The sequence below is a fragment of the Diceros bicornis genome, chromosome 34 (genome assembly GCF_020826845.1).
Source record: "Diceros bicornis minor isolate mBicDic1 chromosome 34, mDicBic1.mat.cur, whole genome shotgun sequence".
Taxonomy (NCBI): domain Eukaryota; kingdom Metazoa; phylum Chordata; class Mammalia; order Perissodactyla; family Rhinocerotidae; genus Diceros; species Diceros bicornis.
In genome coordinates, this window is record NC_080773.1 from 7,870,880 (window position 1) to 7,942,968 (window position 72,089).

The 72,089-nt window shown below is 37.5% G+C and overlaps 1 protein-coding gene across 3 annotated transcripts; it reads right to left on the bottom strand.

The window, feature by feature from the left end:
• Positions 1-14,934: 14,934 nt before the first annotated feature.
• Positions 14,935-43,990, bottom strand: LOC131397768 (zinc finger protein 566). Of its 3 annotated transcripts, none has more exons than XM_058530819.1 (4): positions 33,904-33,972; positions 30,961-31,087; positions 30,565-30,660; positions 14,935-17,016 (listed from the first exon to the last, which is right to left on the bottom strand). In XM_058530819.1, the coding sequence occupies exons 1-4, from the start codon at positions 33,910-33,912 to the stop codon at positions 15,992-15,994; spliced, it is 1,257 nt and encodes a 418-aa protein (XP_058386802.1). In that variant the 5' UTR covers positions 33,913-33,972; the 3' UTR covers positions 14,935-15,991. The 3 variants fall into 3 exon arrangements, with proteins under 3 accessions (XP_058386802.1, XP_058386801.1, XP_058386803.1); XM_058530818.1 differs by having other exon boundaries at positions 30,565-30,663; XM_058530820.1 differs by lacking the exons at positions 30,565-30,660; positions 30,961-31,087 and adding an exon at positions 43,527-43,990 and having other exon boundaries at positions 33,904-33,976.
• Positions 43,991-72,089: the final 28,099 nt, after the last annotated feature.

The window sequence follows — 72,089 nt, forward strand, 5'->3', positions numbered from 1 at the left end:
TAGCAGCATTATTAATCATAGCCAAAAAGTGGAAACCACCTAGATGTCCAGAAACTAATGAATGGATAAATTAAATGTGTACCCATACAACAGGATACTATTCAGCCATAAAAAGAATGAAGTACTGGTAGTACATTCATTCATAGTAGTGGTTAAGTTCAGGTGCTCTGCTTTGGCGGCCTGGGGTTCGCAGGTTCAGATCCCAGGCATGGACCTATGCACTGTTTATCAAGCCATGATATGGCAGGTGTCCCACATATAAAGTAGAGGAAGGGGCCAGCCCCGTGGCTTAGTGGTTAAGTGCACACACTCTGCTACTGGCGCCCTGGGTTCAGATCCCGGGTGCACACCGGGGCGCGCACCCAGCACCACTTGTCGGGCCATGCTGGGGCAGCGTCCCACACACAGCAACTAGAAGGATGTGCAACTATAACACACAACTATCTACTGGGGCTTTGGGGGAAGAAAGGAGGAGGATTGGCAATAGATGTTAGCTCAGGGCCGGTCTTCCTCAGCAAAAAGAGGAGGATTGGCATGGATGTTAGCTCAGGGCTGATCTTCCTCACAAAAAAGTCTTAAAGTAGAGGAAGATGGGCAGGCACGGATATTAGCCCGGGACCAATCTTCCTCGGCAAAAAGAGGAGGACTAGCAACAGATGTTAGTTCAGGGCTAATCTTCCTCACCAAAAAAAAAAGAAGAAGAATGAAGTACTAATACATACTATAACATGGATGAACCTTGAAAACATACTATGTAAAAGAAGCCACACACAAAAGACAACATATTATACGATTACGTTTATATTAAACGTATAGAACAGGCAAATCTATAAAGACAGAAAGTAGATTAGTGGTTGCCTAGTGTTGGAAGGTATGGGGGAAACAATCCCAAGTAATTAAAGGATTGCACTGGACCTTTCAAAAAATGAGTTCCTTAAGATTTTATGTAGCATGAAACTCACTTCATAAAGTTAAATTTAACCAAGATAATAAAAATAGATTAAAGTAATCTTATCCAAGAATTTTTGAGTTCCCAAGTCATAAATTCTTTTAAAATAAGGAATTTTAACTTTTTGGATTATAAGGGAATATAAATTATCACTGTAGATTCCATATACAACTGATAATACTATAATAAACTGAACTACACGGACATCTTTTTCCAAAGAAAATTTTAATTGCATGACAATGTAAAACAATAAAATTAAGTTCCTTGTATTTCTTATTATGGATTCTTTAGAATTCTCACTTATCTGAGCACAATGTAAAAGTTAGAAAGTTTGTGAAAATAGTAAGCAACTTGACTTTTAGTGTTAGTTTCTCTCCCTTAATGAGATTATAAATTTTGACAACAACTATAAGGAATTTTCATTAAAACATTAGTATATTAATTCCAAATATTAACAATCCATGGGGGAAGCAAATAAAATTTTATTCAGTCTTACCTTTGAATTGGTTATATCTTTAAGAACAAATTGGTCAATTTCCATCTTATAAATTATCATTTTTTCTCAATTTCTACCTTAAATTTTTTGTGTGTGTGAGGAAGATTAGCCCTGAGCTAACATCCGATGCCAATCCTCCTCTTTTTTCTGAGGAAGACTGGCCCTGGGGCTAACATCCATGCCCATCTTCCTCTACTTTATATGGGACGCTGCCACAGCATGGCTCAACAAGCCATGCCTTGGTGTGCCCGGGACCTGAACCCGCAAACTCTGGGCTGCCGAAGTGGAGCACGAGCACTTAACCGCTATGCCACTGGGCCGCCCCTACTATTTTTTAAATTATATAAATTCAAATGAAATGTAAGTCAGTGATTACTGAGAAAACTTCTCTCCCGACTCCCATATTTCTGTTATAATTGATATATTATTTAAACTTATGACTTGAGCTTTGTTTTTATTCACTGCCCAACCCTGGATCCTTCAATCCATTGAAAAATGAAAGAGAGGGGCCAGCCCTGTCGCTTAGCGGTTAAGTGGGCGCACTCCGCTACTGGCGGCCCGGGTTCGGATCCTGGGCGCGCACTGATGCACCGTTTCTCTGGTCATGCTGAGGCCACATCCCACATACAGCAACTAGAGGGATGTGCAACTATGACATACAACTATCTACTGAGACTTTGGGGAAAAAAAAAAAGGAGGAGGATTGGCAATAGATGTTAGCTCAGAGCCGGTCTTCCTCAGCAAAAAAGAGGAGGATTAGCACGGATGTTAGCTCAGGGCTGATCTTTCTCCCAAAAAAACAAAAGATAAATTGGATTTCATCAAAACTAAAAACTTCTGCTCTTCAAAAATCACTGTTAAGAAAAGGAAAAGGCAAGGCACAGATTGGCAGAAAATATTTGCAAAATGTATACCTAATAAGGGTCTTGTATCTTAAATATACAAGTAATTCTTATGACACAATAAAAAGACAAACATCCCAATAAAGACCAGCAAAAGATCTAACAAATACTACACCAAAAAAGGTATATGAATGGCATAACAAAACAAAACAAAACAAAAACCAACATGAAAAGATATTCAACATTATTAGTATACTAAAACAATGAGATGTAAATTAAAATGTAAACAAAATGTAAATTAAAACAATGAGATGACACTACACAACCATTAAAATGGTTAAAAAAATTTTTTTAACCTGAAAATATTAAGTGTTGGCAAGGAAATAGAACAATTGGAAGTCTGAAACATTGGTGGCACATATGCAAAATAGTATACTATTTTTAAAAACAGTCTGGCAGTTTTTTATAAAGTTAAAAATATACTCAGCATATGACCCAGATATGACTCTCCTAGCTATTTACCAAAGAGAAATAAATACCTGCTTATACAAAGGTTTGTACTTGAATGTTTGTAGTAGCCTTATTCACACTGCCCTAAACTAGAAACCACCCAATGTCTATTAACCGGTGAATAGATATTAGAGTATATCCATACAATGCATTATTACTCAGAAAAAAAGAATAATCTACTGATACACAGAACAACATGAATCAATCTCAAAAGAATTATGTTAAGTACAAGAAGGCTTACATAAAAGATTATATACTGTATGATTCCATTTATGTGAAATTCTAGAAAAAGTGAAATTATTGTGGACAGAAAGCAGATCAATAGCTATCAGGCACCACGGGCAGGGGTTGGGGAGGGGATTGACTATAAACAGGCATGAAGGAACTTTTTTTTTTTTTTTGTGAGTTAGCCCTGAGCTAACATCCATGCCAATCCTCCTATTTTTGCTGAGGAAGACCAGCCCTGAGCTAACATCTACTGCCAATCCTCCTCCTTTTTTTTTCACCAAAGCCCCAGTAGATAGTCGTATGTCATAGTTGCACATCCTTCTAGTTGCTGTATGTGGGACGTGGCCTCAGCATGGCTGGAGAAATGGTGCGTCGGTGCGTGCCCGGATCCGAACCCTGGTCGCCAGTAGCAGAGTGTGCACCCAACCGCTAAGCCATGGGGCCGACCCAGAAGAAACTTTTTGAAGTAATAGAAATGTTCTCATGATTCTGGTAACAATTACATGGTTGTATACATCTGTCAAAATTCATCAAATTGTACACTTAAAATTGGTGAATTTTATTGGATGTAAATTTTACCTCAGTAAAGCTGATTAAGCAAAACCAAAAAAGAGTAACAAAGATTCTAGAAAAGATAGTGGCTGCAGCAGCACAGTTTTTGAATCTTCCCAAATCTCCACTTAAAAATAGAGCAATAAGACAGCAAAAGCAAAAACCTATTGACAACATTTAAGCAAAACTAGATGAGACAATTTTATAGGCTGAAAATTCATATGTTGGAACCCTAATCTCCAGTATCTCAGGATGTGACTGTATTTGGAGACAGGGCCTTTAACGAGGTGATTAAATTAGAATGCGGCTGTTAGGGTGGGCCCTAATCCAATCTAACTGGTATCCTTATAAGAGGAAATTTGGATACACTGAGACACACTAGGAATGTGCTGGCACAGTGGAAAGGCCATGGGAGGACACGTTGAGGAGGGGGCCATCTGCAAGCCAAGGAGAGAGGCCTCAGGAAAAGACATGCCTGCCGACATCTTGATCTTGGACTAATAGCCTCCAGAATTATGAGAAAATAAATTTCTGTTGCTTAAGCCACCCAATCTGTGGTAATTTATGACAGCCCCAGCAAACTAATACAGAAGATATCCCCATGAACTTCAAATATAAGAAAGTGGGGAAAAATCACAAATAACACAACACCTGTATGGTGAATCTGTGCATCTGTGAAGAAGGAAGCCAAGGGAGGTAATGGGGCGTCTGAAGTAATTTAAAAACAAGAGAACAGCAAAATAGATATTCACTGGAAAGCACAGTGGGCCCAGTTGAGAACAACAGCTGAAACGGGTGTGGCTTTGCCCACACCAGTGGGAGAGGAGTGCAAGTGGCCCATGAAGAAAGATGGGAGAAGGGGCTGGTGAAGTCTTGTCTGTGAGAAGCCTCAAAGCAGACAGCCAAAGCTTCTTTCCAGGAGAAAGTCCCACCCTGAGGAGAAAATGCAAAGAATGGTATCATAATTGAGCTGGACAGGGAAAATAGAGTTGAAGTCAAGGTCCAAATAAAAGTGGGAGGGAGAGAGAGAGCAAGGGAGTTTCAGAAAGCCAGCCACTACGTGTATCTTTTTAACACTATGCAAAACCTACAGAAGGGGGAGCTCTGTTGGGTTAGAAAAACTACCCTGGATCAAGCCTCCTTCTAAAACAGTCCAGGGAAACTACTGTATAAAAATAAGCAACAGAAAAGTATCAAAGACAAATTCTATAAAAGTTACTGTTTAATAAAAGAGAGAGAATAAGGAACACAATAACATCCTTATAGGCAATGAAAGCATATCAGAAAGCAACGCCCACAAGAGATCAAAACTGGAACCTACTGTTTCAAAATGAGTTAAAATTTCCTTGAGAAAATGAGACAAGATATGAAAGAATAACATAAATTAGAATCAGAAAAATCCAGAAATGAAATTATAACTCAGAAAAGAATTAGAAATGAGTCATTTCAGAAATAAAGACTCAACTAGAAGGAACACAACAATGAATAAACACAACAAATGCCTAAGAGAAATAGAAGGTAAAAATGAGGAAAACTTCTACAGAAATTTTGGAAAGAAATGAAGAAAGTAATAAAAAACAAAAGACTTGAGAGACAGAGACAAATACTGAAGATAGGCAAAGAAGATCAAACATACTAATGTAAGTTCCTGAAGAAGAAAACCAAAGCAAAGGAACAGAACAAATAGTAAAAACTTTAATAGTAATAATAATAATAAAAACTTCTGAAATAAAAAAAGATTTATACTTACATATTGAAAGAGTAGATAGTGTGCCTGAGAATATCAATCCAGAACAACAAACTCCAAGTCATATTAGCAAAATTACTTTAAAGAAAAGAAAAAGTTATTTGGGTGCCTAGGGAGAAATATAAGTGAGTTTTAAAAGTCAAAACAAAATCAGGTTCTCATCAGTATTTGATAGTAAATACTTTAGCAAGTATAAAGTAACATATTTGAGATACTCAATGAAAGAAAATATGAGCCAAATATTTTATATCCAGCAAAACTGAAAAACTTTTATTAACATATAAGTATCAGGAAATACTGTAGGTTAAAAGAGACTTAGACACGTCAAATAATAAAAAAGGGTAGGGCAAACATCGTGTTTAGAGATGCACAAATGGATAACATTATAAAGAAACACAAGAAAGTGATTACTATAAAAGTTAGGAGAATGGTAGTGGTTACTTTTGGGGACAGGGCAAGGTAATGATTGGGACAGAGCACACGGAGGAATTTCTGAGTTATCTGATAAATTTCTATTTCTTGACCTGAGTGATGGTTACAAGGGTATTTGTCTTCTAAAATTCATTTAGCTATATTTTTTTGTGGTTTTTCTATATCTGTGTTTTACTTTTACAACAAAAAAGGTTAAAAAAACAACAACAACAGAGTCTCAGGAATTATGATCTCTCCCCTCCTTCAAAGTATGTAAACGTGGAGGGAAAGAGGCATAAAAGTCAGTTCTGTTGACTCTAAAGTCAGTGCAGTTGATAGCTACTCAAGCCTACAAACATTTGTGTTTGCTGGAAAACTGTTCTAGCTTCTCAGAGAATGAACAAATGGATAAGATTTCATGCCTACTAGCCTTCAGGCAGATTTAGAGCCTGAATAGACATAACTCGGGTGAGACAGGAATTTAAGCCCTGAAAATGGCTTAAGGTAGTTTCCAACAGTGCCCCCATTATCCTGGCAGAAGTAATATCAATTGTTTCTTGATCTCAGGGAATCTTCACAATAATTGTTTTCAAGTGCAATGAGAAGCCCGTGGTAAAAGAAACTAAGCCGATAGTGAGACAAGTTACTATGGGAGAGAATCAGCAAAAACACAAGACAGCAACAATAGGCCTTCATTTGAATCATAGACACAAGTTACCAGAGAGTTTATGTTTAAAGCTTGATTTTATTTCCTTAAAATATGTGTAGAGAACTATAAAAATTACAGATTTGGAAAAGAACCAACTAAAACTTTTATATGTGAAAAGTACAATAACCAAAATTAGATACTTTAGTGCACATATAGGTCACAAAATTGGACCAGGCAGGAAAGAGAATTACTTACTTGCAAGACAGATAAAAAAAATTACCCAGAATCTATCACAGAGACACAAGATGAGGAAATATATAAAAGAGAGCTGGAAAGATATGAGTAAGATAAGTAAGATAGAGAGAGAATGTGAGGAGGTCTAACATACCTTGAGTTGGAGTTGCAATTAAACTTCAATACTAGAAAACACAATTAATAATTTCCAAAGATGATGAAAATCCCTAAATTGTTGGGGAAGAGGGAGAATCCCCCTCTGCCCTTTCTCTTAAGGTTCTTCTGGCTGGCCAAATAATTAAAAGAGAGGTTAGCAGGAGAAAATAATACCAAGTTTAATAACATGTATACATGGGAGAAACCAGGGAAACTGAGCTTCTCAACGCAATAGCAGAGATTCTCATCTTAAATACTATCTTCAGCTAAAGACAAAGGAGGATGTTGGGGGTGGGTGGTGTTTTGGGATTTCAGAGGGGAAGAAGACAATTTACATGAAGAGGGAAATGTAAATGTTTGTCAGACAATGCTTTGCAGGGCCACCTACAGAGAACGTGGCTGGAGAGACAGGAATTATAGTAATCAAGAGTATGTACATTTAAGTCTTCTTCTTCTGTCCTGATAAGAGTTTTCACAGATAAAGTCATTCCCCCATCTTTCCACTACACAGAGGGAGATACCTTTACAAATGTAAATATTTGGTAAACAGAACTTTGTTAAGAATGGGCTTAGCGAGGACTCTGCCAGTCTGTCTACACCCAGAGTTAAATTCCTTTAGGCAGTTTGGGGGAGGTCAAATGTCCATCAGAGAAAATAATCAAGGTAAAGAGACATATTTCAGGGTGGCCAAATCTTGATCTCCCACAAAATCATTGACTGAAGTCCCCCAACCGAGACCCATCATGGAGAAACTGCATAAAATCAAAGACAATGAGAAAATCTTAAAGCAGCAAAAGAAAAAAGGACAAATTACCTTCACAGTAGCCATTAGACTGACAGCTGACTTATCACAGCAGCAATGAAAGTCAAGAGAGTGAACTGATAGCCAAAATAAAATAACGTCCTCTGTAGGAGTCTACAACCAGACATAGGGAAAATGATCCCAGATGGAAGTGTTCAGATACAAGAAGGAATGAAAAGCAATATAGGAATTATGGGAGCAAATGTAAATGAACATTAACTATAAAAAATAGTAATGTCTATGGGGTTAAACAAAGATAATAAACATACAAGAGAATAATAATCTACATTGGGAGGTGGGTAGATAAATATAGCTAAAGTACTCTAAGTACTTTCTACTGTCATGGGAGTGAGTAAAGGTGTGAACTGCTTTGGATCTTAATAGGTTTTATTATGCATGATATTTTCTAAGGTAACCCTAGAAAAGCATAGAAATACTATACAGAATTTCCAAACTAGTAGAGTTAAAAAATAAAATGATAATTTTTTAAAATCCAGAAGAAAACAAGAAGAAAAAAAGAATATTAGAACTGGCACGATAAATAGAAAAGCACAAAGTAAGATGGTAAAGTTAAATATATTAGTAATTACAATGAATAAAAATGGATCTAATACTCTACTTAAAAGACAAAGAATGTCAGATTGAATTAAAAAATTCAACTATATTGTGTTTATAAAACACATCTACAATGACACAAAAAGACTGAAATTAAAGATGGAAAAAATTATATCATGTAAGCAATAAACAAGCAAGTTCACGTAACTATACTACTAGCAGAAAACATAAACTTTAAGACAAGATGCGTTATGAGAGATGCCTTGCTTGAAGACTCTATAACGACCTTGTCTGAGGTAGTTATTTTGCAAGAGTTCTACTTTTTCTCACGCTCCTCTTTCCTTATACCCAGACCATAAACTATAATCAAACTTCAGCATACTCTGAAAGACTAATTATAAAGTCAAACCTAAATATCAAAAACATTGCCAAACTTTGACCCTTTGTCTAAGGATAACGTAGAGAATACACGAAGGAATGCCTTCGCCAGTGGACACCGTGATGGCAGTGAAGTGTGAAGTGGGATGATAACTTTGCTACTTGGTGCTCCTTGTCACCATGGGCAACAGACCAAAGGCTGGGGTGAGAAGAAGGGAGCAGTCGGTTGGTGGACTGATTGATCCTGGTTCTCAAGGGATTTGAATTTCCAAATATAACATGGATGGAACCCAAAGATTCCCCTGGGTCAACTCCTACCCCTAGCATTTCCAATAGTAAAAGTTAATAGAAAACTACAGCAACCAACAAGGGTTCAGATCCTTTATGAAAGAAGGCTTGGGTCACTTGATCTATAAAAACTCCCCAATCTGCTAACCTTATAAAAGAGAATGTGTCACAACTATCATTTACAAAAAGGAAAGCTGGTACATCTAGTTAATTTATATATAGTTATATGGTGTTATTAATTTCTTCTATTTTACTCTCCCGTTTAAGTAGGTTGTTACAACTTAGATAAAGTGTTACAGAATGTCTACACAGGATCGGGACAGATAGAGAGGCAGTATAGACATTACCCAGCACATTTTTGGTTGAATGAGGAATGGCTATGTTATTTTAGGTGAGGTTTTCATTTTCAGTTACAGGAAGAATTATATATATTGATGGAATGCCATCTTGTGAACACTGGTCATTTGTTTAGCTGCCCGGTATTTGTGTACCCTTCCTATGACGGGAAACATCCATCTCTAAGAAGCAAAGGCTGAATCTCACTAAACTGAAAATGCATCCCAGCCTCCCCAGGAACTAATGCACAGGATGGCACCGAGGCTTCAGCACTTAAACACACCCATCTCAGAACAGCAAGGTGATGACACAAAGTAACAAAGACTGTGGAGATTCCACCCGGGTGATGGGTAACCCCGGTGCACAGATGGCAGCAGCAGGCACATCCAGCCCAGCACCCACGTCAGTAGTGTAGGCTGGGGATTCGTGTGTCCAGCAGCAGCAGCAGCAGTGATCTCACCACACAAGTACCGGGTCATCACTTGGAGCATTGTTCCTGGCTCTTTGTCGTTGTTCCTCAGCACTCCAAGATTCTTTATGAGTAACTCAATATTCTTTGAATGAATTCCTTATCTACTCAAATTAACAAAAGGTAGAACACACCGACTGTAGTCAACATGTGTTTCCATTAAAATTAGAAATAAAACAAAGATGGCTATAGTAGAAATTTCTGTGGGTGATAATTAATCATAACTCTCTCCTCCTGATTTCTGGACTAGTTGAGAATAGAGCATTTTTGTTGAAAGAGACAGCTAGAATCTGGAGTTAAAATGCACGTCCTACGACTACATTCAAACTTTAGATATTGGGACACATACAAGCAGAGGACTTGGCCTGGGAAGTAGGCATAGGGAATCATAGCCTGCCGCAGAGAACATTAAGAAACTCAGGGTCAAATAAAGGGAGGTACTTTACGTGTTTTCACACATTTCACCAAGGCAATACATCATTTCTTTCAGGACACACAAACAGGAGTAGAGATGAAACTAGGAAGCAGAAATTATCCTCAAAAACTGACCCTTCAGTTTTTAAAAATGGGGAAAATATGGTAAAAAGAAAAAGTCCTGCCCAACACCCACCGTCATCAGGTCTACAACAGGAAATAAGACAAGAAAGTAAAATAGGTATAAATACTGTGAGATGGGTATATCACTTTATCTGCAGATTATAAAAGATCAAAAGAATCTATCATTTTATAATCAATACTCTAATAAAAGATATTAAACTTTCAGATATTACTAGCATATTTTAAGCATGGTGAAGCATTGTATGATAAAGATATTAGAGAGTAAGGAGGATGAAGAGTTGTCAAAGAAATTTCAAGACATACATGTATTAATGAATATCCACTCAATGTCAATTGTGAATTCATTTTGGGATACTCTGTATTTAAAGTGAATGAAATTCAAAATATAATCTCAATGAGTTTTTTATTAGAACTGGATAAAATAATAATTCTCATGAACAGTTGTCTTTATCTCCAAATAAAAACTATATATTAATAATATACATCTTTATTTTCAAGTAATAATAAGTTATAAGTATAAATAATAATAAGTTACTGAAAAGTATGTCAAAGGTTGCTGGAAAATAGAGCACAGAAATAGATCTGAGGATATGAGCATGTAATATATGATAAGTAGTATTTTAATTCAGTAGGAGAAAGGTTAATAGTTTAATAATTGGTTGTGGCATAGTTGGCTTTATTTTCTGGAGGGAAACAAAGCTGACATCCTGTATCACACCATACACAATAATGAATTCCAGATGGATTAAAACGTTAAATCTCTGTGTGTGAATGCACACCCACATAAACACACATAGGAAAAACTGCACACTCTGTTCCTTTATCCTCTTGCCCTCTAAAATTTTCTATAAGCAATATCTTCCTAAGAAACATATAAAACACTGGAAATGGTTTGCAAAACCTATTTAATAAAAAATAAATAGACAAGAATATAAGAATGTTTATTGCAGCACTCCTATTAAATGGCAAAGAGGAAACAATCTGAAGTATCACAATTGGTAAATAGTTGAATAGGTATTGGTACAAGTGTATTGCGGAATATACAGTAACCATTAAAAAAACTAAGTTAAATCATCATTTACTGACTTGAAGGGAAATCCAAAACGTACAGTTGAATATAAAAAAGCAAATTACAGAGAAATGTATAAAGTATCATCCATTTTTTATAAAAATATACTAAAATAAATAATTTGTGTTAACGTTTAAGCACAAGAAATATATGGGGAATATACCCAAGGTATAAACATTACTCAGAAGGAAACAGACAGAGGGGAAGGGAGTGAGGAATGGAGAAAGGCAGAGATATTTTTTTCTTTTTATTGTTATTGTTTCATTGGTTTGGGTGCAAATTCATTACTTCTGTAATTTTAGATAAAGAACTTAAAAAATGATTTAAAATATGCTCACAAAAGAATATAAAATACGAGGGCTGGCCCTGTGGTGTAGTGGTTATGTTCACACACTCCGCTTCGGTGGCCTGGGGTTCACGGGTTCAGATCCCAGGTGTGGACCTACACACCACTCATCAAACCATGCTCTGGCAGTGTCCCACATACAGAATAGAGGAAGACTGGCATGGATGTCAGCTCAGGGACAATCTTCCTCACACAAAAAAAGAACATAAAATATCATTTAGCAGTTCTCATTTTGATAGCAAGGCAAAAACATTAGAACAAAATAGCCTGTCTTTACTAATTCTCCCATTTGCAGATACTTTGCTCATTCTATTTCTCTCAAATTTATTATGAAATATTTTACAAGCATGAGCCTGTAAAAAATAAAGTAACTCAGTGTTGGGAAAAAAAAACCTCTATCATGGGATCCAAAAAGGGAGTAGGGCATGTGTCTTGACATGAGTACAGCCATGTTCGGCCGCTCCATTGACCTATAGCCACCAGCACACAAAGAAATACAAAGCTGCTTTCTGTGTGGTGGGAACTGGTCTTTTTCTCCCACGGAGAGAGTTGCAAGTTGTAACATTTCAAGGCTCTTGGAGTGTCCTAGCACGGGATGGACTGGCCATCTGTGCCAGGCTAGGACGATAACCAAAGAGAACAATGCACGTACACAATTACTGGGCTGGGACGTTAGCCAAGGGGCTCAGTGCACGTACGCCACTGATAACCATTTGTGCATGGGAACACTAGATGCTTGCTCTGTAAACTCTGTAACTGCTTATATAAACTGCTGGAAACTGAGACGCGGTGCAAGTTCCACCTGTGGAAGGGACGTCTTGCCCAGGACGTGTGATCCTTGCCCAGCCGTGTCGATTGACAGGGCTCTCCCGGCAGTGGGGCGTGGATGTTGTGAGTAATTGATTTGATGTGAAGTAATTGATTTGATATGAAGTAATTGATTTGATGTGTTCTCTTTTCGGTCAACCTGGTGTTTTTCTGGTTGATTTGTGTCATTTCTCTTCAGCCGATGTGGATGTTTTCCCTTTCCAGTAGAGCTGATGTTTTTTCCCTCTTAATATTTGACCTCTTCAGATGTGTCTGCAGACTATCGCCTTTACTATCCTCTATATAATAAAATATACCTTCAGTCCATTTGTTTGGAGTGGAAAGTGTCTTTTACGTCTCCAATCGAATCCCCAAACCTCTCATAACAGCATGGAAACAGAGACCTCTAGTAACTTTGGATATACGGATTTTCCTGCCACAAAATGGAATCCATCCAATGTAGGAAGTTGCTTGCTGAGCATGAAAATTGAGGCACAACAAAGTCCATCTGACAACACTAACCTAAACCTAAACAAAGATAAGCTGTGGGGTACTGTTTTTTTTTTTTTACTTCAGGATTTCTTAATCCAGGACTTTTTAGCAGGCTTCCCCAGTGCAATGGCAGAGTTGAGCAGTTGCAACAGAAATAGAATGGCCCACAAAGGCTAAAATATTTACTATTTGGCCCTTTATGGAAAATTTGCTGACCCTCCGTCTAGAACACAATACGTAATTCCAGGGACATATTAGCTGCTAGTGCAAAATTGTGATGGTCTGGCTGTTTTACCTCTTGAGAGGTTAACTCTTTATGTTTTAATTTTCAGTTGAGTGTATATATACATTCATATAGCTTATGAATGAGATATGAAAATATAAATATATCCTATTTTTTAACTGACATGATGCTTAGAATAAATAAAAAGCTGCATGTAGAAAATGTTGGGGGCCAGCCCCGTGGCTTAGTGGTTAAGTGCGCGCGCTCCGCTGCTGGCAGCCGGGGTTCGGATCCCGGGCGCGCACCGACGCACTGCTTCTCCGGCCATGCTGAGGCCGCGTCCCACATACAGCAACTGGAAGGATGTGCAACTGTGACATACAACTATCTACTGGGGCTCTGGGGGAAAAAAAAGGAGGAGGATTGGCAATAGATGTTAGCTCAGAGCCGGTCTTCCTCAGCAAAAAGAGGAGGATTAGCATGGATGTTAGCTCAGGGCTGATCTTCCTCACAAAAAAAAAATTAAAAAAAAGAAAACGTTGGGGCTGGATCAAGTCCAAATCTTTATACTTGGAGTTTAGCTACTTTATTTCTGGAAATACTTTTAATCTAAAACTGTTCACATCTAGGATATTCTGGATAAATTATCTTGCGTTGTACCATTCCTTCCCCCCCTTAAATTTCTTTGTGGCCAAGGGATTTGCACAATTAAAAACTCCTTCTGCAAGCCTTTTACACTCACTGCTCTAGTGTCCAGAACAAAAGTAACCCATGAGCCACTTGCCACTTGCAGAGTTGATATATCTTCTTTGGTCCTCATGGTGATTTCTTAAAAAAAATCTAGCTGCCATTTAAAAGTCAAGAGCTATCACACACTAAAAAAAAAAAAAAAAAAAAAAGATTTCTGGATTTTCTCAAAAGGTCAGAAGAGCTGGTAAAATGGGGGATCCATTGCCTCAGAGCATCAGTTAGCTGGAACTGGGCATCGTCTTTAGCTACTGTCCCAACCAGGGTCAGTTCTAGGACTCTTCTAATAGAAAATTAGTTTGCTAATTTGTGTGCTTGCATATACCTGCATGGATGATACTGAAAAATAGCTTCCTTTTTTGTGCCCTCCTAATCCATTTCTAACATCAAAATTATGTTAGAGCATGTTATGAGAGTCTGCTTCTATATAATAAACAGTTCCTTTAACATGATAACGTTTTGCCTGAAAAGAAATTGGGTTTGGTGCTTCGTTAGTAATGGCTACCATATCCCACACTAAATTTCTCCTTTTCTTTTGTTTATAAGAGAGTCTTCCAAGAGTTCTAAATCTCTTTGAGTCAATATTGGTAATTTTTATTTTCCTAAAAAATAATTTTGTTGAGGTTTTCAAATGTACTGGAAAGAAGTGTTGTATTCAATGTAACATTTTAAATTGGTTAACCAAAAGGTTTCTATGTGTGTGTATATATATATATATATATATATATGCATGTCTATTTATCCATTTTTCAGACACAATGTCTTTTCACACTTTTTCTTCACCAGTGTCACCAGTGTTTTGCCTATATTCTTGTTTGTTTTTATATTAAGTATTATATGATGTAGTAAAAGGGACACCAGTCTGAATAAAGTCCTTACCACACATTACATACATTACTTTCCCCACCAATGCCCAGGATTATCTCATGTTCCATTGGAAATAAATAATGATGGAAAATTTCCTTAATTCATTACTCTCAATGGGTCTTTCTTCAACTATATATCCTGTCTAATGTTGAGTCAAGTCTGCCGAAACAGCTGTCTTTCAACAAATAATACTAATGACAATGATGAATAACAACGACCAACATTCAGGGAGTATCTATTTATTATGAGAGGCACAATTCTAAGCACTTTATGTGTCTTAATTTATTTGATCCTCACACAAAATTATGAGGTAGATATTATAATTATCCCCATTTTATAATTTCTACCAAGACATATATGTATAAAAACATAGAAAAATGTTCAGGAAAGATAAATACTAAACAAATAATCACTCCTTTGGGAAGGGAGATGGGTACAAGAATGGTGATCAAAGGGTATGTCTGCCTTATTTGCAATGTTTAAATCTTTTATAAGGAAAATATATTCATGCATTATTTCTGTAACTAAAATAGAAGACATGATACAATGATAAAGCCCAGGGAGACTGTCCATCAGGACACTGTGTATAATGGCAAAAATTCTGGAGAAAACTACAATGTCTACCAATAGAGATTCAATAAAATAATATTACAGCAACATAAGGAAATGCCATAAAACTATTAAAGGATCTCTATTTACTGAATGGACAGTTATTCATGAATGTTTTTACAATAAGAAAGCCTAAATTTTGTAGAGTCAAAAGAACAAGCCATCTTCAAAAATAAAGACATCATTTGTCTCAAGTATTAAAGGTATTTTAAAAATAAAAGTATTTTACAAACCATGATGTAAACAGAGGGACTTTACAGTCATATAAAATTTAAGATGGATTAAAAGATTAAGAATATAACAACTACACACAAATTAGGATAAAAAAGAAAACGAAAATCACAGGATTATATTTCAGCATGAATTCTCTATGCTAAGATAACATTAGAAAGATGTCAAAAGTGCTGTCATTTTCAGTATTTGCTAGATTTGAATTATCTCATGTCAAGAGAAATATGAGCTTTTATTAAAGGGCTTCCAAGATGTATTTTACTCACAGACTGCTTCTTCTACATGATTTTTCTTGGGCTGAATAAGCTACAGTCAACAAATAAGATGTTTCTACATTATTCTATTTAAAGAGATTATTATCAAGATAAATTCTTCGACGCTGAATAGTTTTGAGCTATAATTTAAAGCCTTCCCACACATTTCATAAATTTTATGGTTTATCACCAGTACAAATTTTGATGTTGAATAAGTTGTGAGCCATAATCAAAGGTCTTCCCACATTCCCTGTATTCATAGGGTTTCTCACCAGTATGAATTCTATGATGACTAATGAGTTGAGAACTCTGAGAATAAGCTTTCCCACATATCTTACATTCATAGGGCTTCTCACCAGTATGAATTCTCTGATGTCGGGTAAGGTCCGAACCGGAACGAAAAGCCTTTTCACATTCCTTACATTCATAGGGTTTCTCCCCTGTATGGATTCTCTGATGTTTAATAAGTTGTGAGCTCTGACTAAAAGCATTGCCACATTCCTTACATTCATAGGGTTTCTCCCCCGTGTGAATTCTCTGATGTTGAGTAAAGTTTGAGCCACTACTAAAGGCCTTCCCACATTCTTTACATTCATACGGCTTCTCACCAGTGTGAATTCTCTGATGTCGAGTGAAGTTTGAGCCACTACTAAAGGCCTTCCCACATTCCTTACATTCATAGGGTTTCTCACCAGTGTGAATTCTGTGATGTCGAGTAAGGTCTGAGCCACAAATAAAGGTTTTTCCACATTCTTTACATTCAAAGGGTTTCTTGCCAGTATGAATTTTTTGATGATGACTGAGTCTTGAGGGATGTCTAAAGGCCTTCCCACACTCCTTACATTCATAGGGTTTCTCAATGGTATGAATTATCTGATGTGTAGTAAGCTGTGAGTCATGTCTAAAGGTTTTCCCAAATTCCTTAGTTGCACAGTATTTCTCTTTATTATTAATGATTTGCTGTAAGGTAAAGGATGGATGCTGACTGAAAGTGGGCATGCCTTCATGGGTGAATATCAGTTGACTGAACTGTCCCTTCTGAGAGCCATGTTGTTTCTCAAACTGGCCATTACATTCCCAATCATCTCTGAAACTAGAGCACTGAAGGTCATGTGTTGTAAGTCTTTCCATTATCTCCCACTGGGCTGACTCTATTTCATTAATTTCCTTCTTCAGAAATAATTTCTTGGTCTCACATCTTGATTCCAGGGCTGAAAGAAAATATGAAAGCAACCATTCACATTTTTCTTGTTTGGGAAAAGTAAAACTTCAATTAAAATGGGAGAATTAAACTAATTTTAAAAAAATGGGTGAGAAAAGAAGAGTGAGGAGAGATCGCATAGTAAGATGAGGGCAGTAAGTAAGTTGTCGCTTTCCAAACATTGCTATAGATCAGAATTACTTAGGGGAGCTTGCTAAATATACAGATTACCTTAGTCTTATCTCCCTTGTTACAGGATGACTCTAAGCGTACAAACTGATGGTGCTCAGGGCAAGCTGCCCCAGGAAGCACCACTCTGGTATGCGGATTATTTCAAGCTGAAGACAATAAGGATATTTGACCTCCCCCACTAACTGCCTAAAGAATCTGACATGGTGGCTCATTCCTGGAACAGATCTTCCGTCATGATGGCTATACAAATAACGTAAAATAGATGTTACAATGGGAGGGGCACCAAGCCCCTTTTATCAAAAAACTCTCTCTCTCCCTGACCAAATTATCAATAGATGACCCTGAAAAGAATTGTCCTTCTGCCTTCTGAAGTCCCAGGCCACTACCCACCCCCAACACGTTCCTTCGCCTTTAGCTGCAATACTTACGCAAGCAGCTTAGACAGAGGGACGAGTTGCTCATTTCTGAGTTTCTCCCATGTATACATGTTATTAAACTTGGTATTATTTTCTCCTGCTAACCTGTCTTGTTGATTATTTGGCCAGCCAGAAGAACCTTAAGGGAAAGGGCAGAGGGAGATTCTCCCTCTTTCCCCCCGACAATACAAACACACACAAAATCTCACACCATATGCACACACACATATAAGAGTACCCCACAGCATGAACTATAAAATAAGCGAAATGAGCATACCTATTTAATAGAGTTGTTGTCAGGATTAAATGAATATGTCTAAGCAAAAATTCCCAGCGGCTGGCAATATAACCTGCAGCCCTGAAACACTTTTTGTAAGTAAAGTTTTATTGGAACACAGCCACTCTTATTCATTTATGTATTTTCTATAGCTGCTTTTGAGCTACAATGGCAGAAGTGAGTAGTTGCAAAAGAGACCACATTGACTGCAAACCTAATATATTTACTATCTGGCCCTTTAAGAAAAAGTTTGCCAGCCCCTGGTTAGATCTGTGTTGTCCATTACAGTAGCCACTAGCATATGTGTCTATTTAAATTTAACATAATTAAAATTAAATAAAAATTCAAATTCAGTTCCTCAATAGCACTATCCGCATTTCCAGTGTTCAACAGTCATATGTGGCTAGTGGCTACCATACTGGAAATCACAAACATAGGATATTACCATCATCGCTGAGAGTTCTATGGGACAGCACTGGTCTAGATTCAGTAGACAGGAGGCCCAGAGTCTCTTTAACATATGATAAGGAAAGAAAGTGTGGCAATCCAGATGGGAGAAAAGCTTAAGAAGTCAAATGTTCAATGACTCTAGCATGAGTGGTAGATAGGGAGGATTCTTCTGTGGCTAGACGTGGTATATGTTTGGGGCTTGATGAAAACACTATTTGCCTTGGAATTCTGTGATGGTGACCTTAGAATAAAAGAGAGGACTTAGTAAGTGCATAAGCATTATATTAGTGATGACCAACTGACAGGAAGGGCATTTGTGGTTCAAAGAGAAGGGGAGAATATAATGGGAGGCAGTGTATCGCTACTCAAAGATCAGAGGTGCAAGATTCAGTTATATGTGTTTTGAACTCAAACTCAGTTAATTACAAGCTTTATTTTCTTGGGAAAATTAGTTCATCTTTCTGAGCCCCCAATTCTCAGTCTATAAAATAGGAATGGTAACTAACTCCTATGATCATTGTGAGGATTGGGAATAATATATGAAAAGTATTTGGTATAAGTATTTAGTATTTGGGAGATAATATTACTGAAGAATTTCTATTAAAAAATGGGGACATTAGGCAAGTGAAGTGTTTTGAAGACCACACTATGGACACAGGGAAAACTGCAAGCCCAAAAAGTGAAAATCACTTAGTATCATCTTCTTCAAATACTGCCTAATCTTGCTACTAAATATATTTTGAAACTCTTCCCTCAATCTTCAATACAATACCTAATATAAAACATCTCTCCCTTGAACTACTGAAATAGCCTCCTACCTAGTTTCTCCACTTGAGGTTTGCAATCTTGAATCCACATCACTGCAATCCTATTAGCTTGCCACTGCTCTGCTTAAAATCCTTCAGTGGTTTCCCATATGACACTGCTCTTATAATAAAAGCCAAACTCCTGAACATGGTCTACAAAGCTCTGAACGATCTGGTTCCTGCCGGCCTCCTCAACCAAATTTCACACTATGCTCCCTTTTGGTTTCCAAGCTCCAACCACACTGGCCTATTTTGTAGTTGTTCAAATGCTCCCAGCTCTTGGTCCCTTCTAAGGCCTTTCCAGGTCCTTTCCCTATGTCTAGAAGGTGTTTTCTTTCATTCTTGGCCTTGATAACTATTGCTGATCTTCCAAATCTCTACTTAGAGATCATACTTCTTTAGGCCTTCCCTGATCCCATGACCAAATTATACTCTGCTTATAACCACCCTTTTAGTACTCCGTTCTATTCCTTAGCAAGATTTTCACAATTTCTAACTACATATTTATTTAGGTTCATTTAATATCTTTTCCCCTCAATAGGTCTTAAGTTCTAGGAAGACAAGGAAAATGTCCATTGCCATCATCAATGTGTACCCAACTCTGAGCACAGTATCTGGTACATATTGGAAGATCAACTAATATTTATTGACTGACTCAATTAGCAAGTGTTTAAATGTATACTCCTTAATAAAAAATGTCTCAAAAATTCCTTTAGAAAAAAAGGACATACTCTTTCCAAACATGGCACATTAAATATATGCATTTATTATTGCTCCTTCATGAAGTCCCGCTAAAGTGATAGTAATGAGATTAAATGAAAGAAGAAACTCCATGAGGACAAAGAGAATGGAAGAAAGGATAGACCATGAAAAAAACTGAAACCTAAGTCTCAGACTGGTCCTATTGTGGAATCCCAGATATTTTCAAGAACTGCAATCATCAGGTACCTTTGAAAGTAGGGTGCATTAGGGGCTGCAAAAAGGAAGATAAATTGAAAATCTATAAGAAACAGACAGACTTCAGATTCTCAAACCTACCCCATACAGCAGGCTGATTCCTCAGCCCACTGTACCCAGTAAAATTGCAGAATCTGGTAGCCAAGCTTATTTTATTAATTACTAGAAAGAAAGTAGAGGATTCCATTCTGGAGAAAACCAGCCCAAGAGAAGAGACCTGATAGGTAGTATCAGCCAATGAACTGTTCTAGACAGATCATTACAGTGACTACGACTAATAAACCTACACATCCTCAGACACAAACCAGCTCAAATCAGCTTTTTAATGCCGCAGTTTTAGGCGAGCAGAGCCTTGAGTCAGTAGCTGTTTCAGGAAAATCTTAAACATGACAGATTAAAATAAAGAGGAGAAAGGAACTCAGGAAAGAGAGACAATAGAGAAAAGTTAAAAAAAATCAAAAGAAGAATGCTTCTAAAAACAATATATAACAACCCCACAAGAGAATGATGTCAGAAAAAGAAATACTCAAAGAGAAAATGTTCTTTATAAAAATTAACACAAGGATTAGAACCTAAAATCTCACAGAAAGTACAACATAAAAAGAGAGATGGAAAATAGAAGGAAAAAAAAGAAATTCTAGGACTAGGACAAGAAATGTTAAGATCTGAATTACGAGTGTTCAATAATTCAAAAAATTTAGTGAGCCTTACTATGTGTCAGACATGGTGCCAGGCACTGGATATAAAAAGTGAACAATCAAAGTCGGAAACATAGAGAACAGAGAAAACGATGGGGAACAAATGACCAAGAAAATAACACAAGACAATTTCAGAGACTTAAAGTTTCCAGAATGAAATGTCTCAGCACATGCCCAGCCAAATGAAAGAATAAAATCAACATCATGAGACCTCAACATGAAATTTTAAAACATCATAAGTAAAGAATAAACTTTAAAAGCTTCCAAAGAGATTAAACAGGTCACATAAAAGAATTAAGAACTTGAATGGGTCTTGGACTTCTCAACAACACTAGATGCTAGATTTTAGAAATCCATGGAGCAATGCCTTCAAAATTTGAAGGTAAGTTTTTCAACCTAAAATTACATCTCCTGTAAAATTATCAATCAAATAAGAGGGTGAAATGAAAACATTTTCGGACACGCAAAGATTCACAAAATATACTTTCCATTTACGTCTCTTGCATACTTTTCTTGGTTGCTTTTGGAAGATGTGCTTCAAAATAATGAGGGAATAAACAAAGAAAGAGGAAGGCAAGAGATCCAGCAGTCAGAGTATACAAGGGTATCCAAGACATCCAAATATACAAGAGCATCAAAAGGAATTCAAAGGCGAGAGGTAAAAGGCATCCATGGGATGGTCCTAAGAGAATCCACGGGAATATAACGAAGGGAAATTCTAAAATGACAGCTATGTAACAGTCTCAATTGGGGTAGAAAAACAAAGGATGAGAGGCATGTCTCAGTTAAAAAACAAACAAACCACAGTTATCTGATGTGTCTGAAAAAGAGTTAGATCAGTGACAGATACACAGACAACTAAGCATCTCTTAATTGAGACAAGGACTAATCACATGGAAAAGAAAAAGTGGTGCAAGAAGTGACATGTGACTACAGAGCTCAGCGCTGAAAACTATTTATATAGTGATTAGGTGAACCGAATGATGATTTAATTTAAAAATTATGATATAATTATATTTGTATGATGAGGAAAGAGGGTGTAAAGTAAGTTAAACCTTCAAATTCTACAGTGAAAAGTCAATCATCACTAAAACTAGAATTGTGTGTGTGTGTGTGTGTGTGTGTGTGTGTGTGTGTGTGAGAGAGAGAGAGAGAGAGAGAGAGAGAGAGAGAGAAAGATCAGCCCTGAGCTAACATCCATGCTAATCCTCCTCTTTCTGCTGAGGATGACCGGCTCTGAGCTAACATTCATTGCCAATCCTCCTCCTTTTCTTTTTTTCCCCAAAGCCCCCGTAGATAGTTGAATGTCATAGTTGCACATCCTTCTAGTTGCTGTATGTGGGACTCGGCCTCAGCACGGCCAGAGAAGCGGTGTGTCGGTGCGTGCCCGGGTCCAAACCCAGGCCGCCAGTAGTGGAACGCACACACTTAACCGCTAAGCCACGGGGCCGGCCCTAGAATTAATTCTCAAAAAAAAATTCTCTAAGGAGAAAGGATAGAAATGGTGACCAAAAAAAGATGGTGACAGTCATGGGGAAGGAGAATTATATAGGAAATAGAGATCAGAAGATTTAATACTTTTGTTTAATCTGGATTTCTGGCTTTCCTTGAAAGACTAGATTATCTGGCAGCACTGGGCCTGCATTCGCATATGACAGCTGTCTCTTGGGCTTAACAAGTGCTCACGCCTTTGAGGCCGGTACAGACTCTCTCATTAGCCACTGTTCCCACTATTGCCTAGTGTCACAAGGACCCCCAGGCCAGAATCTCAGTTGCCATGTACATTTGCAATATTGCTTTTCTTAATTTCACTTTTATTCCTGAAGGGTTTTTGCTGGATATAGAATTCTGGGTTGACAGTTCTCTAGCACAATAAAATGTTGTTCGACTTTTTTCTAGCCTCCATGGTTTATGAAGAGAAATCCAGTCATTCAAAGTAATGCATTATTTTTCTATGGTTCTGTCATTCCTTTTTTTGGCATCTGTTTTCAGCAATTTGATTATGATGTGTTTGGGTACAGACTTCTTTGGGTTTATCCTGTTTGAGGCAGCTGAATTTCTTGAATTGGTATGTTTGTTATAGCTTTCACCAAATTACGTAAGCCATTATTTCTTCAAATATTTTTTTCAGTCCTGAACTTTCTCCTCTCCTTCTGGGACTTCAATGACACAAATGTTAAACCTTTGCTGTTGTCCCACATGTCCCTGAATCTGTATTCTTTTTAAGTTTTCAATCGTTTTTCTCTGTTATTCATATTGGCTAATTTCTTTTCATTTACCTTCAAGTTCACTAATTTTCCTCTGTTACCTCCATTTTTCTATTGAGCCTATCCAGTGAATTTTTAAAATTTTGGCTGTTGTATTTTTCAGTTCTAAAATCTGTTTCTTTTTATATCTTCTATTTTTTGATTGGATTGTTTGGGGGTTTTTTTGCTATTGAGTTATATGGGTTCTGTATATATATTTTGGATATCAACCCCTTGATATATATCTGATACATAATATGATTTGCAAATATTTTCTCCATTCCAAAGGTTGCCTTTTTATTTTGTTGATGGTTTCCTTTGCTGTGCAGAAGCTTTTTATTTTGATGTAGTCCTGATTGTTTATTTTTGCTTTTGTTGCCATTGCTTTTGGTGTCAAATCCAAAAAATCATTGCCAAGACCCATGTCAAGGAGCTTATCGCCTACATATTCTTCTAGGAGTTTTATGGTTTCAGGTCTTACATTCAAGTCTTTAATCCATTTTGAGTTGATTTTTGTGTATGGTGTAATACAGCGGTTCAGTTTCTTTTTTTTTTTATTTATTTATTTTTGCCCCCAAAGCCCCAGTAGATAGTTGTATGTCATAGCTGCACATCCTTCTAGTTGCTGTATGTGGGACACGGCCTCAGCATGGCCGGAGAAGCGGTGCACTGGTGTGCGCCTGGGATCGAACCCGGGCCGCCAGCAGCGGAGCGCGCGCACTTAACCACTAAGCCATGGGGCCGGCCCCAGTGGTTCAGTTTCATTCTTTGGCGTGAGATGTCGTTTTTCCAATACCATTTACTGAAAAGACTGTCCTTTCCCCATTGTATATTCTTGGCTCTTTTGTTGTAAATTAATTGACCATATATGCATAGGTTTACTTCTGGACTCCCTATTCTGTTCTGTTGATCCATGTGTCTGTTTTTATGCCAACACCACACTGTTTTGGTTACTATAGCTTTGTTATATAGTTTGAAATCAGAAAGGGTGATGCCTCCAGCTTTGTCCTTCTTTCTCAAGATTGTTTGGCTATTCGGAGTCTTTTGTAGTTCCATACAAATTTTAGGATTGTTTATTCTATTTCTCTGAAAGATGCCATTGGAATTTTGATAGGGATTGCACTGAATCTGTAGCTTGCTTTGGGTAGTATGGATATTTTAACAATATTAATTCTTCCAATCCATGACCATGGAATATCCTTCCAGTTATTTGCATCTTCAATTTCTTTCATCAATGTCTCACAGTTTTCAGTGTACAGGTCTTTCATCTCCTTGGTTAAATTCCTAAGTATTTTATTTTGATGCAATTGTAAATGGCATTGTTTTCTTAATTTCTCTAAGTGTTCGTCATTCGTGTATGCAACTGATTTTTGTATACTGATGTTGTATCCTGTAACTTTACTGAATTCATTTATTAATTCTAACAGTTTTTTTGGTGGAGTCTTTAGGGTTTTCTACATATAATTATCATATCATCTGCAAATAGAGACAGTTTTACTTCTTCCTTTCCAATTTGGATGCCTTTTCTTTCTTTTTCTTGCCTAATTGTTCAGGCTAAGACATCTAGTACTATGTTGAATAAAAGTGGCAAGAGTGGGCATCCTTGTCTTGTTCCTGATCTGAAAGCTTTTCCTCACTGAATATGATGTTGGCTGCGGGCTTGTCATATATGGCCTTTATCATGTTGAGGTACATTCCCTCTATGTCCACTTGTTGAGAGTTTTTATCATGAATGGATGTTGAAAAAAATTCAAAATTTTTAAAGAAACTTTACTTAATGTAATTTTTAAACTTATGTGGAAGACCAAAAAGACAAGTATAACCAAACACTTGTGAATAAAAAGGTGGAGGGATCTGTCCCACCAGAGATCAGGACTTATTATAAAAGCAAGAGTAATTAGACAGGGATAGACAAAAAGGCCAGTGGAACAAGAGAGACTTATGTATACAAGGAATTTTAATATATGACAGAAGGAACACTGTGGATCAGTGGAAGACAGATGGGCTTTTCATTCAGTGGGGCTAAGATAATTAGTTTTCTATATGGGAAAAAATTACAACTGATCTCTATCTCATATCATTTATAAAAATCAACTCCAGTTACAATAATAGGGCTTTAATAAGAAAATCAAAACATAAAAATGCTTAGAAGAGGGCCGGCCCAGAGGCTTAGCGGTTAAGTGCGTGGGCTCCGCTACTGGTGGCCCAGGTTCGGATCCCGGGCGCGCACCGACGCACCGCTTCTCCAGCCATGCTGAGGCCGCATCCCACACACAGCAACTAGAAGGATGTGCAGCTATGACATACAACTGTCTACTGGGGCTTTGGGGAAGGAAAAAAAAGGAGGAGGACTGGCAATAGATGTTAGCTCAGAGCCAGTCTTCCTCAGCAAAAAGAGGAGGATTAGCACGGATGTTAGCTCAGGGCTGATCTCCCTCACAAAAAAAAAAAAAAAAAAATGCTTAGAAGGAAAAAAGAGGGCAAAATTGGGCTAGGAGAGGTTTTTTAAGCCTCCAAAGGTGTGAAGCACACAGGAAAAAGTAGAATTTTTTACAAACTATATATAATTTTTTTTTTGGTGAGGAAGATTGTCCCTGAGCTAACATCTGTTGACAATCTTCCTCTTTTTGCTTGAGGAAGATTGTCCCTGACTAATATCTATGCCAGTCTTCCTCTATTTTTGTATATGGGATGCCACCACAGCATGGCTTGATGAGCAGTGTGTAGGTCCACACCGGGATCCGAACCTGCGAACTCTGGGCCGCCGAAGCAGAGCACGCGAACTTAACCACTACACACCAGGCTGGCCCCTAAACTATATATAATTTAACCATTAAATATATAATTAAACCACAGTGACATGAAGAATTACTGTAAAAGACATTATAAAGAAAGTGAATAAAGAAGCTACAACTGGAAAAGACATCTATAAAACAATTCTGACCAAAAATTAGTATCTAGAAAATATATAAGGAATTCCTACAAATCTAAGGAAAAAGACAGTGTAATACAATAATGATCAAAATGGCATTACACAGAAGAGACAATCTAATGGCCAAATAACATATGGAAAGGCAATCATCTTCAACAGTAACCAGAAAAATTTAATTTAAAACAATGAAATAAGATTTTATACTCATCAATCTGATTGTTAAAAAATGGAAAAAATCTTACAGTATCAATTATAGGGAAAATGGTGATGCAAACATTTGGAAAACAGTTTGGCATTACATAGTAAAGCTGAAATAAGTATGTATGCCAAGACCCAGCAATTATATTCCTTGGTGTATTTCCTAGCAGATCTCTTGCATATGCAAATCTAGAGATTTATATGTTATTATCTTATAATTTTATGTTAATTATATGTTATATATATCCTATTGGGTATATACCATATTTTATAAATAACTATACTATTTTTTTTAAATAAAAAACTTAATGGATAGGTTGAAGAGCCAAAAGGTCAGAGTTGAAGAATATATTAGTGAATCAATACAAATCAAGACAAGGAGGGCCGGCCCCGTGGCTTAGCAGTTAAGTGAGCGCACTCCGCTGCTGGCAGCCCGGGTTCAGATCCTGGGCGTGCACCAACGCACCGTTTCTCCGGCCATGCTGGGGCCACATCCCACATGCAGCAACTAGAAGGATGTGCAACTATGACATACAACTATCTAATGGGGCTTTGGGGGAAAAATAAATAAATAAAATTAAAAAAAAAAAAAGACAAGGAATTCTATTATAAAGTCAGGATAAATGGAAAAACCGATGAAGAGTAAGAGATATTGGAGATGATCCAGATGTTCTAATCTCTGTTTAATAGGAGCTTAAGAGAGAAAAGAGGAAATGGTAGCAAGGTAATATTTGAAGAGATGACCGCCAGTGATTTCCTACCACCAAAAAAAGATACGAGTCCTGAGATTGAAAAATACTACCAGAAGCAAAATATGAGGGGAATTAAAGTAACCACACCTGAGTACAGCACAGAAAAAATTTAGCCCATTAGAGGAAAAGATTACAAAGGAATAAAATAATACATCAAGAAGAAAACAGGAGACTATCTTCATGGTGTTATATGGTAAGCACAGATTTCTGAAACAGGACAAAAATGTACAGATAGTGTGCTTCTGTTTATATAAGATTCAAAAACAAGTTAAGGAAGAATTTCTTACATAAGACCCAACAATTGTGAAGCACAAAAGAAAAGACCGATACATTTAACTAATATTAAGAACTTCTGTTCACAAAAAGAAACCATAAAGAGAGCTAAAAGACAACTGAGAGTGGGAGAAGATATTTACAGTTTTTAGAACACGGCATGTACTCATAAGCAAAATATATAAAGAACCCTTACACATCATTAAGAAAATTACAGACAATTCAATAGAAAAACGGGAAAAAAAGCCTTAAACAGGCAGTTCACGAAAGAAGAATTTCAAAAGACCAATGATATGAAAATGTGTTCAAACTCATCAGTAAGAAGGGAAACACAAATTAAAACCACACTGAAGTATCATTATACATTCACCAACTGAAATTACCAAAATTGAAGTTTGACAATACCATACGTTAGGAAGCATGTGCAAGAATGGGAGCACTCATATACCGCTGGTGGGACTGTAAACTAGTATAGGCATTAAAGAAAAGCTGAAAATCAGGCAGATGAAGATATGATGTCTTATGATGCATTCATTTCTCTCTAGTCCTAAACAGAGAAAATGTTCATAGTAGCTGTTTCTAACTGTCAAATGCTGGAAACGACACAACTGTCTATGAGCAGTACAAGTGATAAACTGTGATACACTCACACCATGGAATGAATCAACTCTGACTACAAGCAACAGTAGGTATGAATCTTAAAAGCAAAATGTTCAACAAAAAAGCAAGACACAAGGGGCCGGCCCGGTGGCACAAGCGGTTAAGTGCAAGCACTCCGCTGTGGCGGCCCGGGGTTTGCCGGTTCGGATCCCGGGTGCACACCAATGCACTGCTTGGCAAGCCATGCTGTGGCGGCGTCCCATATAAAGTGGAGGAAGATGGGAACGCATGTTAGCTCAGGGCCAGTCTTCCTCAGCAAAAAGAGGAGGGTTGGTATTGGATGTTAGCTCAGGGCCAGTCTTCCTCAGCAAAAAAAAGAGGAGGATTGGCAGATGTTAGCACAGTGCTGATCTCCTCAGGAAAAAAAAAAAAAAAAAGCAAGTCATAAAAGAATATATATAGTATGATTCAATGTATATAAAATTCAAACTCAAGTAAAACTAAACTATATTGCTGTGGGTGGCACTCTTAGGTGGTAAAACTATGAAGGGACACACAGACATTGTGGACACAAAGAGATCTGTGCTGGTAGTGTTGTAGTTCTTGACCTAGGCGATGGTTCCATGAGAGTTCATTCCATATTGTTTGAATGTCCACCTATAGCTTGTTACTTTTCTGTATATGTGATAATTTCCAACAGAAAGAATTAAAACATATGAATTCCCTGCTAGGCATATCTATCTCTGCAGGCACAGGTGGATAGATGGATCAAAGTATAGAAAAAGAGGCCCTGAAATAAAAACTAACATAAATCAGAACTTATTACTGAATAGGCAGATAAAACAATGATGAAATAACCAGCTGGTAAGTAAATGGTGCTAAAATAAGATGTGTGTGTGTGTGGGTGTGGGTGTTTGTGTATGGGGGCATGGTTGATTTGGACTCTCAATGTATACCTTATTGCAAAAGAAATTTAAAATGGATTTAAATGCTATAAAACAAATTGCAGAAAATTAAAAAAGAAAAACACAATAAAATATCTGTAAAATTTGTAGAGGCCAGTTAATTTTCTAAACTCACAAATCATAATAACCACAAAGGAGCTGACTACCAACACATTAAAACATACGTATTAAAGATGCTAATCCAAATTAAAACTACAAAGTAAAAGCACCCTCTGGAAATGGGTAAATAAATGTTTTTATTTCACAAAGTCCATAAAAATTGACTGAAAAAATAAGGATAGTAATAGATAAAAAAGTGTAAAATATAGTAGTGAACAAGTTAAAGACAATAGAACTATTAAGATGAAAATGTCTGTTCTCACTAGTACTCCATATAGTGACACTAAAACAATCCAGTGTACTAAGAAATCACTGTAAAATTTATTAGGGACAATAATGGCATTAAAGTTATGTAAGGGAGAAAATGTCCATATTTTTTAGAATTACATATTGAGGTTGTGCAAAGGTGAAATGACGTGAGGTCTTGGATTTATTTGAAAATATTTCAACAATAACAGGTATAGATGAAGCACTGGCCTCCCTGGCTGCTCCTCAAACACAGCCAACACACACCGGCCCCAGGGCCCTCGAACGTTTGGCTTTCTTTCTCGTGAATGTTCTTCTTCCCAGTAACCACATATAATGATTTACTACAGTATTTCTTCAGGTCTCTGCCCAAATGTCACCTTATTGGAAAAAGTGTCTCTTACCATGTCACATAAAACAGCACCCACTATCCCCTTTCTCCACTTTGTTTTTCTTTTTAGCACTCACTATTACCCAATATATTATATATTCACTTATTTGTGTATATACAATAAATAAATACACCCTGGAGGGTAAGCTGTGGGAATAGAGATCTGCATGTTCTGTTCACTGCTGTAACCTCAGGGTTGAGAATAGTGCTGGCTACTACGGAGTACCCAGTACACAATAGGTACTCAATAAACATACACCGATGGAATGAATGTGCTGTCCTGTTTTTCCTCCTTCATATCAAATCTCTTTATCTTTGCCAGCTCTCAGTTCTCAAGGAAGGCACAGACTCTTTATTTCCAACATTCTACCTGAGGTCAATGGCATGCAGGCTCCAATTTCCCGCCATGACTTCTACACGGATCAACCCCTTTTCCACACCTTTGGCCCTCACCTTCTGCTGCACTCTCTATTTTAACCTCTCTTATAGTGGTTCTACTTTATAGAAGTTATAGACAGACATGTTCTAGTACTCCTATAAAGCTATAAATTCTGAAACTGCTTATTCCTTTTTTAATCTCTGCACCACCTTGCAGAATACCTCACACACATTAGAAAATCAGTAAATGTTCATTATAAGTATGAATGAATCAATGAGTGTATGAACTACTGTATCTAAAAAACTCTAAAGAAAATAAGTCTTTGGCAATGTAGAAAAGAATATGTTTCAGGAGACAGCAATGCTTTTTTAAGACTAAATACAAAAAAGGATGAGAAGTTAATAAGGAACTAGACCCAAAATATGGATAGAAAGGAATATCATTAGAAAGGGTGAAGGAGGGGACCAGCTGGTTAGAATTGGGAACCAAGTATAAGAGGAGAAGAGCAGGCAGAGCATATTGAGTAAGGGGAAAAGGTAAGGTTATTTGAAAGCTCATGCTGAAAAGGCTAACTTTTGCACAACAGGCCTACGGTTTTTAAGGGGAGCTTCGCAGATAGCATCTCAAAGGAGCAGACTCTCCACGGATGAACTGGGTTGTTACCTGCCGGGCCTCACTTACCTGGCCACTGGCCTCTTGTTAGTTCTCTGTCAACCAACCAAGGCTCCTTCCCCTGCTCCAAGAAGGAGATCACATCTGGTTTAGAAATAGAGTGTCCTGCTTACAAAAGAAGTAACAAGACAAGTTTACGATGAGAATGTCCCAGAATTCAAATCCAGTCCCTTCATTAAGAAAGAGTCAAAGAAAGGAATAACAGATTTATGAAACAATAGAGGATTTGAAACTTTCCCCATAACTCAATGAAGCTTCCTCTAACTCAACAATATTAAAAACATTCCTCTGGGAACAGGATGTAGAAATCCAACTAGTTACTTGAAAGGTAGGTAAGCGTTTCACAATGAAGGACGGAGACCTTCTAAGGGCAGAATCTGAATTATTATGGACAGATGTCCTTACCCATTGAAACCAGGTTGCTGTAATTCTCCAACATCACATCTCTGTATAAATCTCTCTGATCATCATTCAGGCATTCCCACTCCTCCTGAGAGAAGTCTATGGACACATCACTGAACATCACTGACTCCTGGAACAACAACCATGTATATGACTTGATTAATTTAAAAAAGTGCTTTTGTGAAGGAAAGAGAGAAGACAAAAACAAAGACAGAGGAAGTGAAAAACAGCAAGCATACAGAGTGGTGCTGAAGGTCTGGAATGCAAGTGGAGGACCGTAAACAAATACTAAGCCTGACTGAATCTCTGTGCCCCCATGCCATTCTGTTTCCTCCAGATAAAACTGCCTGTGTATAGTGGGACATCTCCATTATCCAAATAAGTCTGGGAAGGTACAAACTTGAGCTAATATGAGTTTCCCAATTAAATGAAACAGTATATACAAACGCCTGGCACAATACTTGTCAAACTATACGTCATCACCACATGCGAGCTTCTTTCTCGCTCCTCTTTCCCAAATAGCTAAAAGTAAAATTTCAGAATAAGGGATAAAGAGAAGACATTAAAAGCATCCGGAGGAGAGTAGATCATATAAAAGACATCAAGAATCAGAGAGGCAATGAGGTTCTGAACACTACCACTAAAAACAAGAAATAACAACAATTCTTCAATATTCTGATGGAAAAAAGAAATCCTGACCTAGACTTCTATAACCAAACTATCATTCTGTTGTGAGGGTTGAAAAAAGACATTCCTAGACATAAAAGGACACAAACACAATTTCTTAGGAAACTACCAGAGGATGTGCTCCATCAAAATGGAGGAGTAAACCACATAAGAGAAAGATAAAATTCACGAAATAGGTGAATTAACACAGAACAGTGAAGGAAAATCCCAGGAAAACAAAAAAACGAAAGTCTTGGGAAAACTGAAGCAGGCCTAGAGAGTAACCAGACCAGATGGGAGCAGAAGGGACGGAAGTCTCTACATTCAAAAGGAATTGATGTGTTTGACCAGAAAACATCTTGACTGGCATGTGGCAGACATTCTGGAGATTCTGGATATAAATACATGGCCAACTAAGCAAATGGGGTGGTGGGGGGGAGCAATTAGCCCCAGAAAAAATGAAAGGCTGTAATACAATAAAGCCATGAACTGGCTAAACAGTGAGTGATATTTGTAGTCATAATATTATGTACACTATTGATTTAACCAAAAATTGTGATATAAGTAATAAGAGAACCAGGGGAAATGAAGGGTGCAATACAGGAGTACAATGTCCCTTCCACTCTGCAGTAAGTCAAGGGACAATGAGTAAAACTGATTCATCAAAAGATAGCAATTAAACCATTTTCAAGTGTTGAGGGCAGCCACCTTTTGAGAGCAGGGCTGGTGATGGGGCAAGATTGGAATTGTACTACTTCCCTTGTAAATACGTATAAAATGACTTTAAAACATATTTTATCTTAGAAAATTAAATTTGCATATAATTCAAGACTTGATCCATTCTCATGTCACACTATCATATAATAAGAGTTATTCTTTGTTACAAAAAACTCTTTTCATACGCATATTTTTTCTTACTGAATAATATTCTATTATATGGATATAAATTATAACTTTTCTTTTGCTTACAGACATTGAGGCTGTAGGTAATCTTTAAAGACCTCCCCCAACATTGGCCCAATCTTCCTTATAACCACCTTTTGCTTAACTGTAAATTCCCTTTATTCCTGAGTTACAGGAAATTGATGGAGGATGATCCAGATTCACACAACGGCGTTACTGAAGTCTGTTTATCATGGATGATCTGGTGGGGTGTCAGAGTTTTGCACTGATCACTAGTCATACCCCCAAACCTGACAGGCTCATACACCAGGAGATCCTTCCATGTATTAAGACTAAAATCAAACAGATTCATTCCACATATTCTCATACTGGAAAATCTAGGTCAACCATGTAAGAGGTGTCCCTAATTATTCATTTCCATCCTATCAAATCACTGTCCAAGCAAATTAGATTCATAACAAATGGGAAACACACTTCTGTTCTATCAAGATTTCTGGCAGAAGTCTGAGATAGAAGATGCTGAAGGACTTACTAAATGAGTTTGTAAACATCGTTTAAAAGAAGAAGGGGGAACTACGGAGGGCACTGGGTTGTTTAGGAGGAAATGGGGCTCAGGTTCCTGAAAGGGGACTGTGTTAACCAGCAAAAAAAAATTTTTCCAAACCTGGTCTTAATCAGGCCGTTTTTTTACATTATGTAATTCACAACCTCTTTGTGGGAACAAGTAAGGATTCTTGATGAAATCTATAAGCAATTTTCTGACGGATTTTAAGACATCTTCAGAGAAACTTGTTATCCAACCAGTTGGCTCTCTAACAGTTATCTGTAAGTTAAAAATGTAAAGTTTTTTTTTTTTTTTGTGAGGAAGATCAGCCTTGAGCTAACATCCATGCCAATCCTCCTCTTTTTGCTGAGGAAGACTGGCCCTGAGCTAACATCCATACCCATCTTCCTCTACTTTATAGGGGACGCTGCCACAGCATGGCCTGACAAGTGGTGTTGGTGCGCGCCCGGGATCTGAACCTGGGCCGCCAGCAGCGGAGCGCGCACACTTAACTGCTACGCCACGAGGCCAGCCCCAAAAGTGTCAAGATTTTTAACCAGACATTCTTTACTTTTTTCCAACAATGATTATCTAAGCACTTCTTTTTGCTACAAATATCTCCAGTGAGACAGAAATTTTGAATTGGCTTATTAGAAACCTTTTTCTTTAGAGCAAGGGTAAGACAACTTTGGCATTGCTTATAACTAAGCTATCTGAAAGTTTTTGTTTTGCTTTTTTTAAACAACAAAAAGCATCATGATGAGGAAAGCAAACGTTTACATGTACCAGGGGTAAAAATGACTCTATTTGAGCAAAAGGAAACAGCATCTCACCTGAGCCATGGCTTTGATATTTGCAGAAAAGTACCAGTCCTCCTCTGGGCTCCTCTTTTGGAAAACAGCAGAGCTGGAGGAAGCAAAAGAAGCTACGTTAAGATCCCACTTGCCCCATAACTCCCAGAATGATCATTTCCCCTCTGTTCACTCCACACAAACACTTGAGGGGTATTAGTGAGAAGAATGGGCAAATCTCTCATTATTCTCAACTCCAGAAACCTTAGGCTTTGACTGGAGCAGGATAGATTTGCACAACCCAATACAGCTTGGAACACATAATTCGTATATATACGTACATACACACAAAGATAAAAATTTTTTAATACAAATCTTAGTATATTATACACACTGTTATACGTATTGCTGTTTTTTACTTAGTATATCTTAGACCGGATCCCAACTAGTACATACAGAGCTACATAATTCTCTTAGATACATTGTATTCCATTAAATGGATATACTTTATTTAACCAATCTGCTGCCTATGATCATTTGGGTTGTTTCCAGTCTCTCACTACAACAAACAATGCTGTAATAAATATTTTTGTACATATTTCACTTTACCCATATATGAATTCTGAATGATTAATCTCTAAAAGTCGATCATATGCATTTTAGTTTGGATATACATTGGTCAAACCAGTTTTCAATGATCTTGGATTGTACAATCAGGTCCTAAGTCCTGACCAAGAAACAACTGATTGATAAACCAGGTCCTCTAATCTCACCTTGTTGAGAAGACTTTTGGGGTTAAAGAGTCTTGCCTTAAGATAATTGAAATCCAGAAAAGCAAAGAAAGTAATATTACTGAAACTTTAGGAAGATGTTAAAATTAGTGTAACAATAGGAAGGAAATAAAAAGTACAAAAAAAGTACAAATGGACTAAACCCACATCATTGATGCTTTAGAATAGCTTTTGACTGTAAGTGTAGTAATAAAAATCGTAATAATTGTGTATATTCTGTGTGCTTAAGATGGAGTAACTGAATTTGTGATCAATGTTTAAATGTTTAAGAATTTTTTTTCTTTATTAGATACAGGAATATAATAAACTGAGCATTATAAAAGTATAAAGGGCAGTGAGCATTCCTCTCTATGCACAAAGCTTCTTCTTTTTTTTTTTTTTAAAGATTTTATTTATTTATTTTTTCCCCCCAAAGCCCCAGTAGATAGTTGTATGTCATAGCTGCACATCCTTCTAGTTGCTGTATGTGGGACGCGGCCTCAGCATGGCCGGAGAAGCGGTGTGCGCCCGGGATCCGAACCTGGGCCACCAGCAGCGGAGCGCGTGCACTTAACCGCTAAGCCACAGGGCCGGCCAACACAAAGCTTCTTGATCATTAAACAATTTATCAATAATTTCAGGCAAAACTGACAACCCAGGAAGTAGCACCAAGTTATCAATTATTTAATGGCTTCTTCTACCTCTACACACTCGCTGCATTCTCCCAGGGGTATACACATTCCAGGAAATGAAAACCAAAGTAATCCACAAATGTCTCTTCCTTAAAACTTGAAAGTACTCCTTTAATATTATTATTAGTAGTAGTATTTATTAAGCTCTTAGTATTCTTTCATCAATCACATAGCCAATTATGTGCCAGGCATTGTGCTAGATACTAAAGAATCAACAGTAATCCAGAAAGACTTGGAAACAGAGTTCCTTCTCTCATATTCCTCACTTTAAGTCCCCCTTTCCGGTCTCTCTTTCCAGCCTTTTCCTGGCTAAAGGGATGTCCTCATGTGCTGCACTTTCCAAGCAGAACGGGCAGGAAACATTCTCAGTTCAATAGCTCAACAGCTTTCCCAACCCTCTTCACCTTTGCCCCTAGGGAGTATCCTCTCAGGCTGAATTCTTGCATCTGGGGGATCTGCTCCTCCCTTTTAAAGCCCCCAATCTCTGTGGCCAAGACTGTAGTATGCTTGCAAAATGACTACACCTGCAGTGTGGAGCACTGCCAAAAGACACCACTAAAGAGAAGAGAGTCCTTTGATATCTACTAAATAACTTAAATTTTTTGAGCATTTTGCACTCTTATCTAAATAATAAATTTTAATAAATTTTAATTTTTTTTTGGTAAGCAAGATTGACCCTGAGCTAACACCTGTTGCCAATCTTCCTCTTTTTGCTGAGGAAGATTGGCCCTGGGCTAACATCCATGCCCATCTTCCTCTATTTTGTATGTCTGATGTTGCCACAGTGTGGCCTGATGAGTGAAGTGTCGGTGTGCACCCAGGATTCGAACCTGCGAACCCCTGGGCTGCCAAAGCGGAGCGTGAACTTAACCACTACGCCACTGGGCTGGCCCCCTTGATAAATTTTAATTTTAATAAAATAAATAAATAATAATTTTAATAAAAAATGTTTTAAATTATTTCCAGCATTATCCTGATAATTTCCTGTATGCTAGTAATTGTATTTGTTAGTAACAGAGACCTGAAAAGCAGTTTACTTTTTCATATATAATGAGAAGCCAGAAGTAGGTAGAGACTGGCCTTAGCCCCATCAGTTGTTTTAGACACCATATCTATCATACAACTGAAAATTACTAGACATGCAAGGAGATAAGAAACAGAAAATAGGAGCAGAACCACAGATAATTCAGATATTGGAATTGGCAAACAAGTAATTTAAAATATTTATAATTAAAATGTTAAAGACAACCAAGGAAAAGATAGGCAAATGGGTAAGTTAAGAAATTAAACAAAATTGAAATCTATACAAAAGAATCAAAAAGACAATCTAGATCAGCAAATTAAGAAATTAAGAAGTCACTACAGGGGCCCGCCTGGTGGTGCAAGCAGTTAAGTGTTCGCACTCTGCTTTGGTGGCCTGGGGTTCGCAGGTTCGGATCCCGGGTGCACACTGATGCACCGCTTGTCACGCCATGCTGTGGTGGCGTCCCATATAAAGTAGAGGAAGATGGGCACGGATGTTAGCTCGGGGCCAATCTTCCTCGGCAAAAAAAAAAAGAGGAAGATCGGCATCGATGTTAGCTCATGGCTGATCTTCCTCACAAAAAAAAAAAAAGAAGTCACTGCATGGTTTTAACTTGAGACCAGACAAGCAGAAGACAGAATTACTAAACTCCAAGACAAATAAAAAATATATATATCCACATGAAGTACAGAGGAAAAAAGAACAGAAAGAACAGAAGTGAGTATGAAAGACACATGGGACACAGTTAAAAGATCTACCCTACATGTAAGTGGAGTCTCAGAGGAGAAAAGAGATTGGAGAGGAATTAATATTCGATAGACTAACTGATCAAAAGCTTCAACAAGAGTTTCAAGAAACTCAGCAAACCTGAAGAATAATAAATAAAAAGGAAAACAAAACAAACATACAAAACAAAAAGCAAAACTACAACTAAGCACATCATAGTCCAACTGTTGAAAACCAAAGAGAAAGGAAAAAATCTTGAAAGCATGAGAGGAGGAGAAGATGCATGACCAAGAGCACTGATGAAAAAAAGAGAGGGTAACACAAATGAATAAAATGAGGAATGAAAAAGGGAACATCATTACAGATGCCCCAGAAATTAAAAAGATGATATGAGACCACTAATAACTTTATGTTCTTAAGTTTGAAAGCTAAAAACATGCCCAAACTGATAAACAAAAACAACAGAACATCTGAAGAGTTAGATTGATCCCATATTTAAAATCTTCCTATCAAGAAAATTTCAGGCCTAGATAGTTCACCAGTGAATTCTTCCAAATTTAAGGAATAACTTTGGCCTTACACATAGTGAATAAACACAGGGGATTCTTCCCTACTCATTTTATGAGGCTAATACAAGCCTGACATCAAAACTTAACAGACATTAGAAGAAAAGAAAATTATGAGCCAATATTTCTCATGAACATACATGCAGAAATTTTACACAAAATATTCGCATATCTAACCCAGTGAAATAGAAAGTTTAATACATTATGGCCAAGTAGGATTTACTTCAGGAACAAAAGTTTGGTTCAATATTTGAAAAATCAATCTAATTTACCACACTGATATAAAAAAAAGAAAACCATATGATCCTCTTGATAGACACAGAAAATTCATTTGTCTAAATTTGGCTCTTATTAACGTAAAAAAGTCTTAGCGAATGAGAAAGAGAACTTCCTCAACTTGATAAATAGCATCTATAGTAAGTGTTTTATAGATGTTAGATACAAGGACAATATACAAAAAGCAACTGTACTTCTAGCAACAAACAACTGGAAAATAAAAAAAATTAAATACCATTTAATTTCAACAATAAACATCAAATACGAGTCATAAATCTAACAAAAGATGTGCACTGAAAACTATAACAAATTGCCAAGAGAAATTAAAAACTTAACAAATGTAGATATATACCATATTTATTAGTTGGAAGACTCAATATTGATAAGATGTCAATTTCCCCCAAATTAACATACAGATTCACAAACAAAATCCCAGCAAAGATTTTTCATTTTTGGTGAGAATTAACAAGTTGATTCTAACATCAATAGCAAATCGAAAGGACTTAAAATAGCCAAGACTGTCCTGAAAAAGAAGAAAAAAAGTTGGAGGACTAATACTACAGATTTTAAGACAGTAGGGGGCCGGCCCAGTGGCACGGCTGGTAAGGGCGCGAGCTCCGCTCCCGCAGTCCGGGGTTGCCAGGTTCGATCCCGGGCGCGCACCGACACTACCCCTTGTCAAGCCATGCTGTGGCAGCGTCCCATATAAGATGGGCACAGATTTTAGCCCAGGGCCAATCTTCCTCAGCAAAAAAGAGGAAGATTGGCATCGGATGTTAGCTCAGGGCTGGTCTTCCTCACACACACACACACACACACACACAAGACAGTGGTACGACAAAAAGACAAATAAAACAGAATACAGCCCAGGAAGAGAGCTACATATATAATATCACTTGATTCATGATAAAAGCCCCTTGCAATTCAGATGGGCAAGAATGATGTTTTCAATAAACAGTGCTGGAACAACTGGGTACTTAATGGGAAAAAAAATTAACCTTTATCCCTACCTCTCACCATACACAAAAATAAATTCAAGATGGATCACAGACTTAAATGTGAATGCTAAATCTATAAAGCTTCTAAAAGAAAACATAGGAGAATATTTTCAAGACCTTGGAAATAAGCAAAGATTTCTTTTCAAGATACAAAAAAGCACTAATCATAAAAGACAAAGGGCTAAAACCTGCTAGAAAAAGACCATAAATAGGCAATCACACACACAAAAAGATTTTAAAATGTTCAAGCACACTCATAATGAAAGAAATAAGAAAACAGAGACATTTTTCATGTATTAGATTGGTAAAAACTAAAAAGCATGATGATACATCCTGTTGGCTAGGCTGTGGGGGAAACAGGCACTCTTACACATTACGAGTGGGAATGAAAACTGGTACAGCAGCTCTAGAGAGGAATTCAGCAATACCTGACAAAACTGCATTCACACTTAGCTTTTGACCCAGCAATTCCACTTCTAGGAATCTACCCTGAAGATATGCCTCCAGCAATACAAAAATACATATATACAAAGTTATTTATTACAGCATTGTTTCTAGTAGCAAAATATTGTAAATGACCTAAATGCCCACAATAGGAGAGTGGTTGAATAAACTTTAGTAAATCCATATACTGGAAAACTATGTAGCTGTTAAAAAAAAAAAAAAAAAAAAGAACTAGGAGTATCTCTTTGAATTGTGGTGGAGTGATGTCCAGGATATAACATTAAGTGAAAGAAGCAATGTTCAAAACAGTACCTAGAATATGCTATCTTTAATGACAAAAAGAGGCCATGCAAAAGAATACATGTATCTGCTCACTGGTGTGAAGAAATACCAGTAGAATAAAGCAGAAACTAATGAGGTTGATTATGCTCAGGGAGTGGGCAGGAACTACTTAAGGTTTTCATACTCAAAATACTGTGACATGTTACAATCAACTAGGATGTGGGGAATGGAAAGCGTAACACGCAAAGGTAAATGTATGAAAACTGAGTAGCAAAACTACACTGAAGAGGGGCTAAGAAAAGAACTAAGTGAAATAACTCAGGAAACAGTTTTTGACTATACACTGAAAGGTTAAAGAAAAAAAGTTGCACACAATACTTTACTGTAGTTAGTAAATTTGTTTTTTACATGAGTATGGGTTAGCAATTCTGAAACTACATGTATTCCAGGATATTTGTAAAAAATTATTGATACCAAGAAACAGGTTTCTCACTATTGGAGAAAGGAGTTACAAATAAAGAAGTGGCCAAACATGATGAAGACAATTCTCCATGGGTCTTGAGTGTTTCTGCACATCTTGTTTTCAGAGGCACTAAGTGCTATTATTTTGAACTATTTCTCCAAGATATTTATATAGTGAACAGCCTTGGAAGATAGAAACAGTTTCCCTCCAGAGCAAAGGACAGGCATGCTTACTACCTATTATAAAGATTCAGGTTATCTAAATTCAAGTGAACACACAAATACCTGTGTATTTTGCATCCCCCTATGGGATCCAGTGCAAGAAAATGTTGATACATTGACTATTGCTATGAGCAATAAACTGTCATTCATTCTGACTCAGAAGTCTCACGTCTCCTGCAGCATCTGTGAAACTCTGGCAAGCTAACTTGTTAACTTAAAAGTAAGGTAAAATCTCAGACACTTCACAGTTCTTGACAGAATCGCATGGTATTGGATTGGAATCGAAAGTATGAGTACAAACTAGTGGGTTTTTTAACATACACAAATAAATAGACAAATAGATATAGATGTGTGTATATATATTTGTATATTTTCTACCTTTGTCCACTGACAGGAACTACAGCAATTACACCCCAGTAGCAATGAGCACACCAGGTGCCCAGAGTTTGGTTTATAAATTCACTCTCCAATAAAAGAAACCAGGGCTCCTTGGAGAAACTGTTGATTCCAGGGCTGGAAAAAGGAAAATACAAGACAGAGCCTGGAACATTTTGGTGCCAGAAAGTAAGAAAGCACTCAAAAATTGATGGCATGTTGAAAGGACACAGGAGCCAACTTGAAGGAGTTTCTAATGGCCAAATCTGGGACAATCTGAGCAACAAACTATATAACAATAAACTCATAGAATAAAACAAATATCCATGAGTTCATACATAAATAATTGAATAAACACACGAGGAATAAGGGACAGTTCTTCCTTACAGTAGAATTTAAATTAGCAAATGTAGGAGGGATAATAGAGAAAATCAACACTAGGCAAACATCACAGTAATAATCGTTACAGACGAGAATTATCAATGGATGTTAAAATTACTGGGTGAATGTATGATGAGAAACAGTATTTTTGCATAGTCTCAAAGCATCTCCCCACAAGATACTTATTAATTAAAAAGGGAAAAATAGTAATTTTACAAAGGAGAAACCTGGCCGACATCACCTTAACCAAGTGAGCAAAGTTAACATTATCAGTAATGAGATATACTATCACATGACTCCTGATATGACACAATGAAAAGAATACAACATCATTTCTGTGATCTTTTCACAAAAATGCACAGTCTAAATTTAACCATGAGGAAACAACACACAAATCTTCAAAAGTGTCAAGGTCATGAAAGATAAAAAGGACTAAAGAACTATATAAAGATGGGAGAAGACTAATAAGACAAGACAATTAAATCAATGTGGGATCTTAGATTGGATCCTGGAACAGAACAGGGCACTAAGACATTTAGCAAAATTTAAAGGTCTGTAAATTAGTCAAAAGTCTTGTATTAGTGTATATTTCCTGGTTTTCATAACTGTGGTGTGTGCACCTGAGTGAAGAATATATAGGAATTCTCTACACTATGTTTAAAATATGAAAATAAAGTTTTTTAAAATGAAAAAAAATTAAGAGGCAAGTGGGTAAGAAGACCTGAACAGACACTTTAAAAACCAGGATATCTAAATGGCCAATAAACATAGGAAAAGGTGCTGAACATCATTACACATCAGGGAAACGCAAATTACAACTGCGATGAAATTCCACTATACAACCACCAGAACAGTTAAAATAAAAGACTGACAATATCAAATAATGGAGACAATGTGGAACAAATGAAACTCACATACATTGCTGGATGGAGTGGAAATTGGTATCACCACATGAGAAATTGGTACTATCTCTTAAAAACATATGCCTACCCTATGATCTAGCAATTCTACTGTGAAACATTTACCCAAGAAAAAAGCATTTATGTGTTCACCAAAAACACAGTAGAAATGTTCATTGCAGCAACACAATCTGTAATAGCCAAAAACTGGAAACTATCAAATGTCCATCAACAGTCTAATCAATTAGTAAATTGCAATATATCCCCAAATGTAATGAGAACTAAGTACAATTACACTCATCAACATGGATAAATCTCACAGACATAATGTGGAACAAAAGAAGTCAGGCATAAAAGAGTACACGCTATATAATTTCATTTATATATGAAGTTCAAAAATGGGTAAAACTAACTAATGGTGATAGAATTCTGAACAGTGATTCTGGGAGAGAAATAACTGGAGTACTGGCAAAGTTCTTTATACTGATGTAGGAAACATACAGCTGTATACTTAAGATTTGTACACTTTATATATACCATATCATAAAAATGTTTTTAAAAAACCTACCAGAACCATGTTTTGGTAGGGATATGGAGCAATGAGATGTTTCAAACATTACTGTGCAGGTATAAATTTGTGCATCCGCTTTGGTAAACATTTTGGCAGTATTTAGTAAAGTGGAAAATATCACATGACCCAACAATTCGATTGGCAGGTAGATAAACTCATGAACGTGTAGCCTATGTAAAAGAATGCTCCGGGCAGCATTGTTTATAAAGTAAAACACTAGAAATAACTCAAATGTCCATCATTACTAGAAGGGATGAATAAATAGTGGTATAGTGGAAAGATGGAATACAATATAGCAAAGAAAATAAATGAACCACTATTATATCTAATATGGATAATTCTAAAAAACATAGTTGTACAAATAAGCAAAATAAAAGATAAAAGACAGTATGGCAGCAATGATACAAAGTTTAGAAACGGGGGAAACTACAGTACAATGGTTAGAGAGGTATACAGAAGTGAAAAAACCTCATACATTTACCCAGTTACACAAACATAATCACACAATCACCATGGGGACATACAGCTAGAGGTAACCCACAACCAAAGCAAAAGGGGAGCAAACCCAGCGCCTCAAACCGTCACATAAGCACAGTCACACATTTACCAAGAGGACACTCAGTCACAATCGCACTAACCACGGATAAAACCACACAATATCTACAGGTGCCCCACCTATACTCTGCAGCACCCAGTCACACGGTCACACAATCACACACCCCTACGGGGACAAACGCTATCACATCCTCGGAGTCACAACCTCCCCACACCCGCACACACAATGCCGCACGTGGTCCCATTCATACACACACCATCGGCTCGCATCCAGTCACACCAGCACAGCCACAGGCTCCCAGACTGTGCTGCATACGGTGATCACTGGAACCACACGCTCACCACAGGAACAGCCAGTCAGAACCACACGGTCATTCACCACATACCATCACACAGACACAATCACACCATTTTAATCTCACCTCCTCCGCCATACAAAGCCGAGGCTCCGACTCTGGCCCCGCCCTCCCCTCGGGTCCTCACCACAGGCCTCCCAAGCTTCCAGAGCAGCAGAACCCTCCACAGCACTGCAAGTTGCCGGTGCCAGACCAGAGGGTCCCGCCAGCGCGTGACTTTGAGGCTGAAATCACGCGAGAACGTGTTCATGCCGAGGAGACTTCTGGGAAATGTAGTTAGAGGCGTACGGCTGACCGGCAAGGTGGCTCCTGATCGTCAGGATTCCTGTCAGGGTTAGCTGTGCCCGTTTATCGAACCCCTCGCCGGAGACCTCGCGGAGCGTGGCTCAGCCTCGGGCCGTAGCTCCCAAAGAAGTCCACCCCTACATGTTTGAAATGGGCTTCTCGGGCCCGTCCTACTATTCCCAAGAGTTGGACAGGCTCAGGAAGAGGAGGGTTAGTTTGCAAGAGGATTCGCACCGCCGAGCCTTCTGGGAAATGTAGTTCGGAGCAGGAAAAGCGGTGGATGGACCGTTTGAAACTTGTTTTGATTCTTCACAGCCTCCTCCTGGCCACATCGCGGAGACTTCTGGAAGTGTCACTGCGCCCAAGGAGTGCGCGGGCTTCCTAGGTCGCCGTTTTGGCCCTTGTTTGGGCGTGCGTTTGGCTTGGGATTCCTCAGTGCATTGAAGCTGTGGGACCTGAGCTTCTGAGACCCAAAGCTGGTTAGGGAGCCGAAGGGGAGGAGACCAGGAACCTGCAAAGGGATTGGGGAGATGCAGGGGAGGAATCGCTAAACTCAAAACGGGGTTGGGGAGGTCAAAAGGGAGAAGTTTCCGAAATTGCTAAGAGGGCTACTGTTGTTCTGAGCTCAGACTTCTGTATGCAAGTCTGGGCATGAAAAGAATGAGAGGGCGATGAGGCAGGCTTTGCAGGAAGCAAGTAATGAGAATCCGGGTGTGTGTGACTTAGGGTGTTGGGGGTCGTAGAGAGAGGGCGAAACTGGATTCAGGATTTTGTGTGTGAGTGTATGTGTGTAATTGATAGTTTAAATGAGTATCACTGTGTATATGACTGGGATTAGAGTAATCTCTTAGTCTCATCGGTAAAACAATAACAAGGATAGATATTCCTGGAGCATCAGGGCTTTTTTTGGTTGAAGATTTGATGGGAGAAAGGTGTCAGAAGTTTCAGAAATAGGCAAAGTAAAACCAGTGAATCATGGAAGTGGTAATTAATGAAAGTTGCTTGTGCACACACCAAAAGACAGTTGGCGAACCAGAGCCCTCAAACCAAAACAAGGCTCAGGGGTGTATTGTTATAAAGTAGCTTAGATGGTGAGAAAGCAGTGTCTGTTTATTCTTCACGGTGATTGGTTATAATATTAGAATTTTCTTAAATGATAGAGAGTTGGTCAATGTTTATCTCCTATCAAGCTTGAGAAACAGTTTAAGGTTTGCTTTTAATTTCTAGAGGCATAAACAAGAAATGACCCAGGTCAAGTGAGTTTTGCAAACTAAGCTAAATTAAGTTTTCTTTGTATGACTAAACTGATTTTGTCTGCTCAGGGAATTTTCAAGGCTTGTCTCCTGTTTGTTTTTGATTTTAATAAAGGTTACTTAATTGAGCTGATAAATGATTTAAAGCTAGACTTTTATGTAAAACCAGAAGCATCTATTATGGAATAGAAATAAAAATAGCATTGTTTTCTTAAAAAAGAAAGTCCATTTGAAAGGAACTTTTTTTTTTTTTTAAGACGTGCTTGCTGTTGCTTGGAGCCCAGACCCTGGGGACAGAGCCATTCAGTCTTTTGTGTTCTTTTAGAGTCCTGGGGGAGGGGTGTAGGTGTAATGAACTGATTTGTGAAATCCAGGACTAAGAAATAACTGAAGTTTAAAGGGTAGTGTGGACCAAAGCAAATAGCAGAGAAGTGAATTAAGCAGTGTTATTCCCATTTTCTGAAGAAAAAAATCATAGCTTAGAGAGATCAGGGAATGTAAGTTTAAAGTTCTTCAAAGAGCCTATTCAGATCAACTGACTTACTGATTTCCTCTGGCTACCCCCAAGCCAGGTGGATTTAGTTAAGTATAAAAATAAATTGCTTCTAACTGCAAAGATGCTTTCTCCAAGTATTTTACTACAGTTACTTCTAAATAATTTTAAGTAAAAGGAGAAAATAAGGTAGTTGGGTATAAAATTCATGTAAATAAACTTCATATATACAAACAAAACCTTGGAATAAGATAAAATGCTTCAGAATAATCCTAGCAAGAAATAAATAAAATATATATAAGAAAAAGTTTAAAACACTATGAAGGACACAAAAAATGACTGAAGAAATGAAAAGTTTTACCCTATTCTTGACTTGAAATCCGTACCATCATAAACATGTCATTTTAAATTAATTTATGAATTTAACATGATCCCACTGAAAATAATGTATTTTTCTAAATAGAGAGGCGTTATTCTACAGTTCAAGTGGAAAAATAAAGGTAAGAATAGACAATATCTGGAAAAGAAAGCAGTGGAGGGTATTTGGGGCTAGTCTTACCAGATAACAAAACATACTCTAAAACTTCAAAAAATGAAATAATGTGGGATTGTCATCTGACTAGACAGATCAGTGGAGCAGAATAGAGAATCCAAAAATAGAACCAAATAAAGGATTTTAGTGTGTGGTGAATAGGCATCTCAAATCAGTTGGGAAAAGATGGACTTTTCAATAAAGATAATAGGGACAATTTGGTAACCTTTCTGGAAAAAAGAAAATAGATTATGCCATGTACAGAATCCAGAGTTAACTCCAAATGGGTCAAAATTTAAAACAAAAAAATTAAATTAGAAAGACTGAAAACTTTGAGTGAATTACTTTATAACCATGGAATGAGGAAGGTCTTTCTAACTTCAAAATCCAAAAACCAAAACATAAAAGATTGGTTGTCCCTACTACGTGGAAATTAAAGTGGCAAACTGGAAAAATATTTGCATTTTATGTTACAAATGGCTAATCTCCCTAATACATAAGGAGCACCAAAAAAAATTTATTAAAAAAAAAGGCTAACAGTCCAATAAAAATGTGGAAAGAGGTAAATAATACACAGACCAGAGTCTACGTATACATAAATATATACATGAAAATATGTAAAACCTCATTCATAGTTAGATAAAAGCCATTAAAACTGTGTAGAGATAGTTTCTTATGACTAGAATGGCAAAAATTCCCAAAATTTGAAGACTCATATTGCTAGAGGGACTGCAGATTGTACAAACGTTTTGAAGGCCGTTTGGCAGCATCTTTCAAAATTCCAGTTGCATTTAACCTTTCACTGCGCAATCCCACCTCTGGGATTTTATCCTGCAGATCTAGTTATGTGGTGATGCATATCCAAGGTTATTCATGTAGCACTCTTCACAATACAAAAATATTGAAATGAGCCATAAATAAGCCCATTAAACATAGTGTAACACTATGCAATTAGAGAAAAAAATGAGAGCACTGTGTACAGCCTGGTATGAAAAGCGTCCAAGATACATTAAGTAAAAACAAAAAACAAGATGCAGAACCTTATGTTATAATATGCTACTTTTTGTATAAAAATTGAAGGGGGAATAAGAATAAATATATGTATTTGCACAAAAAACTGAAATTTGTATAAGAAACAAATAAAAATGATTTCTGTGGCAGGCATTGGGGGCAATAGGATGGGGAGGGACAAAGAAGGGAGTAATTTTTCATTATATACTTTTTGGGGACATATTCTTTCTACATAAATTTTTATTCATTGTCATCCTTACATGAGAAGGAAGAGTTGATTGTGTTCATTGTGTACATTTCTTTCCAGAAAAGTATGATGACCATTTTCTTGACAATTTCCTTGGCATCCTTGAAACCACTCTTATTCTAATTCTAATCCTCTGATCACTAAAACAAATAATTAACAACAACAACGATAAAAATACTAATGAATTATTTCCACATGTCTTTTTATTTTTATTTTTCCCTAACTATGAAATGAGTATTTGCTTTAATGGTTAAGTGAGGTAATATATGAAAGTGTCTAGGATGGCGCCCCAGAGACACATTAGGCATACAGTAAATACTCATTGAACCTAACCGACTTGTCTTTTTAAAATTCGGATTCTGTCTTTGACCATCTTCTCTTAATCTGTACATATATTTTTTTAGCAACCATATTCCACTATCACGGCTTCAACAATGTTTACTGACTCATGACCAACAAATGTGTTTCCATTCTAGGCCTATCTTTTTTTTTAATAATTGTGGCAAATTATACATAAGATAAAATTTACCATTTTAATCATTTTTAAGTGTATACATATATACAGCAGCAGTACATTCACATTGTTGTGCAACCATCACCACTATCCCTCTCCAGAATGATTTCATCATCCTAAACTGAAACTCTGTACATTAAACAATAATTTGCCATCCCCCCTCCTCTCAGCCCCTGCTAACCCCTGTGCTATGTTCTGTCTCTATGAATTTGACTATTCTAGGTACCTCTCATATAGGGGAACCATACAATATTTGTTCTTTTGTGTCTGGCTTATTTTGCTTAGCATATAGGGTTTTCATGTTTCATCCATGTTGTAACCTATGTCAGAATTTCATTCCTTTTGAAAGCTGAATATTTCATTGTATTTTTATACCCCATTTTGTTTATCCATTTATCTATTGAAGGACATTTGGGTTGTTTCCATCTTTTGGCTGTTGTGAATAATGCTGCTGTGAACATGAGTGTACAAATATCTCTTTGAAACCTTGCTTTCAGTTTTTTTGTGTGTGTATCTAGAAGTGGAATTACTAGATAATATGGTGATTAAATGTTTAATTTTGGGGGGCGGGGGGGTTGGAATATTGCCCCTAAGCTAACATCTGTTGCCAATCTTTCGCCTTTTTTTCCTTTTTTCTCCCCAAAGCCGCAGTAGATAGTTGTATGTCATAGTTTTACATCCTTCTAGTTGCTCTGTGTGGGACATCGCCTGAACATGGCTTGATGAGTGGTGCGTAGGTCCCTGCCCAGGATGCGCACCAGCGAATCCTGGGCTGGCGAAGCAGAGCTCGCAAGCTTAACTGCTACACCACTGGGCCAGCCTCTAAATGCTTAATTTTTTTTTTTTTTTTAAAGATTTTATTTATTCATTTTTTTCCCCCCAAAGCCCCAGTAGATAGTTGTATGTCATAGGTTCACATCCTTCTAGTTGCTGTACGTGGGACTCGGCCTCAGGTTGGTCGGAGAAGTGGTGCCTTGGGGCGTGCCCGGGATCCGAACCCGGGCCGCCAGCATCAGAGCACGCGCACTTAACCGCTAAGCCACAGAGCCGGCCCTAAATGCTTAATTTTTTGAAGAACCGCCATGCTGTTTTCCATGGTGGCTGTACCATTTTACATTCCCACTAGCAGTGCATAAGGTTCCAGTTTCTCCATATCCTCACCAACACTTTTTTATGTTCTGGTTTTTAAATAATAGCCATCGTAATGGGTGTGAAGTGGTATCTCATGGCAGTTTTGATTTGCATTTCCTTAATGATTAATGACATTGAGTATTTTTGTGTGTGCTTATTAGCCATCTATATATCTTCTTTAAAGAAATATGTATTCAAGTCCTTGGTACTTTTTTAATCAAGTTGTTTGTTTTATTGTTATTGAGTTGTAGGAGTTCTTTATATATTCTGGATGTTAATTCTTCATCACATAAATGATGTGTAAATATTTTCTCCCATTCTGTGGGTTACCTTTTCGCTCTGTTGATAGTGTCCTTTGATACACAAAAGTTTTTAATTTTGATGAAGTCAAATTTGTTTATTTTTTCTTTTGTTGCCTGTGCTTTTGGTGTCATGTCCAAGAAATCATTGCCAAATACAATGTCATGAAGATTTTCCCTTATATTGTCTTTGAAGAGTTTTATATATCCTTGATCCATTTTAGCTAATTGTTTTATATGGTATAAGAGTCCAACTTCATTCTTTTGCATGTGGATATCCACTTTCCCTAGCACCATTAGATTATCTCCAGGCTTACGCTAACATAAACATATTTGTAATAGATATGCTTGTTGTTTTGAGGCTTCCCAAGACCACCCCAAGGTTTGATGATTCAGTTGAAGGACTCACAAGACCCAGAAAAGCTGTTATACCCATGGCTTATTACAGTGAAAGGATACAGATGAAAACTAGCAAAGGAAAAATGAGCATAGAGTAGAGACCAAGAGAGAACAGGCACAAGCTTCCAGTTGTCCTCTCCTAGTAGAATTGCACAGACAGTACTTAATTCTCCCAGCAATGACGTGTGGCAGCACATGCAAAGTGTTGCCAACTAGGATAGTTTACTTGAGCCTTGGTGTCCAGGGTTTTTATTAGGGGTCAATCACATAGGCATGAGTGCTCACATGAATGACCTTATCTATTCAGTCTCCACTCCCTCAGAGGTCAAACTGTTACAGCATGACCCAACACCCCAGGCATATAAAAGCAGGCATTCGTCCTACATCACATTGCTAACATAAACTATCTGGTGTGACTCTAGGTCTCAGAAATTCAAAGACGCTATTATCAGGTGGGATATTCCAAAGGCTTAGAGGCTATCTCCCAGGAGGTGATCAAGGCCTAGTCCTTTCTTTGGAATGTGCAAGGTTTGAGCATCCCAAGCATGTAGAGTAACTCTTTACTACACACTTGTATATATAGATTTGCATATACAGGCATATCTTGTTTTATTGTGCTTCACTTTATTGCACTTTGCAGATATTGCATTTTTTACAACACCCACCACCAGCAAAATGATTGCAACTCACTGAAGGTTCAGATGATGGTTAGCATTTTTTAGCAATAAAGTGTTTTTAATTAAAGGATGTACATTGTTTTTTTAGACATAATGCTATTGCACACTTAATAGACTACAGTGTAGTATAAACATAACTTTTATATGCGCTGAGAAACCAAAAAATTTGTGTGACTTGCTTTGTTGTGATATTTGCTTTATTGTGGTGGTCTGAAACTGAAACTATATCTCTGAGGTATGCCCATATGTACTAGTATATCAATGATAAATCCCAAAATTGGAAGTGCTGAGACAGAGGTTAAATGTATTTGTAATTTTGATAGATAAAGGTGAATTGCTGTTCAAAAATGTTAAACTAATTTACAGTCCTACAAGAAAATAAATGAAACTACCTTTTTTCTATTCTTCTATAAGGTCCATTTATACAGCAAATATATATTGAGTGCTAATTATATGATAAACACTCAAGATACATCAGTAAAGAAAACAGATAGAAATCCCTGTCTTCAAGATTTCTATATCTAGTATTGCCAGATAGTAGAAGGTGGAAAGAGACAATATCAAATACGTAAACTGTGTGTGAGGTCCGATGGTAATAAATGGTATGGAAAACAATAAAGCAGAGAAAGCAATAGGCAATAAGAGGAGAGATGCACCTTTAAATAGAAGGCCAGGGATAATCTTATTATGAAGATGAAATCTGGCAAAGATGTGAAGGGGGAGAAGGGAACAAGAAATAGATATTTGGGAGAAGAACATTCTAGGCAGAAGAAACAGCAAGTACAAAGGCCTTGAAGTGGGAGCCAAGCTTGAGGTTAAGGGCACAGTCCTCCAGACTTCCAAGTGTGCCCAAGACTGACACCAGCTGCAAGTTCAGGGGTCCCCACGGCCACCCTCACTTCAGACCAGCTAGCTGCAAATTTAGAGGTCCCCACAGATGCCCTCAGTTTTGATAATTTGCTATAACAACTCACAATACTCAGGAAAATGCTATACTTATGATTATAGTTTTATTATAGCAAGAGGATACAAATCAGAACCAGCCAAAGGAAAAGACACATAGAGCAGAATCTTGGACCTAGAGGGTTCCAGATTCAAAAGTTTCCGTGTCTCCATGGATGCATTACCCTCCCAATGTCAATGAGTAACAATATGTGCATGGAGTATAGCCAACCCAGGAAGGTCACCCAAGCTTCTGTGTCCAGAGTTTTTATTGAGGCTTCAGGTGTGATTGATTGAATCATTGGCCATGTGATTGAACTCCGTCTTCAGCCTCCCTCCCCTCCCTAGAAGTTAGGAGGTTATATGGCTCAAAGCCCCAATTCGAATCGTATGGTTGGTTTTTCTAGTGTGGCCAGTCCACATCCTGAGTCATCTCCTTAGCATAAACTATTGAGGGGCCCACCATAATTCACCTCATTAACATAAAGTATCAGGTGTGGTCTGAGGGGCCTACCATAAACAACAGAGACATTCCTGTCATTTGGGAAATTCCAAGCATTTAGAGGTTACCTCCTAGGAGCCCAGATCTCTCTTTTGGTAAGGTTAATTCTTCACTACACACCCTTTCGGTAGTCTTGAGAAGAGTTATATAGTCAAATGCAACAGGAAAACTAGTATTTCAGGTTGTTTTTGTGTGTGTGGAGACATTTCCCTTCAAGTTTTCTTCCTGCTGTAATCTAAACTTGCTTTTCTCTAGATCGGTTAGTTAGCTCTCATTTTGGGATGTTATATCACCATCCTCTTGGGAATTTTCCTGCATTTCTTTCCTGTGTGGGGTTCCTTATTTCCTTGATGTCCTCTCTTCCTTTCTCCTTTCTTCCTTTCTCTTGAGATACTGCTTCATTTTTGTGGAGCACATCCTCCAGTAATATCCGGGATAAAGTATTTTAGCCTTGCACGTCTAAAAATCTCTTTATCTTCTCACTTGATTAATAATTGGGCTAGATTTAGACTTCTAGATTAAAAGCTTTTTTCCTCACAATTTTGAATGCACTGCATTGTTTCTTAATGTAAACATAGTTTTTCTGTTGGCAAGTCTATGACGTTTGGATACTTGTTCCATTATATACGCTATGTTCTTTCTCTATATATTTAGAATTATCTCTTTATCCCCAAGATTATGAAATTTAACAATGATATGCATTATTGTGGGTCTTTTTAAAATTTGCTCTGAAGGACACTCAAATGTGTCTTTTAATATGGAGACTCCCAATGTATAGTTTTAGGAAATTTTCTTGTTTTAGTTCTTTGAAATTTCCTGCACTCATTTTTTATCATTTGCTGGATGTCTTTTTACTTATTTCATTATTTATTATGGAAAATTTCAAATATGCACAGAATTCAAAGAGAATTATGTTCAGATAATTGTTGAAGCACTTTGTATTTATCTTCTAATTTTCTAATCTTTTTTCTCCTACTTTTCTAACTGTGTACTTTTTTATATTTTGGGAGATTTACTCAACTTTTTTCTTCCGAATATTCTTTTAAATTGATTTCCAAGAACATATTTCTTTTTTTCTTTTTCTTTTCTTTTTTGAGTGAGGAAGATTGGCCCTACAAGATACAGCATCCATTTATGATAAAAACTCTGAATAAAATGGGTATAGAAGGAATGTACCTTAACATAATAAAGGCCATATATGACAAACCCACAGCTGCTATCATCCTCAATGGTAAAAGACTGAAAGCTATCCCTCTAAGAACAGGAACCAGACAAGGATGCCCACTCTCACCACTCCTATTTAACATTGTACTGGAAGTCCTAGCCAGAGCAATCAGACAAGAAAAGAAATAAAAGGGATCCAAATTGGAAAGGAAGAAGTGAAACTCTCACTATTTGCAGATGACATGATTTTGTATATAGAAAACCCTAAAGAATCCACCAAAAAACTTTTAGAGGTAATAAACGAATACGGTAAACTTGCAGGATACAAAATCAACATACAAAAATCAGTTGCATTTCTATACACTAACAACGAAGTAGCAGAAAGAGAAATTAAGAATACAATCCCATTTACGATTGCAACAAAAAGAATAAAATACCTAGGAATAAACTTAACCAAAGAGGTGAAAGATCTGTACACCAAAAACTGTAAAACATTGCTGAAAGAAATTGAAGAGGACACAAAGAAATGGAAAGATATTCCATGCTCTTGGATTGGAAGAATTAACATAATTAAGATCTCCATACTTCCTAAAGTAATCTATAGATTCAATGCAATCCCTATCAAAGTTTCAACAACATTTTTCACAGAAATAGAACAAAGAATCCTAAAATTTATATGGAACAACAAAAGACCCCGAATAGCTAAAGGAATCCTGAGAAAAAAGAACAAAGCTGGAGGTATCATACTCCCTGATTTCAAAATATACTACAAAGCTATAGTAACCAAAACAGCATGGTACTGGCACAAAAACAGACATACAGATCAAAGGAATAGAATCGAAAGCCCAGAAATAAACCCACACATCTATGGACAGCTAATCTTTGACAAAGGAGCCAAGAACGTACAATGGAGAAAAGAAAGTCTCTTCAACAAATAGTGTTGGGAAAACTGGACAGCCACATGCAAAAAAAATGAAAGTAGACCCTTACCTTACACCATACACAAAAATTAACTCCAAATGGATTAAAGACTTGAATGTAAGACCTGAAACTATGAAACTTCTAGAAGAAAACATAAGCAGTACGCTCTTTGACATCGGTCTTAGTAACATATTTTCAAGCACCATGTCTGACCAGGCAAGAGAAACAATAGAAAAAATAAACAAATGGGACTACATCAAACTAAAAACCTTCTGCACAGCAAAGGAAACCATCAACAAAATGAAAAGACAACCTAACAATTGGGAGAAGATATTTGCAAACCATACATCTGATAAGGGCTTAATCTCCAAAATATATAAAGAACTCATGCATCTCAACAACAAAAAAACTAACAACCCAATTAAAAAATGGGCAAAAGACCTGAACAGACATTTCTCCCAAGAAGATATACAGATGGCCAACAGACACATGAAAAGATATTCAAAATCATTAACTATCAGGGAAATGCAAATCAAAACTACAATGAGATATCACCTCACGCCTGTCAGAATGGCTATAATTAACAAGACAGGAAACAACATGTGTTGGAGAGGATGTAGAGAGAAGGGAACTCTGACACACTGCTGTTGGGAGTGCAAACTGGTGCAGCCACTATGGAAAACAGTATGGAGATTCCTCAAAAAATTAAGGATAGAACTACCATATGATCCAGCTATTACACTGCTGGGTATTTATCCAAAGAACTTGAAAACACCAACGCGTAAAGATACATGCACCCCTGTGTTCATTGCAGCGTTATTCACAATAGCCAAGACTTGGAAGCAACCTAAGTGCCCATCAAGGGACGAATGAATAAAGAAGATGTGGTATATATACGCGATGGAATACTACTCAGCCATAAAAAAAAATGAAATCCAGCCATTTGTGACAACATGGATGGACATTGAGGATATCATGCAAAGTGAAATGTCAGAGGGAGAAGCTCAAATACCGTATGATTTCCCTCATTAAGTAGTAGATAATAACAACAACAAACAAACACATAGAGACAGAGATTGGATTGGTGGTTACCAGAGGGGAAGGGGGGAGGGAGGAAGGTGAAAGGGATAATTCAGCACAAGTGTGTGGTGATGGGTTGTAATTAGTATTTGGGTGGTGAACATGATGTAATCTATGCAGAACTAGAAGTATAATGATGTACACCTGAAATTTATACAATGTTATAAACCAATGTCACTGCAATAAACAAAAAATTAAAAAAAAAAAAAAAAGATTGGCCCTGAGCTAACGTCTGTTGCCAATCCTCCTCTTTTTGCTTGAGGAAGATTGCCCCTGAGCCAACACCTGTGTCAATCTTCCTCTACTTTGTATATGGGATGCTGCCACAGCATGGCATGATGAGGATTGTGTAGATCCTAGCCTGGGATCCGAACCCTCAAACCCTGGGCCGCTGAGGCAGAGTGCACAAACCTAACCACCATGTCACTGGGCTGCCCCTGAGAACATATTTCTTCATCTTTTTTTCGTGTGTGTGTGAGGAAGATTTAGCCCTGAGCTAACATCTCTTGCCAATCTTCCTCTTTTAGCTGAGGAAGTTTGGCCCTGGGCTAACATCCACGCCAATCTTCCTCTATTTTATTTTTTTCTTATAATTTTATTTTTTTTCTTCCCCCAAAGCCCCAGTAGATCGTTGTATGTCATAGCCGCACATCCTTCTAGTTGGTGTACGTGAGACGCCGCCTCAGCATGGCCAGAGAAGCGGTGCGTCGGGGGGGCACCGGGGATCCGAACCCGGGCTGCCAGCAGCGGAGCGCGAGCACTTAGCCGCTGGGGCTTTGGGGGCAAAATAAATTAATTAATTTTTAAAAAAAGGCCATATTAGCTTCATTGCTGCAAGTATTTCCTGTTGGCTTTTTATGATACTGTTTGTGTGTTTGGAAAGTTTCTCCTGGTCCTTGCCTTATAGATCTAGTTTTCACGTTCAAGATGTTCCTCAATCATTTTGTGATCCTTGGCTGTCTTTTCAAATTTAATATGAACTATAAAGTTGATTATAACATCTGAGCCCATCGGCTGAAAGGGGCTTGGAAGGTAAATTAATCCCTGTTTTCATCTGCCATCTGCTTTGCCTTTTATCCCCAAGTCAGTTGCTTTTGTGACTAATTTTGTCTAGATAATAGACTCCTATGTCCTGTGAGAGTGGTACTGTGGCAGTCACCTTGCTGGGAAGGTGGAGAGACCAGCTGCTCTTGTACAAATTTTCTTTTCAGCTATATTCTTTGTGTACTTTGTAAAAAATCAACTTTCTTGAGGCATAATTTAAATACAGTAAAATTTACCCATTTTAATTGTTCAAAGAGTTTTGGAAATGATTATCTAAGATCTCTTTGCCTAACCTAAGGTCAGGAAGCTCTCCCCTTTGTTTTCTTTTAAAAATTTTATAGTTTTACGTTTCATATTCAGACCTATGATCCATTTTGAGTTAATTTTTTTATAAGGCTTATGGCAAGGTTTATTTTTTGCATATGGATGTCCAATTATTCAAACACCATTTGTTGAACAGAGTATCTTTTCTATATTGAATTGCTTTTGCACCTTTGTCAAAAATCATTTGACCATTTGTAAGTACACTTCTGGATTCTTATCTATTGTATATCTATCTATTTTTGCACCAAAACAACACTGCCTTGATTACTATAGATTTGCAATAAGTCTTAAAATCAAGTACCATGAGTCACAGAACTTTATTCTTCCTGTTCACATTTGTTTTGGCTATTCTAGTTCTTTGCCTTTCCATATACATTGTATTTTTTTCCCCTTTTTTTTTTTTTTTTTTTTTGCTGAGGAAGATTCACCCCGAGGGAACATCTGCTGCCAATCTTCCTCTTTTTGTATGTGAGCCACCACCACAGCATGGCCACTGACAGAAGAGTGGTGTAGGTCTGCGCCGGGGAACTGAGCCCAGGCCCCTGAAGTGGAGCACACTGAACTTAACCACTAGGCCACTGGAGCTGGCCCCCATTTACGTTTTAGAATTAGCTTGTTTATATCTGCAAAAATACTGCTGGGATTTTGACTGAACTACATTGAATCTATAGATCAGTACGAGGGGAATTTACATCTTAACTATACTGTGTCTTCCAATCTATGAACATGATGAGTCTGCTTATTTTCTTTTATTTCTTTTTTTTTTAAATTTATTTATTTATTTATTTTTCCTCCAAAGCCCCAGTAGATAGTTGTATGTCATAGCTGCACATCCTTCTAGTTGCTGTATGTGGGACGCGGCCTCAGCATGGCCGGAGAAGCGATGCGTCGGTGCACGCCCGGGATCTGAACCCGGGCCGCCAGCAGCGGAGCGCGCGCACTTAACCCCTAAGCCACGGGGCCGGCCCTCTTTTATTTCTTTCTTTAGAGTTTTATAGTTTTCAGCATACAGATTCTGCACATATGTTTTTAAATATGTACTCAAGTATTTCATTTTGGGGAGTTATAAAACTGCAGTTTCCATTTGTTCATTGCTAGTATGTAGAAATAAGATTGATGTTTACAGGCTGACCATGTATTCTGCAGTCTTGATAAAACTCATTTATTAGTTTTAGGAGTTTTTTTTGATAGATTTCCTTGGAATTTTCTATTTAGACAGTCATGTCAAGTAGAGACAGTTTTAATTCTTCCTTTCCATTTTGATGCCTTTTGCTTCTTCTTTTCTTTTTTTCCTTCTTATTTCACTGGCTAGCACTTCCAGTATAATGCTAAATAGGAGCAGTGAGAGTGGACTTCGTTGTCCTGTTTCTGATCTGGGAGAGAAGACATTCAGTCTTTCACCATTAATATTAGGTCCTTCATTAGGTTAAGAAAGGTCATTTCTATTCCCAGATTGCTGAAAGTTTCTATCATGAATAGACATTAAATTTTGTCAAATGCTTTTTCTTCATCAATTAGTACGATTATATGTTTCTTCTTTTTTAGTTTGTTAATATGGTGGATTACGTTAACTGGTTTCTGAATATTGAACCAGACTTGCATTCCTGGGATAAGCTCAACTTGCTTCTGATGCATTCTATTTTGCTGGCTTTGATTAGCTACCTTTTTGTTGAGCAGATTTATGTCTATGTTAATAAGGAATATTGGTCTGTACTTTTCTTTTGGTACTGTCTTTATCTGGTTTTGGTATCAGAGTATTTCTAGCCTCATAAAATGAGTTAGGACATTTTCCCTTCTGTTGTTTGGAAGAGATTGTGCAGAATTGACATTATGTATCCTCTAAATATTTGGTAGACTTCAACAGCAAAACCATCTATCTGGTCTGGAATTTTCTTTTTTGGTATATTTTTAGCCATGAATTCAATTTCTTTTTTTTTAAATTGAAGTATATTTGACATATAACACTGTATAAATTTAAGGTATACAACATGTTGATTTGATTCTTCATATATTGCAATATGATTGCCATTGTAGCATTAGCTAACATCTCTATCATGTCACATAATTATCACTTCTTTTTTGTGGTGGGAATAATTAAGATCTAGACTCTTAGCAAGTTTGATGTTTATAATACAATATTGTTGTCTATAATCACTATATGGTACATTAGATCTCCAGGACTTATTTATCTACTACTATAGTTTCAAGTTTGTACCTTTAAACAACATTTCTCCTATTCCCCCAGGCTCCTGCCCCTGATAACCACCATTTTATTCTGTTCTTATGAATTCAGCATTTTTTAGATTACACATATACGTGATATCATACAGTATTTGTCTTTCTCTGTCTGATTTATCTCACTTAGCATAATGTCCTCAAGGTCTATCCATGTTGTCACAAATTGCAAGATTTCCTTCTCTCTCTGAATAATATTCCATTCTGTATATATATGTATACCACATTTTTATCCATTCACTGTTGTAGGGCACTTAGGTTGTTTTCATGCCTACGCTATCATGAATAATGCTGCAGTAAACATGGGAATGCATATATCTCTTCAGTATCCTGTTTTCATTACCTTTGGGTATATACTGAGAAGTGAGATTGTTATATCATATAGTAGTTCTATGTTTGGCTTCTGAGGAACCTCCATATTGTTTTCCATAGTGGCTCCACCAATTTACATTCCCACCAACAGTGTATAAGGGTTGCCTTTTCTCCACATCCTCACCAGCACTTGTTATCTCTCGTCTTCTTGATGATAGCCATTCTAACAGGTGTGAGGTGATATGTCATCGTGGTTTTGATTTGCATTTCCTTGATGATTAATGATGTTGAGCATCTTTTCATGTACCTATTAATCATTTGGATGCCTGCTTTGGAAAAATGTCTATTTATTTCCTCTGTTCATTTTTTAACTGGATTTTTTTGTTATTGATTAGCATGAGTTCTTTACATATTTTGGATATTAACCTCTTATTTGACATATTATTTGCAAATGTTTTCTCCCATTCTGTAGGTGCTTTTCATTTTGTTGATTGTTTCTTTTGCTGTGCAGAAGCTTCTAAGTTTGATGTGGTCCCACTTGTTGATCTTGGCTTTTGTTGTCTTTGCTTTTGGTGTCATATCCAAAAAATTATTGCCAAGACCAATGTTGAGGAGCTTCTTCTCAGTTTTCTTTGAGGAGTTTTATGGTATCAGGTCTTATGTTTAAGTCTTTCATCCATTTCAAGTTAATTTTTTGAGTGATGTACGACAGGGGTCCAATTTCATTTTTCTGCATGTGGTTATCCAGTTTTCCCAGCACCATTTGTTGAAGACACTATCCTTTTCCCATTGGGTGTTCTTGGCTCCCTTGTTAAATATTAGATAACCATATACGTGGCAGTTTAATTCTGGGCTGTCTATTCTGTTCCAGTTGTCTATGTGTCTCTCTTTATGCCATTACCATACTGTTTTGTTTTTATTTTTTTGTGTGTGAGGAGGACCAGCCCTGAGCTAACATCCAACGCCAATCCTCCTCTTTTTTTGCTGAGGAAGACTGGCCCTGGGCTAACATCCACGCCCATCCTCCTCCACTTTATATGGGACACCACCACAGCATGGCTTAACAAGTGGTGTGTCGGTGCACGCCCGAGATCCAAACCAGCGAACCCCGGGCCACTGCAGCAGAGCACGCACACTTAACCGCTTGCGCCACTGGGCTGGCCCCTACCATACTGTTTTATACTATAGCTTTGTAGTATAGATTGAAATCAGGAAATGTGTTGCTTCTCGTTTTGTTCTTCTTTCTCATGATTGCTGTGGCTATTCGGGATCTTTTGTGGTTCCATACAAAGTTTAGAATTGTTTTTTTCTTTTTCTGTGAAAGATGCCATGGAATTTTGTTAGAGATTGCACTGAATCTGGAGATGGGTCTGGGTAGTATGGACATTTTAACAATATTAATTCTTCCAATCCATGGACATGAGATGTCTTCCATTTGTTTGTGTCTTCTTCAATTTCTTTCAACAAAGTCTGGTAGTTGTTTTTTTTTTTTTTTTTTATTGATGTCGTAATAGTTTATAACATTGTGAACTTTCAGTAGTACATTATTGTTTTTCAGTCACCATATAAATGCCTCCCTTCAGCCTTTGTGCCCATCCCCCAAGCTCCTTCCCCGTGGTAATGACCAAACTGCTCTCTCTGTCCGTGTGTTAGTTTATCTTCTGCATATGAGTGAAATCATGAGGTGTTTGTTTCTCCTTCCAGCTTATTTTGCTTAACATAATACCCTCCAGGTCCACCTGTGTTGTTGCAAATGGGACAATTTTGTCTTTTTTTATGGCTGAGTAGTATTCCATTGTGTGTGTGTGTGTGTGTGTGTGTGTGTGTGTGTGTGTGTGTGTATACCATGTCTTCTTTATCCAATCATCAGTCGAGGGACACTTAGGTTGCTTCTACTTCTTGGCTATAGTGAATAATGCTGCAATGAACATAGGGGTGCATAAGCCTCTTTGGATTGTTGATTTCAGGTGCTTCTACTTCTTGGCTATAGTGAATAATGCTGCAATGAACATAGGGGTGCATAAGCCTCTTTGGATTGTTGATTTCAGGTTCTTTGGGTAGATACCCAGTAGTGGGATAGCTGGATCGCAAGGTATTTCTATTGTTAATTTTTTAAGGAACCTCCATACTGTTTTCCATAGAGGCTGCACCAGTTTTCAGTCCCACCAGCAGTGAATGAGGGTTCCCTTTTCTCCACAACCTCTCCAACATTTGTTATTTTTTGTCTTGGTGATTATAGCCATTTTAACGGGTGTAAAGTGATATCTTAGTGTTGTTTTAATTTGCATTTCTCTGATGATTAGTGATGTTGAACATCTTTTCATGTGCCTATTAGCTATCTGTATATCTTCCTTCGAAAAATGTCTGTTCATATCCTCTGTCCATTTTTTTTTCCAAAAATTTTTTTATTGTGGTAAAAAACATATAACATAAAATTTATCATCTTAACTATTTTTTTATGTGAAATCTTTTAATTTCTTTTTTTATTGATGTTTTAATGGTTTCTAACATTGTGAAATTTTGGGTTGTACATTTTTGTTTGTCCATCACCACATATATGACTCCCTTCACCCCTTGTGCCCACCCCCCACCCCCACTGCCCTGGTAACCACAGTCCAGTTTTCTCTGTCCATGTGTTGGTTTATATTCCACATATGAGTGAGATCATACAGTGTTTGTCTTTCTCTTTCTGGCTTATTTCACTTAACATAATACACTCCAGGCCCATCCATGTTGTTGCAAATGGGACGATTTTGTCTTTTTTTATGGCTGAGTAGTATTCCATTGTATATATATACCACATTTTCTTAATCCAATCGTCAGTCGAGGGACACTTAGGTTGCTTCCACTTCTTGGCTATGGTGAATAATGCTGCAATGAACATAGGGGTGCATAAGCCTCTTTGGATTGTTGATTTCAGGTGCGTTGGATAGATTCCCAGTAGTGGGATGGCTGGATCATAGAGCATCTCTATTTTTAATTCTTTGAGGAATCTCCATACCGTTTTCCATAGAGGCTGCACCAATTTGCATTCCCACCAGCTGTGTATGAGGGTTCCTGTTTCTCCACATCCTCTCCAACATTTGTGTCTTGGTGATTATAGCCATTCTAACAGGCGTGAGGTGGTATCTTAGTGTTGTTTTGATTTGCATTTCCCTGATGATTAGTGATGTTGAGCATCTTTTCATGTGCCTATTGGCCATCTGTATATCTTCCTTGGAGAAGTGTCTGTTCATTTCCTCTGTCCATTTTTTGATCGAGTTGTTTGTTTTTTGTTGTTCAGTTGTGTGAGTTCTTTATATATTATGGAGATTAGCCCCTTGTCAGATATATGCTTTGCAAATACTTTCTCCCAACTGGTGGGTTGTCTTTTCATTTTGATTCTGATTTGATTTGCCTTGCAGAAGCTCTTTAGTCTGATGAAGTCCCACTTGTTTATTTTTTCTTGTGTCCCTTGTCTGTGTAGACATGGAATTCGAAAAGATCCCTCTATGACCAATGTCAAAGAGTGTACTGCCCGTATTTTCTTCTAGGAGTTTTATAGTTTCAGGTCTTACCTTCAAGTCATTTTGAGTTAATTTTTGTGTATGGTGAAAGAAGATGGTCTACTTTCATTCTTTTGCATGTGGCTGTCCAGTTTTCCCAGCACCATTTATTGAAGAGACTTTCCTTTCTTCATTATATGTTCTTAGCTCCTTTGTCAAAGATTAGCTGTCCGTAGATGTGTGGTTTTAGTTCTGGGCTTTCAATTCTGTTCCCTTGATCTATGTATCTGGTTTTGTACCAGTACAAAATTATAGCTTTGTAGTATACTTTGAAGTCAGGGATTGTGATGCCTCCAGCTTTGTTCTTTTTTCTCAGCATTGCTTTAGTTATTGGGATCTTTTGTTGCCCCATATGAATTTTAGTATTCTTTGTTCTATTTCCATGAAGAATGTCATTGGGATTCTGGTTGAGATTGCACTGAATCTGTAGATTGCTTTAGGTATTATGGACATTTTAGCTATGTTTATTCTTCCAATCCCTGTGCATGGGATATCTTTCTATTTCTTTATGTCATCATCAATTTCTTTCAATAATGTCTTATAGTTTTCATTGTATAAGTCTTTCACCTCCTTGGTTAAATATATTCCTAGTATTTTATTCTTTTTCTTGTGATTGTAATTGGGACTGTCTTCTTGAGTTCTCTTTCTGTTAGTTCATTATTAGAGTATAGAAATGCGACAGATTTTTTGTAAGTTGACTTCGTAACCTGCAACTTTGCTGTAGTTGTTGATTATTTCTAATAGTTTTCTGATGGATTCTTTAGGGTTTTCTATTCCATATATAAAATCATGTGGTCTTCAAACAGCGAGAATTTCACTTCTTCGTTGCCTATTTGGATTCCTTTTATTCCTTTTTCTTGCCTAATTGCTCTGGCCAAAACCTCCAGTACTATATCGAATAAGAGTGGTGAGAGTGGGCACCCTTGTCTTGTTCCTATTCTCAGAGGAATGGCTTTCAGTTTTTCCCCATTGAGTATGATGTTGGCTGTGTGTTTGTCATATGTGGCCTTTATTATGTTGAGGTACTATCCTTCTATACACATTTTGTTGAGAGTTTTTATCATAAATGGATGTTGTATCTTTTAAAATGCCTTCTCTGCATCTGTTGAGATGATCATGTGGTTTTTATTCCTTGTTTTGTTAATGTGGTGTATCACCTTGATTGATTTGCAGATGTTGAACCATTAAAGTCTGGTGGTTTTCATTATACAGATCTTCCCTTTCTGGGTTAAATTTATTCCTAGGTATGTTATTGTTTTTGATGCTATTGTGAATGAGATAGTTTTTGTTATTTCTTTTTCAGATATTTCATTGTTAGTGTATAGAAATGCAACTGATATCTGTATGTTGATCTTATATCCTGCAAACTGAATTTGTTGATTAGTACCAACAGTTTTTTGGTTGAGTCTTTGGGATTTTTCTATATATAAAATCATATCATGTGTGAATAACAACAGTTTTACTACTTCCTTTCTGATTTGGATGCCTTTCATTTCTTTGTCTTGCTGAATTGCTCTAGCTAGGACTTCCAGTACTATATTGAATAGTAGTGATTAAAGTAGGCATCTTTGTCTTGTTCCTGCTCTTGGAGGAACAGCTTCAATTTTTCATCATTGAGTATAATGTTAGCTGAGGGTTTGTCGTATATGGCCTTTATTATGTTGAGGAATGTTCCTTCTACACACAATCTGGGGTTTTTTTTTTCATGAAAGGACGTTGTTTTTGTCAAATGCTTTTTCTGCCTCTATTGAGATGATCGTGGAATTTTATCTTTCATCCTATTGATATGCTGTATCATGTGTATTGATTTGTGGATGTTGAGCTATCCTTGCATCCCAGGGATAAATTCCCCTTGGCCATGGTGCATAATCCTTTTAATATGTTCTTGAATTCAGTTTGCCAATACTTTATCGAGAATTTTTGCATCTGTACACATCAGGGATATTGATCCATAGTTTTCTTTTCTTGTAATGTCCTTATCAGGCTTTGGTATCAGGTGATACTGGCCTCATAAAATGAGTTTGGAATTGTTCCCTCCTGTTCAATTTTTTGGAGGAGTTTGAGAAGGATTGGCATTAATTTTTCTTTACATAATTGGTTGAATTCACCAGTGAAGCTGTCTGGTTCTGAAGTTTTCTGTATTGGAAGGTTTTTGATTACTGATTCAATTTTTCACTCATTATTGGTCTGTTCAGATTTTCTATTTCTTCGTGATATAGTCTTGGAAGGTTGTATGTTTCTAGGAATTTATCCATTTCTTCAAAGTTATCTTATTTGTTGGCATATAATTGTCTCTTATGATCCTATGTGTTTCTGTAGTATCAATTGTAACATCTCTTTCTTTTCTGATTTTATTTATTTGGGTCTTCTTTTTTTTTCTTAGTCTAGCTAAAGGTTTGTCAGTTGTGTTTATGTTTTCAAAAAACTAGCTCTTAGTTTCACTGATCTTTTCTATTTTTTTTTTTTGTGGTCTCTGTTTCATTATTTCCATGCTGATTTTTATTATATCTTTCCTTTTGCTAACTTTGGTTTAATTTGTTCTTATTTTTTTAGTTCTTTGAGGTGTGAAGTTAGGTCATTTATTTGAGACCTTTCTAATTTCCTAATATATGCATTATCTCTATAAACTTCCCTCTTAGAACTGCTTTTGGAGTATCCCATGCGTTATTGTGTGTTGTCTTTCTCTTTTCATTTGTTTTGAGATTTTTTAAAATTTCCCTTTTGATTTATTCTTTTACCCATTGGTTGTTCAGAAGTGTGTTTTTTAGTTTCTACATATTTATAGATTTTCCAGATTTCCTCATGTTGTTGATTTCTATTTTCATAGCATAGTGGCAAGAAAAGATACTTAGTATGATATCAGTAATCTTAAATTTGTTAAGACTTGTTTTGTTGCCTGTCATATGATTTATCCTGAAGATTGTTCCATGTCATTTGAGAAGAATGTGTATTCTGCTTGTGTGTGATGGAATGTTCTATATATATCTGTTAAGTCCATTTGGTCTAAAGTATGGTTCAATTCCAACATTTCCCTGTTGATTTTCTGTCTAGATGATCTATCCATTGCTGAAAGTGGGATATTGAAGTCCCCTACTATTATTGTATTCCTGACTATTTCTCTGTTTATGTCTGTTAATACTTGCTTGATATATTTAGCTGCTCCTAATATTGAGTGCAAATGTAATTTCCTCTTGTTAGAATGACCTTTTTATCATTATATATTGACCTTCTTTGTCTTTTATTACAGTCTTTGTCTTAACATCTATTTTGTCTAGCTACCCCATCTTTCTTTTGATTTCCATTGCGTGGAATATCTTTTTCCATTTCTCCACTTTCAGTCTCTATGTGTCCTTAAAACTGGAGTAAGTCTTTTGTAGGCAGCATATAGTTGGGGTTTGTTTTTATCCATTCAGCCACTCTATGTCTTTTGATTGGAGAATTTAGTCCATTTACACTTAAAGTAATTATTGATAGATGTGGACTTACTCTTGCCATTTTATTACATTGTTTTGTGGCTGTTTTGTAATTCCTTTGTTCATTTCTTCTTCTCTTGCTCTCTTCCTTTGTGATTTGATAATTTTCTGTATTGGTTTGCTTATATTCCTTTCTCTATCTTTTGTTTATCTACTACAGGTTTTTGCTTTGTGGTTACCCTTAGGCTTATATAAAACATCTTGGAGTTATAACAGTGTATTTTAAACTGATAACAAATTATATTAAAGTGCATTCTAAAACTCCACATTTTTACTCTTTCTCATTATGTTTTTCATGTCACAGTTTACATCTTTTTATCCTGTATCTATTAACAAATTATTGTAATTGTAGTTATTTTTACTAAATTTGTCTTTTAACCTTCATGTTAGATGCATATGTGACTAACACACCACCATCACATTAGATTATACTGAATTTAATTATAATTTACATTTATCAGTGAGATTTCTACTTTCATATGTTTTCTTGTTACTAATTAGTGCCCTTTTTGTCATCTTAAAAAAATCCCTTTAACATTTCTTGTAAGGCTGTTCTAGTGGTAAAGAACTCCTTCAGCATCTCTTGAAAGCTCTTTATGTCTCCTTCAATTATGAAGGGCAGCTTTGTGGGGTAGAGTATTCTTGGTTGGCAGTTTTTTTTCTTTCAGTAGTTTGAATATATTTTGCCATTCTTTTCTGGCCTCAGAGTTTCTGCTGATTATCTTACAGGGGTTCCCTTGTATGTAACGAGCTGTTTTTCTCTTGCTGCTTTTAAGATTCTCTCCTTGTATTTAACTTTTGAAACTTAATTATAATGTGTCTTGATGTGGGTCTCTTTGGATTCATCTTGTTTGGAACCCTCTAGGCTTCCTGGATCCGGATGTCTGTTTCCTTCCACAGGTTAGGGAAGTTTTCAGCCATTATTTCTTCAAATAAGTTTTCTGACCCCCCCCTTCTGGGCCCCCTTTAATGCAAATATTGGTCCACTTGATATTATCCCATAAATCTCTTAATCTGTCTTCACTCTTTTTCATTTTTTTTCTTTTTGCTCCTCTGATTGGCTGAATTCCAAAATCTCATCTTTAAGGTCACTGATCTTCTCTTCTGCTTCACCTAGTCTGCTGTTGAATTCCTTTATTGAATTTTTCAGTTCATTTGTTGTATTCCTCAGCTGTTGTGATTTGTTTGATACTTTTTTTCTTTTTTTTTTTGTGAGGAAGGTGAACCCTGTGCTAACATCTGCCAATCCTCCTCTTTTTTTGCTGAGGAAGACTGGCCCTGGGCTAACATCTGTCCCCATCTTCCTCCACTTTATATGGGATGCCACCACAGCATGGCTTTCCAGCAGTGCATTGGTGTACGCCTGGGATCCGAACCAGCGAACCCCAGGCTGCTGCAGTGGAGCATGCGCACTTAACTGCTTGCACCAATGGGCCGGCCCCTGTTTGATACTTTCTTATATTTTCTACCTCTTTGTTGAAATTCTCACTTTGTTCATGCATTGTTTCCTGGCCTCAGTGAGCGCCTTTATGACCATTATTTTTAACTTTTAATCAGGCAAATCACTTCTATCCATTTCATTAAGATCTATTTCTGAGGTTTTATTTTGTTCTTTCATTTGGAACATATTCCTCTCTTTATTCATTTTCTTTTTCCAACTCTCTGTGTTGGTTTCTGTGCATTTGATAAAATATCTCACTCTTCCAGTCTTGAAACAGTGGCCTTGTGTAGGAGATGAACCTTATCATTCAACCATGCCTTAGCTCTTGGTTGTCTTTCAATCCTTTGTGATTGTCCAAGCAGCCTTCTTTGTTAGTGGCTCCCAGTAGTTGAGGGTGTGCCAAGACCTGTCAGTGTCCCAAAGGGGAGGATCTCAGCACCTAGATGCAGGCTGATTGGAAGCCAGACCCTCAGGCAGCAGCTTTTAAAGTATACAAATATATTTCTTTCAGGGGAAGACAGAGATGGCTTTTCTCTCTGCTTCCTCTGTACTGTGCCCTGAGGGGGTAGCCAGTTAAGAACTGTTTCTTTGTTTGCTACCATCCCATTGAACCCATAAACACAAGCCCCACTACTCACCAGAGTCAGGCTGTCAAGGGATGTGTCCTCTGCATGGCAGCCACAATAGCCAATGGCAATCACAATAGCCAGGTGTGTGCAGAAACTCATTTCTTGGAGACCCCAGCAACCCATGCTGGGGCAGAGGGAGAGCATGAAGAGGGTATCCACTGGCTTCCCCAGTCTCTGGAAGTTGGCCGCTAGGTGTGTGTTGAATTAGAAGCCTGCCACTCAGATTGCAGCTTTTAAGATGAGCAAATAGGCCCCTTTCATGGAAATACTGGGAGTTTCAGTCTGCTGCCTCTGCACTGAGCCCTGGGGGGATAGCCATGCTGAGTTTTCATGAGCCTGTTAAGAACTACTTCTTAGTTTGCTATAGCCTTGTGGGTCTTGTGGACATAAGCCCTATTGGCTTTCAGAGCTAGATATTTTGGGGTGCTGTCTCTCAGGTGGAAGTCTTAAAAGTCAGGATGCCATATGTGGGGTTCAAACCCTTCACTCATCAGGGAGAAGCTGGGGGTTGAGTTCCCCCCTGGTTGTGTCTCCATGCTGGGGGTGGGGATTATGGCAATATTGTGTCTCCATGCTGGGGGTGGGGTTTATGGCAAGATTGTGTCTCAGCCTCTCCTATGCATTTCAATGTGAGTTTTTTCTCATTTGCCTGATGTGTAGGAGTCACTCAGCTAGTTTCTGGATTTCTTTCTTCTTTTTCTTTTAAGGAAGATTGGCCCTAAGCTAACATCTGTTGCCAATCTTCCTCTTTTTTCCCCCCCCTTTTTTCTCCCCAAAGCCCCAGTACATAATTGTATATCTTAGTTGTATGTCCTTCTAGTTCTTCTATGTGGGACGCCTCCTCAGCATGGCTTGATGAGCAGTGCATAGTTCTGCTCCCAGGATCCGAGATGGCAAACCCCAGGCCACCGAAGCAGAGTGTGTGAATTTAACCGCTATGCCACCTGGCCGGGCCCTGTATTTCTTTTAGAAGGAATTGTCTCATAAGTGGCTGTAGATTGATTGTGTCTGTAGGAGGTGATATGTTCAGGGGCCTTCTATTTTGCCATCTTGAACTGGAATTTCCACTATCTTCTTAATCTGAGTCCACTTTCTGAAGTGGAATGAGTGAGCAGAATGTGGGTGTGACAACTGGAATGGTGGCTTGAGCATAGCAGGAAGTGCCCACTTATCACTCTCAGTCCTCTCTCATAACAATTCCAACTTTTCCCATCCCACTACTGCCTAATAGAAACCTTCCCCCCATGGTTTGAACCATCTTGGGTCCCCCTCGTCTGGAAAGTGAGCATGGATTTTTCTCATTCATTCTCATAGATCATGTTGTGGCAAGTCTGGATTTTTCTCCTCCCAAAAGCTATTTATAAGAATTACTAGGTAAGGTAGTCTGAAATATTTTTATGTCATGTTATGTTCTATGTGACATTATGTTTCTGGACATAATGAGGTTTCTGAAGAGGCCAAATATATATCACCCACTTCCTCCCATGAGTTGTTATCCAACTGAGGTTTAGGACAAAGAGTTAAGACATATGGAGGCCAAATACTACCTTTATTATAGATAAAGGCAAATTGGTGGTTGGTCAGTGTGGGAATCCAGAAATAAACAGACTGACCCAGTGAGTCACGACAGTGGTAAGAACAGGCTCTTCTTAATCCCCAATGGCATGGCATGGCCTAGAGCATTGGGGAATGCATGTTCTATGCAGATAGGCTGATTCCACAGCATAAGAGAAAAGATGTGAGGACAGGGCAGCTCATGCCCAAGTCTTCTTCCAAACTCTCTGTATCAGTCTGGGTCCAATCAGAAGATAAGAAACTACACAGCAATTTAAACAGGGCAAGTTGAATATAAAGAATTATTAAGCAATGATAGGAGTGTAACTATTCAGATGGAAAGGGACTCTAATGGGGTCTTTAGGGTTGAGGCAGAGTAACCAAGGAAGGACAAACTTGGAAAGGGGGATTCATACCTCATCAAAGACCACTGGATGACAGAAAAGTTTGCTGAGTTGCCCAGGTCAGGTATGATTCACACTCACTAGGCAGTTAGGTGAGCAGAGGCTGATAGACAGGCAGATAGAGGGAGATGGAGCACCACTGTGGACACTACTGAAACCTGTGGCTGTAGAGGCCTCCATCTGCAGAAACCTAGTACATGCATGTGAAGGGCTTGGGCCAGGACAACTCTAGGTAGCTGTGTGGGACAAAGGGCGAGTGCTGGTTTGCTACATGGCTGGCTGCAGGGGCCCCTAGTGTACATATGGGCTAGGGAGACGGTGTGGAGTGTAGAGACCTGGCTAGAGCATACACAGATGTTGTTTGAGGATCTCTGCTATGATCCCTCTGACTGAGTTAAGAACTGGAGGAAACATGGTGGCCAAATGCTGGAGAAAGCTGTGCCCCACAGCCACTTTGTACTGGAGAAAATTGTGGGCTGAGCAGTGGAGAAGAGAGCCTACTTCCAGGAACCTGGAGAGGGTGCCACTCCAGAACCAAGGAGAACTTCTTCCTCCTGCACAGAGGGTCTCTCCAGCACCCTCTAATGACAAAGCTTAACCTCATGCCAGCTGGTAAAAGAAAAATATTTTAAGAGAAAAGTCTGTTTTCACAGGTTAGATGACAAAGAGTTAACTGGAGCTGAATGGCAATAAATTCTCTAATCAGCTATTTTGCTCCACCTTTCCAGGAGAGAAATAAGAGGAGGGGCAAGAAGCCAAGAGTATTTAGGGAAAATCTCTCTTCTTGAAAAATAATGAATTTTTCAAGAAAAGCATTCTCCACTAATATTCCCCAGCTTTTTGTTCTGTTAACTCAATGGATGTGGCTATAACCCTCTGGAGTCAACAGTTTATTAGTATAGTCCTGACTGCGTTGTCATGAGACCACCACCCCAATACTAACCCTTGCTACTCGGGGCATCCTTTTGGACTACTATTGGACATGTATAGTTTGCCTCCAGAAGTCTCTGAAATGGGTCATTAATAGCACATTGGTTAACTCCAAGGTCCTGCTTTGCCCAAATACCAACAATTCAGTGACAAAGATTCTTTGCTTGACCAAAGAAAGACTCCTGAACCTTCTCTTAGGCCTATCTGTGTGCTTATTTATAAAATCTAGTTTTAGCAAGAACCCTGCTAAGTAAGTTTAACCAGAACCCTCCACCCTTGATATCTGATCACCCTTGATATTTGGTCAGGTTCCTAATCCTCCACTGTCTCCTAGGTGATATCTGATCATGCTGGCCTGTATTCAGCAAGATTCCTGTTGTGTTGGTTTAGCCAGAACCACCCTTACCCCTGATGTTTCCTTCTAGAATCTTTCATACATTGCCCCTCACCCTGTGCTCTCATTATAAATTTCCACTTGCCCCTGCTGTATTCAGAATTGAGCCTGGTTCTATACTAAGGGCTCTTTTCCACGTTGAAATAGTCTTGAATAAAATCCACTTTTACCACTTTAACTACTATTCAGCTCTGGTTTTTCTTTTATGTCAGTCTCTCATTTTTTCCCATTCCAAATTATACACAGCTTCATTGTCTAATAAAGCCCACCACAGAGACTCTGCAATAAGGAATAACAAAATATCCAATACAGGATGTAGCAAATTTGAGAAAATTTTCCTTCTACTCAAATTTCCGGGGAGAAATTAAAGTCCAAAAACTAAAACCCCTTGAAAATTTAAGTCCAAAGTAATCAACATTCAAGAATTGAATCTGAAAACGAATCCTCTTGCTCCTTTGAAATAAAACCCCATGGCTGAATAATATTCCATTATATAGATGTACATATATACCACATCTTCTTTATCCATTCATCCATTGACGGACACTTAGGTTGTTTCCATATCTTGGCTATTGTGAATAATGCTGCAATGAATATGGGAGTGCAGATATCTCATTGAGATCCTGTTTTCTTTTCATTTAGATATATACCCAGAAGTGGGATTGCTGGATCACATGGTAGTTCTATTTTCAATCTTTTGAGGAAACCTCCTTACTGTTTTCTATAGTGGCTGCACCAATTTACATTTTCATCAACAGTGCACCGGGGTTCCCTTTTCTCCACATCCTCACCAATATTTGTTATCTCCCATCTTTTTAAAGACAGCCATTCTAACAAGTATGAGGTGATATCTCATGATTTTTATTTGCATATCCCTCATGTTGAGCATCTTTT

What these genes read in the sequence shown, in the direction of transcription:
- LOC131397768 (XM_058530818.1), bottom strand. An exon ending in CAGCAACCTGGTTTCAATGG is followed by an intron (nt 30,664 to 30,960) that starts GTAAGGACATCT and finishes TTCTTTTGTAAG; the next exon opens with CAGGACACTCTATTTCTAAA. An exon ending in AACAAGAGGCCAGTGGCCAG is followed by an intron (nt 17,017 to 30,564) that starts GTAAGTGAGGCC and finishes ATTTTCTTTCAG; the next exon opens with CCCTGGAATCAAGATGTGAG.